The sequence below is a fragment of the Spinacia oleracea genome, chromosome 5, assembly GCF_020520425.1.
Source record: "Spinacia oleracea cultivar Varoflay chromosome 5, BTI_SOV_V1, whole genome shotgun sequence".
NCBI lineage: Eukaryota > Viridiplantae > Streptophyta > Magnoliopsida > Caryophyllales > Amaranthaceae > Spinacia > Spinacia oleracea.
The window spans coordinates 95,577,319-95,649,407 of NC_079491.1; the positions used below are offsets into that span (position 1 = coordinate 95,577,319).

At 37.9% G+C, this 72,089-nt stretch overlaps 2 protein-coding genes and 1 long non-coding RNA gene across 6 annotated transcripts; 1 reads left to right on the forward strand and 2 right to left on the reverse strand.

Annotated features, from left to right (window-relative positions):
* The first annotated feature begins 20,950 nt into the window (after positions 1-20,950).
* On the forward strand, positions 20,951-21,977 carry LOC130461228 (uncharacterized). Its single transcript, XR_008921631.1, has 2 exons — positions 20,951-21,556; positions 21,776-21,977. It is a non-coding gene; the product is annotated as an uncharacterized lncRNA (long non-coding RNA).
* A 2,403-nt stretch (positions 21,978-24,380) lies between these two features.
* Positions 24,381-25,566, reverse strand: LOC110776015 (thioredoxin-like protein CDSP32, chloroplastic). The gene has a single exon (XM_021980599.2). It carries the CDS (start codon positions 25,427-25,429, stop codon positions 24,470-24,472), a length of 960 nt encoding a protein of 319 aa, XP_021836291.1. The 5' UTR covers positions 25,430-25,566; the 3' UTR covers positions 24,381-24,469.
* A 30,613-nt stretch (positions 25,567-56,179) lies between these two features.
* Positions 56,180-60,290, reverse strand: LOC130460716 (vacuolar protein sorting-associated protein 35B-like). 4 transcript variants are annotated; one of them, XR_008920788.1, is made up of 9 exons: positions 60,068-60,290; positions 59,148-59,905; positions 58,119-59,006; positions 57,940-58,036; positions 57,713-57,797; positions 57,458-57,558; positions 57,047-57,160; positions 56,737-56,938; positions 56,180-56,639 (listed from the first exon to the last, which is right to left on the reverse strand). XR_008920788.1 is itself a non-coding variant. In XM_056828191.1 (4 exons), the coding sequence occupies exons 2-4, from the start codon at positions 57,106-57,108 to the stop codon at positions 56,623-56,625; spliced, it is 303 nt and encodes a 100-aa protein (XP_056684169.1). In that variant the 5' UTR covers positions 57,109-57,160; positions 57,458-57,685; the 3' UTR covers positions 56,217-56,622. The 4 variants fall into 4 exon arrangements, 1 of the variants encoding a protein (XP_056684169.1); XR_008920787.1 differs by having other exon boundaries at positions 57,458-57,549; positions 57,713-57,778; positions 60,068-60,289; XR_008920786.1 differs by having other exon boundaries at positions 57,458-57,549; positions 60,068-60,289.
* Between the last annotated feature and the right edge of the window lie 11,799 nt (positions 60,291-72,089).

The following is a 72,089-nucleotide window of genomic DNA, read 5'->3' on the forward strand; positions in this document are numbered from 1 at the left end:
GTTTTGTTTTTTTATATTTCAATTCAATAAAATAAAGGCAACTATTAAAGTCCACATTATTTGCATAAATTAACGATAATTTAAACATGCTTGCGAAGTAAGAAAAATAATCAAGGGTCCACTCTAGGCCCACCAAATGGAGACTCACTCAGTCGGCCGAAGTGACTTAAGACTAAAACAAATAACTCACTCAGTCAGTTGCTGTAACTTATTTGTTTAAGTCCGCAAGCAATGACGAAGATAAAAATGAAATCTCATAAGTCTGTAAGCAATGAAGAAAGCAAAAACAAATACCTTTATTGAATTTAAATAATTTTGCAAACCAAACTATAAAAAAAAAAAACATTAAGTGCAAATATATAATATAAATATATATATAAATAGCCAACATCGGAAATTAAAAGGGCACACACACCCTACAAGCATCCTGAATTATACTACTCTAGTTCTCCGTGGTCAGAAAACAAAGTCTGGTAGAGATCGGCATTCGCAGAAGTTACATCAATTGGCTTCTCCACCGCTCCTACATCAATGTACATGGAAACAATAGGCTCTTTGGTACCTACTTCCATGGTCCCCAAGGCCCCAGTCACCCTAGCAGCTTGAAGACCAATCACCAACTCAATTTCGGGAACAAGAGCAGTAACTGAAACGGGTGCAACCGCGATCGGAGTCTCAACCACCATAGCAACAGAGGCTTGAGTCTTCTTCGCCCACGCATGTTTCTTAGTTTTCTCAGGATGGCGATTTTTTAGCAGAATCTACCACAGCCTTCTTGGGCGCAGTTACAACACGCCCAACAGGCACCCTTCGGGGACTAGATTTGGAACGCTGATGGTCACTTGTACGCTTAAGGTCAGACTGCCTCCTTGGAAGCCTAGAGTCAGCCTCTTGAGGCCTAGAAGTACCAATGTTCTCATACTTGGTCCTGCCCCTTGGGCAAAGTAACTTAGTCGATTCAGCATTACGAGCCTTAGTTCTCTCTGAAGCATCATCAAAACTCATCCAAATCTTGTAACTTTCAGAAAGAGAAATATTCCCGTTTATGGTAACAGTGCAACGGGGTAAGTCATTGTAGTACTTAGCCCACGAAAGGACACGATTTCGTGGGAAGCCCGTTGTATGTGGTGGTGTAGTGTCCGCAAAGGGTATGATCTGCCTCATACCATACTGTCTCATGACTCGATACGGAAAGATATATGTAGGATATGTCAGCCTACCATAGACTACCATAGATCGCAGATTCCACCATGGTATCACCCACTTAATGGAGCAATTTGATAAAAATAATGGTCTCTGAACCACCTACCATAGATTGCATATTCCACCATCGTATCACCCACCTAATGGAGCAAAGGTCGTAGGTGAAATAAGAGGTACACTCGGCCTCATTTTCCCTTGATGCAAGCATTTCCTGTCGCCAAGAGCCTTAGAAAAGTAAACTAGAGGACTCGCTGGAACACCCAATAGTCTCAAATGCTGCATAAGCCATATCTGTAAAAGTACACAGGAATCAAACACATTGTTCGCAAAAATTTGTAAAATTAAATAAAACGAATGTGAAGTTCGAAAAAAGAAAACAACGCGAGACAGGGCGCGGCAATATATTCGCGCACGCGGGCCAAGCGCAAGAAATTATTTGCGCAACTGCAAGCGCGAAAATTCTATCGTGCACAGTCACATAATTGTTAGTTCAGTAATATACGAGATATTCACAACAAATTTACTACGCTCGGCATTAAGCGCAATAAATTTGTCGCGCAAGCAACAACAAAAAAATATATTTTGACGCAAAGAAAAATAAAATCGTATATTGAATGATTGATTACCTGCAATAATAGGGGGCTTCCTCCAAAACCTTCAGATTTGGCATCCTTTTTCAACGCGTCCGCACAAAGTATAGTTTCAGCAACAATCATGGTCATTATGGATTAACGGCTCTCCATTTGACATACAATCCAGATCAGCCTAATGTCTCCTAACATGTTATCATTATTGTGAAACAAATATTAGTTCAACAAACAAAAGCAAAGAGCCCGCACATTAAATTTTTGATTAGTTAGGTTGTTTGTGGAGACACTACAACGTTTAATGAGTTTAGTGAGATTGACATTCTTCTCTCCTAATATGTCATTGATTGCATCATCATCTAGACCTATCAATTTCTCTATTATAGCCCTACTGATGTGGTTAAAAATAATAGCCCACCTGGACCAATTACAGCGCAGCAGGTGGCACCCACCATACATGCTCTTAATTCATAATTTCATATATTCATTCAACATCTTTCACTTCTGTTCTTCTTTAACACTCAATATTACTTCATTATCTAATTTATACTCCCTCCGTCCCAAATTACTCGTTACACTACCTTTGCACAAAGTTGTAGGTGACAAGTGGTTGTTTGGTTATCAGTTGTTATTTTATAGAAAAAGTAGATGTGATAGTAGTTAGTGGCGTATTTTTTTTTTATTCAATGAGAGGGGGTGTGGGGACAAAAAAACATTTAGTGGGAAGAGAGAGACAATAAAATAATTGTGTGGTCATTCCTAATTTAGAATGACCCTGGGACGGAGGGAGTATATTTTTCTCAACTTTCAAATTATACCTATATATAAACCATATGTTCCCACTAAAATTACAAGCTCTTAATAAAACTAACACTTAATTTAAAGAACGGCTAAACAACCACTATATTATATATAGTTCGTTCTCTGACCGGACTCAAAAGCTAGTAAAGTTTAATTAGGTGAAATAAGTTTAGATAAGTCTAGATTAGGTCAATTCAGGGGATTTCAGGTGAAAAAAAAAATACTACTTCCATTTCAATATTATCTTTACACTTTCCATTTTAGCCTGTTTGTTAATAACTTTACATTGTTCTTTATACAATCTTTGGACATGAAAATTTACTATCTTACCCGTCTTACCTACAACATTCCACTTACTTTTTCGTACACCCACCAACCTTTTTATACTCTCAATTTAGTTTTACTATATCCATATTTTATTATATCACCGACCTTTTTGCATACTCTTCTACTTTTGTCTTAATATTTGTGCAAATAGAAACTGTAAATATCATTATCAAACAGAGGCAGTACATTATAAATACTACCCTCATCCCTTTTTGTTCTTTACGTTTGGTATCATGCACCCGATTTAACGACCAACTAATGTGGATTGGGATTCCTTTTAACTTTTTATTTAAACTATACAAATTATGTTTATTTATAAAATTTTCACTTTTATCTAAAATCTAACATTGAAAAAGTGTGAAAGATTTAATGCTCAAATGAAAATATGTGAGAGATTAAATGTCCCAATGAATTTAATTGATTAAAATAATCACTTGACACAATTTTTAACAGAATATTAGGGTTATTTATGTTAATATAATAGAAATATGTCAATCATAAACATTATAATGATACATCCAAATCAGAATACGTAAAAAATAAAAAGAGACAAAGAAGGTACTCCGTACACAGATCTAAAATAGAAATGAGAAATTCCATATTCCTAACAAGTGAAGTATTTCTCTTTCGATTGGAAGACCTTTTTCTATTCTAATTTTTTTATTCTTTCTTAGAATTCCATATCAATTATCCAAATTATAAAAATAAAAATAAAAAAATCTCTTTTTCTATTATTGAAAGTGATAGCAATACCTAAATTTGAAAAAGGCATGCAAGGAAAAGGCCACTAGGTACGGTTAGTTTGTCAAATGTCTCCTAATTTGGATAGGTGTTAAGTCATCAATATATTTAGGAAAAATTGATATTGACAGTTCTAACTATGGCCGTTTAACTTTTAAAGGTCCCAACTTTTGATTATTCTAGAGTGGTCTCAACTTTAAGGTGTGTTTTCCAAGAATGGTCCTTTGGTTTATTAAACTATTAATTAAGTTGATTTAAGCATATCATACTGTTCCATTTACTTCATTTAATTAAAAAATATGATTATTGCACGAGAGATATGAGTGTTAATTAAGTTATTTAGCACTTAATTTTAACTAAGGGACCATTTTTGGAAAACACTCTCTATAGTTGGGACCACCCTGACATAATCAAAAGTTGGGACCTTTTAAAGTAAATCGGCCATAGTTGGGACCGATAATATCAATTTTTCCATATATTTATTAGTCTTATCTATTAGAGTGGAAAGAAAATACACTTACATTGTTGGAAATTCTCATTGGGAAACACAAAGGAAAAAAGGGTGAGTGAAAATTCAAGAGTCCCACATTGGAAAAACTCTTCATATTCCTCTTGTTTATTAATTGGGGAATGAGTGTAACTCTTGTTTAAGAAAGTGTGAGAATGGTATGGGTGGACACATCACACATGCGCGCGCGCGCGCCGGGCCGGGCGCGGGCCGTGGGCCGTGGGCCTTGGGCCTTGGGCCGTGGGCCGTGGGCCGTGGGCCTTGGGCCTTGGGCCTTGGGCCTTGGGCCTTGGGCCTTGGGCCTTGGGCCTTGGGCCTTGGGCCTTGGGCCTTGGGCCTTGGGCCTTGGTACTTGGTACTTGGTACTTGGTACTTGGTACTTGGTACTTGGTACTTGGTACTTGGGAATGCGGTTCGCGGGCGTGGGGTGGGTTTTGTGGGTCAACCCTGTTCTTTTTGGTAACTGGACCGGTTTGCGCAAGTCACTGTTACGGGAATCTGTATTGATTACGTAACCGTTGGATTAAATGCCATTAATTACGTCCGTTACTATGATCAATGTTTTTGACCGTTTTCTGGCTGTTGCAACATTCATTCCCTCAGCCGTTTTTGTCTGTTGCAATGCTTTCCTTCTAATTATTTAAATCAGAGTTTCAGTTCCCTTCACACAGAAAATCATACACACAAAATACGAAAACACATTCTTACTCTCACACAAAATTGCTCTCGGTTTTGGGCATACGTTCTGACTCCATCCGGCTTTGTGAGTGCACACAACGTCGGAGTTGCGCTAATCCTGGAGGGCGACCGCATTCTGTTCTACTGCACCGGGAGGTAGCGCGGAATCGTCTTTTAGGACAGTGGGTGTCCACGACGCAACAATTGTTCTTCGTTCAGTTCATCGAATCAGATAAGTTTGTTCTAATTTTCGCTTTAATCGCAACAATCTAAAAGACGATTATTATGGCTTTGACTTCCAAATTCATGATTCCTGATATGTCTAAGTTAGAACCTCTTGATGGCAAGAATTATAAACGTTGGGCTGTTAGGATGCGATTCTATTTAGAACAAATTGAGATTGCTTATGTGCTTGATGATGTTGTCGAACCTGATGATGAAACTGAATTGCATGCTTTTGAGTTGAAATTTGCTAAAGATGATAGGACATGTAAGGGCATGTTGTTGCATCATATGTCGAATACTTTGCTTGATATCTATATGGGGTTTAATCATGCTAGGGATATTTGGGATGCATTAGAAAAGAAATATGGAACTGATGATGCTGGTACTAAGCGTTATTGTGTCAGTAAGTGGTTAGCTTTTCAAGTCGAAGATGATAAACCAATTATTGATCAGATTCATGCTTATGAAAATATTTGCATTGCTATGGCTGCCGAGGGTTTGAGTATTTGTGATATTACCCTTGCTATAGTTTTAATTGAGAAACTCCCACCCTCTTGGAAAGATTTTCGTAATCAGTTAATGCATAAGAAAAAGGACCTTACCTTAGAGGAGCTTGTAGGTCACCTGAAAATTGAGGAGGAAAATCGTATTAAGGATAAGGGTCAATCTGTGTTTTCCGGGTCTGCTAAGGCTAACCTTGTAGAACCTAAGCCTCATGCATATTCTGAAAAGTTTAAGGGAAAGGGAAGTCCTTTCAAGCCTCAAGGGAAACCAATGAAGTATAAGTTCAAGGGCAAGTGTTTTGAATGTGGGAAAACTGGTCACAAGTCTGTAGATTGCAGATCCAAGAAGAAGTCGGATCAGAACCAAGCCAACCTTGCTGAAGCTAATGAAGTTTCTAATCCTAACCATTTTGTTGCTGTTGTTTCAGAAGCTAACTTGACAGGTAATGTTGCTGAATGGATCGTTGATACTGGAGCAACGAGACATATCTGCACCAACAAAGACATGTTCACTACCTACGAAAAAACTGATGGTGAAAATGTCTTCATGGGTAATTCAGCTTCTGCAACTGTTCAAGGCAAAGGGAAGATCGTTCTCACTCTTACCTCTGGAAAACTTATTACTCTTACCAATGTGTTGCATGTTCCAGAAATGCGTAGGAACCTGATTTCTGGTAGCTTGCTAATTAAGGATGGATTGAAGCTTTCATTTGATTCTGATAGGCTTGTTATTACTCATAATGGGGAGTTTGTGGGAAAGGGTTTCTGTAATGGGGGTTTATTTACTCTTGATGTCAAACTTGAAATTATGAATAAGAATGCTAGTACTTCTTCTGTTTATATTGCTGAGTCTATTGATTTATGGCATGCAAGGTTGGGTCATCTTAACATTGCTTCAATTAAAAGGCTTAAACAACTTAACTTGATTCCCAGTTTTTCTAAAACTGATTTTGCAAAATGTGAAGTATGTGTTGAGGCCAAGTTTGCAAAGAAGCCATTTAAATCAATAGATAGACAAACTAAAGTACTAGAGCTTGTTCATAGTGACTTGGGGGATTTTAAAAATTATGAGAGCAGGGGTGGTAAAAGGTATTATATTACTTTTGTTGATGACTGCTCAAGATTCACCATGGTTTATCTTCTCAGGTCAAAAGATGAGGCTGAGGAAATGTTCCTCAAATACAAGGCCGAAGTGGAGAACCAACTTGATAGGAAGATCAAGAGACTTAGGAGTGATAGGGGTGGTGAATATGACCCTAACACTCTTAAGGCATTTTGTGAGCAGAATGGGATCATTCATGAGACAACGGCTCCCTACACACCCGAGCAGAACGGGATTGCTGAAAGGAAGAACAGAACATTGAAGAACATGATGAATTCTATGCTTATTAGTTCTGGGTTTTCTGATAACATGTGGGGGGAAGCTATATTATCTGCTTGTCATGTTTTAAACAGGGTACCTCACAAGAAGCTAGACAAGACTCCATACGAAATATGGAAGGGTCGTGCACCTAACCTAAGTTATTTGAAAGTGTGGGGGTGTCTAGCAAAGGTGGCTATACCCAGCTTCAAAAGGGACAAGATTGGTCCTAAAACGGTTGATTGTATTTTTATTGGTTATGCTTACCAAAGTGCTGCATATCGTTTTCTTGTTAAAGGTGCTAAAAATTCTTATGCAGGTGGTAACATCATTGAGGCAAGAGATGCCGAGTTTTTTGAAACAGTATTTCCTTTGAAAATATCTTGTATCAATGATGTGCCTTCTTCTAGCACTTCTTCTAGTATGCCTGTTGTTGCTCCTCCCACCTCTGATGTGAATTCTGAATTGGAGCCAAGGAGGAGCAAGAGGGCAAGAAAGGAAACCAGTTATGGTGATGATTTTATTACTGCTTTCTTAACTGAACCTTACTTGATTGATGATGACTTTGTTTATGTCTTTATTTTGGAAGATGATCCTAGGACCTATGAAGAGGCTATGAAATCTGTTGATGCAGTGTTTTGGAAAGAGGCAATAGATAGTGAACTTCAGTCAATCCTAAGTAACAATACTTGGGAGTTGGTTGATCTGCCTAGGGGTTGCAAGCCCATTACTTGTAAATGGATCTTTAGGAAAAAATTGAAATCCACTGGATCCATTGACAAGTATAAGGCTAGAATTGTGGTAAGGGGATTCACCCAAAGGCATGGTATTGATTATTTTGATACTTATTCTCCTGTCACTAAAATTGCTACTATTAGAACTTTGATTGCTCTTGCTTGCATTCATGATCTTGTTGTGCATCAAATGGATGTTAAAACTGCATTTTTAAATGGTGATTTGGATGAGGAAATTTACATGGTTCAACCGGAAGGGTTTGTTGTTCCTGGTCAAGAGAATAAGGTTTGTAAATTAGTCAAGTCCTTGTATGGGCTTAAGCAAGCTCCAAAGCAATGGCATGACAAATTTGACAAGACTATGACAGGTAATGGGTTCCATGTAAATGAAGGTGATTCTTGTGTTTACTCTAAGCATGATTCTGATGGTTGTGTGATTATTTGTCTTTATGTGGATGATATGTTAATTTTTGGGACTAATTTGGATCGAGTAAATGAGACAAAAAGTTTTCTAAGTTCTAAGTTTGAAATGAAAGATATGGGTGAGGCAGATGTGATTTTAGGAGTGAAAATCAAGAGAACTCCAAATGGCATTTGTCTTAGCCAAGCTCACTATGTTGAAAAGTTACTTAAAAAATTTAACTCTTTTGACGTCGATCCAGTTAGGACTCCCTATGATCCAAGCATCCACTTAAGGAAAAATAATGGTGATCCTGTTAGCCAATCTGAATATGCTAAGATTATTGGTAGTGTTATGTTTCTGATGAACTACACTAGACCTGACATTGCTTATTCTGTGAGTAGATTAAGCAGGTATACTCATAACCCAAGTCATGAACATTGGGATGCTTTGAAGAGATTGCTCAGGTACCTTAAGGGTACCATGGATTGGAGTTTGCACTACTCCAAGTTTCCAGGAGTTTTGGAAGGCTATTGTGATGCTAACTGGGTTTCTGGCAATGATGAAATTAACTCTACCAGTGGTTATGTTTTCACCCTAGGGGGTGGAGCTGTGTCTTGGAAATCTTGTAAACAATCTTGTACTGCTATGTCTACTATGGAATCTGAGTTTATTGCTCTTGAATTGGCAGGTCATGAGGCAGAATGGTTGAGAAATGTGCTTGCAGATATTCCGCTGTGGGGGAAGCCAGCTCCTTCAGTTGCACTTCATTGTGATTCGCAAGCGGCTATTGCTGTGGCAAACAACCATGCCTACAATGGGAAGAAAAGGCACATTCGTTTGAGGCACAAGGCCATCAAAGAATTGTTGTCAAGTGGGGTGATATCACTAGACTATGTAAAGTCTGAAATGAACATTGCGGATCCGTTAACGAAAGGCCTATGTAGAAAACTAGTTTTGGAAACATCGGAAGGGATGGGCCTGAAGCCCGTTGAATGAATTGTAAAATAATGAACTCCTACTCACAGAGTTCAAAGGACGACATTATTGTTATAATTCGGAAGCACAAAATTTTATTTTTTGTCCATCCCCTAGATGTTATAATGTGCTTGCTACAATAGGAAAGAGGTTGAGCATACGGCTCTTAATGAACCCATACCATATGTTTGGTGGTGTGAATGTAGCTCACACTTGATGGGATTCACCTACGTAGGTGTGGAAGTGTGGCCGCTTCCTATGAGAATTGCGATGTGGGCTATTCACTAGAGCACCTATGAGCATATCCAGGTCGGACGTATGGCCAGTATAAGGCGTCACTTTATTCGCGGAGTCAGAATGTCATACATATTCAGTTGCGTGCTTTAAGTGACGGGTTTCTATCTCCCTATCAAGTTCAATACGAAAGTCACTTGGTAGGAAAGAGATCATAGCTTAAATGTCACTAAGTGTTAATTCAAGTCGAAAGACATTGACACCTATTCAATTGTTTTGTTTGCCCAAAACCAATATCCTTCTCCTTTCTTTTCTTTCTTTTCCGCATATTCGAACCTGTGGGGGATTGTTGGAAATTCTCATTGGGAAACACAAAGGAAAAAAGGGTGAGTGAAAATTCAAGAGTCCCACATTGGAAAAACTCTTCATATTCCTCTTGTTTATTAATTGGGGAATGAGTGTAACTCTTGTTTAAGAAAGTGTGAGAATGGTATGGGTGGACACATCACACACGTGCGCGCGCGCGCCGGGCCGTGGGCCGTGGGCCGTGGGCCTTGGGCCTTGGGCCTTGGTACTTGGTACTTGGTACTTGGTACTTGGGAATGCGGTTCGCGGGCGTGGGGTGGGTTTTGTGGGTCAACCCTGTTCTTTTTGGTAACTGGACCGGTTTGCGCAAGTCACTGTTACGGGAATCTGTATTGATTACGTAACCGTTGGATTAAATGCCATTAATTACGTCCGTTACTATGATCAATGTTTTTGACCGTTTTCTGGCTGTTGCAACATTCATTCCCTCAGCCGTTTTTGTCTGTTGCAATGCTTTCCTTCTAATTATTTAAATCAGAGTTTCAGTTCCCTTCACACAGAAAATCATACACAGAAAATCATACACACAAAATACGAAAACACATTCTTACTCTCACACAAAATTGCTCTCGGTTTTGGGCATACGTTCTGACTCCATCCGGCTTTGTGAGTGCACACAACGTCGGAGTTGCGCTAATCCTGGAGGGCGACCGCATTCTGTTCTACTGCACCGGGAGGTAGCGCGGAATCGTCTTTTAGGACAGTGGGTGTCCACGACGCAACAATTGTTCTTCGTTCAGTTCATCGAATCAGATAAGTTTGTTCTAATTTTCGCTTTAATCGCAACATACATTACACTTTATTGGTAACTTAATTATCAAGAGATACTGGATCAAATTTCATACGAGTTTATACATGAATCCTAGCTTGTTTTTTAGGTTTGTGATCCTGATTTATAGAGACATCATCTGTTTTTCCATTTGTTCCTTGATACCGAGTATAGAATAGCACTTGTATTATAACCGGTTTTAAATATTCCGGGACGAAAGGAGTAGCTAAGTTGGAATCGCGAATCTATGACAAATCGCACGATAACCGGTTTATATACACTTTTGCTCCATGCACGGTGTATAAATTTCTGGTATGGATAAGGGTCTCTTAGATCTCTCATTAGTGACCCACTTAATAAAGGAGATCGAGGAGGAGTTATCTCTTAAGTCAAATTATGACCATTGGTCACTGGACTCTGAACCTAATTTCTATGATTCTTCCCCCTTATCTGGCATGTGGATCTATGCATTTCCCATTCCTAATTTTGGAATGATACCCCATTCTGCTCCACGTCTGAATGGTCTCATTTTGATACTAACTGTGCATACAATTTCATTTGGAACTCCAAATTTTCTCATCTTATTTCTGATGATGTTGTTCCTAAGTTTTGGTTGATGACACACACATATTGCAAACTTTCTGATTAAAGTTGCTAAATGACTTTGGACAGGTAAATGCCCAAGTTTCTATTAGGATAGGAACTTGAATCAGATGGTGAAGTTCCTGATGTACACTTGGAACAGTCACTGGAGTTCCAGAGCTGGAAGTTGTATCTGTTCCAGTTTGAAGTCATAAGAGGAGCAACACAGTTACATATCAAGAGTTCCGAATACTCACAAGAACTATTACAGACTCATGGCCACGAGTTCCTTTGATAGACACAGAGGAACTCATCACTGTTCCTGAGCTGGAACGTCTGAAGCTTCTGAGTTGCAAGTTCCAGACAAAAGGAAGACATAAAAGTCTAGGTAGTCTACTGTACTTAGAATTTTATGTAAATATTAATTTTGCAAAAGATATATAGGGTACTCAAGGAACTTGTGATTTAATTAGGTCATTTATTTTACTGGAAGAAATTTTTATGAAAACATGTAATTAAATAAAAATAAGTTTTTATTATAAAATAGATTTACGTTTTATGTTATTTTATCAAAACTTATTTTCCTAAAAATTTGCCACAGTTTTTGTAAACAAATAAAATCTGTTGAAGAAAATCTTTTAGGGTTTTGATTGAGTCAAACCACTAACTGCCTTGTTGCTGAAACGTGCGAAGTGGTCTTCCCCTTGTTCCTCAAGTCAAGGGACGTGAAGAACAAAGCACTGGCAGTTGGCAGTTGAGGTTTTGAAGGGAACTAACCCTAGGGATAAATCTATAAAAGGGCAAGTATGTTTTCTGGAAAATTACACAAACATTCTAAGAGTTCTTGCTTTCCTAAAAACGTATTGTCAAAGATTTTCTAAAAAACAGTTTGTGTCCTAGTTAATTCAAAGTTCCTAAGTGCCCTATATCCACACAAAAGCATCATTAATATCTAGAGTTATCCAAACACGAATTGTATTTTGTATTGGTGAGGATAGAGTTATCCTGTTTAGACTTAGAGTTTAAGTCTGAGAGAGAGAAGTAAAAGAGTTGTAATCAAAGTAGATTACTGTGAGGAACACAAGTTTGAGAGGAGCTTGTGTTTGAGAGATTATCGTAATCGAGGTATTACTATAATAAAAGGAATTCTCTTCTTGATTAGTGTCAAGAAGTTTTCACAATTATTGTTATTGTCTTTTCTATTCTCAGTTCCTTAATTGTTTCTAAGTTCCGCAAGAAACTTTACCAAAGTTCCAATTACAATTCACCCCCCCCCCCCTCTTGTGCGTGTTCCTACTGGAATAACCGTTGGTATCAGAGGAAACCCTGTTTGAGTCAAGTTCCTGAAAGTATGAACTCACAAGAGAAACTGGAAGAAGGTTACTCGACACAAAGGCCACCTATGTTCAATGGCAAGTTCTACTCATACTGGAAGAACAGAATGGAGATATTCATCAAAGCTGAAAATTACCAAGTTTGGCGTGTAATTGAAGTTGGAGACTTCGAGGTAACAAAGACCAATGCTGAAAACGAGGTAGTTCCTAAACCAATGTCTGAATTTTCTAAAGAAGACTTTGATAAATATGAGATGAATGCCATGGCTGTCAAAATCTTGCATTGTGGGCTTGGACCTCATGAACACAACAGGGTCATGGGGTGCAAGAACGCAAAACAGATTTGGGAATTACTACAAGTAACCCACGAAGGAACTAATGAAGTTAAGCGTTCCAAAATTGACCTTTTGATGTCTAAATATGAAAGATTTGAAATGCTTCCAAAAGAAACTATTCAAGAAATGTTCACTAGATTTACTAACATAACCAGTGAATTAGTTTCTCTTGGTAGAATCATTCCCACAGATGAACAGGTAAGAAAAATACTAAGAAGCATGCCACAAGATGATCGTTGGAGAACAAAGGTCACTGCATTGTTTGAGACCAAGGACTTTACCAAGTTCAACATTGAACAACTTGCTGGTTCCTTGATGACACACGAATTGCATCTTGGAGCTGCTGTTCCTGAGAGCTCTAGAAATCGAGGACTTGCTCTAAAGGCTGAGGAACTCGACGAATCTGAACCAGATGAAGAAGAGGCTGCCATGCTGGTTAGAAGAATGAGAAAGCTCTACAGGAACTTCAAACCAGGAAACCAGAAAGGAAGGAACTTTGCTAAGAAAATCACTAGTTCCAAAACTGAGCAAGGTTGCTTCAAATGTGGAGAAACTGATCATCAAATTCGTGAATGCCCTCTGTGGGAGAACGACAAAACCAGAGGAAAAGGGAAGGAACAGGTCAAGGATCGCTTTAACAAGTCTACCTTCAACAGGCCAAACTTCAAGAAGGCCATGATAGCTGCATGGGGCGAAGCAACAGACTCAGAAGACGATGAGGAACAACCAAATGAAGAAACTGCAAATCTCTGCCTTATGGCTAGAACAGAAGGAACTGATCAAGTTCCATCAGAAGAAGTAAGTTCCTCCACTCTTCAGTGCCTTTCAAAGTCAAAACTAATTGAACTGTTGCTAGAAACTCTAGATGATTACAAAAAGCTAAGTATGTTAAAAGCACAAAGTGATAGAGCCTTGGAACTCAGTAAAGACCATATAAATTATCTGAACAATATTAGATCTGATGTTCAAGGCAGGTTCTTTGAATTACTAGATAGAAATACCTCTATTAATGAGTCATTCGAGAAAATTAGAAATGAAAACATCCTTCTACAAGTACAACTCAGTCAATATAAGATGTTTAATCTAAGTTTGGATCCTACAAAATCCTTGGAGATCAACATGGGAGTTTTTAACATCGACTTAGAAAATTTTAACAAAGATCTGATCACCACAAAGGAACAGAAAGAGAAACTAGAAAGGGAACTAGCCATGGCCAGGGCACAGAGACAACCACCTAAAGTTCCTCCCAAATGGATTGAGAATGCTCAATCTAAGAGAACAGAAGGATTGGGCTTTAATCATAAAACTAGTCATAAGAAAAAGTATGTGGATCTTCCTAGTGTAAAAGTCTGTTTCTCATGTGGAAGTGGAAGTCATGTAAGTACTGAGTGTTCCAAGATGAAGGAACAGGATCAAAGAAACATAAATTATGTAAAGCAAAAATGGGTCAAGAAGTCAGAAGTTGTAGTTGAAAAGGAACTCGAGGAAACCCGAGTTCCTGTAACTAACCTTTGATCTCTTTACAGATTCTAGTGAAGGGGAACAGCTCGTGGTATCTCGACAGCGGGTGTTCCAAACACATGACAGGAGACAAATCTAAATTCCTCTCACTAGAAGCCTACAATGGAGGAACTGTGACCTTTGGAGACAACTGAAAGGAGAAATTGTTGGAATTGGAAAAGTTGGAAGGTCAAGTTCCTATGCCATTGAAAATGTATTTTTAGTCGAGGGTTTAATGCACAGTCTACTAAGCATTTCTCAATTTTGTGACAAAGGAAACTCTGTAAGTTTTACTTCTGAAAATTGTCAAATCATCAATAATAACACTGGGAAGGTTATTTTGGAAGGAACTCGTAAAGGGAACACATATTCTGTGGATCTCAATACAGTTCCCAGGAACAATTTAACCTGCCTCAGTGCCTTTGAAGAAGATTCCCTACTATGGCACAGGAGGTTTGGACATGCTAGTTTCTCCCTGCTTGACAAACTAAGATCAAAGGAACTGGTTCGAGGACTCCCCTCAATCAAGTTCCTAACTGATAAAGTGTGTGATGCATGTGCAAAAGGCAAACATGTCCCAAGTTCCTTTAAGTCTAAGAAATTGGTAAGTACCACAAAACCATTGGAACTCATCCATATGGACTTATGTGGCCCAATGAGAATTCAAAGCAGAAGTGGGAAAAAATATGTATTAGTTATTGTTGATGATTACTCTCGCTTTACTTGGGTCATTTTTCTAACAAGCAAGGATGAAACGTTTGATGAGTTTGTTGCATTTTCAAAGAAAATTCAGAAAACCACAGGTCATCAACTGATCCATATAAGATCTGATCATGGAACAGAATTTGAAAATTACAAATTCGATGAATACTGCAAGGAACAAGGTATGGATCACAATTTCTCAGCTCCCAGAACTCCACAACAAAATGGAGTTGTTGAGATGAAAAATAGAACCTTAGAGGACATGGCAAGAACCATGTTAATAGCCAGTTCCCTGCCTAGGAACTTCTGGGCTGAAGCAGTCAATACAGCTTGTTATATTATAAATAGAGTTATGATTCGAGCAATCCTAAACAAAACCCCCTATGAGCTACTAAAAGGTATAAAACCCAACATCTCTTACTTTAGAGCCTTTGGTAGCAAATGTTTTGTCCACAACAATGGAAAAAGGAACTTGGGGAAGTTTGATGAAAGAAGTGATGAGGCAGTGTGCCTAGGATATGCCTTAAATAGCAAAGCTTACAGAGTTTACAACAAAAGGTCTATGTGTGTTGAGGAAAGTGTACATATAATATTTGATGAATCTAACAAAACTGATATAGTACAGGAACAAGAACATTTCGAGATTGGTTTATCTCGTGCTGCAGAAAATGATGAGGAGTTCCAACCAAGCAAACACACAGCCAGAGGAACTGCTCAACAAAATCAAGAAGTTCCCGTACTAATGGAACAAGAAGAAATCCAAGAAGATCCAGAAACAACACCAGAACCAGAGGAACCCCACAATGACCAACAGGGAACTCAGGTCATAGAAGGAACTGACGAAAATGCCACAACACCAGTAGCTCACTTTCAACCTAAACCTTGGAAGCATCAAAAGTCTCACCCAATGGAACTCATTATGAGTGACATCAGAAAAGGAACTCAGACAAGGTCACAACTAAGGAACTTTTGTGCATTCCACGCGTTCCTCTCCATATTTGAGCCAAGAAATCACATTGAGGCTTTGGAGGATGCTGACTGGATCATAGCCATGCAAGAAGAATTAAATGAATTCAAAAGAAACAAGGTATGGCACTTGGAACCCAAACCAAAGCACCAGAAGGTGATAGGGCTGAAATGGGTGTTCCGGAACAAGAAAGATGAACATGCAACAATCATAAGAAACAAAGCAAGGTTAGTGGTCAAAGGTTATAACCAACAGGAAGGTATTGACTTTGAAGAAACATTTGCACCTGTTGCTAGATTAGAAGCCATTAGAATCTTAATTGCTTTTGCTGCTTTCATGGGTTTTAAACTTTATCAAATGGATGTTAAATGTGCTTTCTTAAACGGTTTCTTAGAGGAAGATGTTTATGTGGAACAGCCCCCTGGATTTGAAAATCCCGAATTTCCAAATCATATTTACAAATTAGATAAGGCTCTCTATGGACTAAAACAAGCCCCTAGATCTTGGTACGAGAGATTATCAAAGTTCCTCCTTCAAAATGATTTTAAAAGAGGTAGAATAGACAAAACTTTATTCTTAAAATCTAGAGGAACTGACTTGTTAGTAGTTCAAATTTATGTTGATGATATATTATTTGGAGCAACTAATGAGAATTTGTGCAAGGATTTTGGAAACTTGATGAGCAGTGAATTTGAAATGAGCATGATGGGGGAACTCAACTTCTTCCTTGGTTTACAAATCAAGCAAACCGAGGAAGGAATCATGATACACCAACAAAAGTATGTGAAGGAACTTCTAAAGAAATATGAGCTAGAATCAGCCAAAGTAAACCACACTCCCATGGGAACAGCTACCAGATTAGACACTGATCCAAATGGGAAAAGTGTGAATCAGACGAAATACAGAGGTATGATTAGATCACTATTATATTTAACAGCCAGTAGAACTGACATTTCATTTAGTGTAGGACTATGTGCAAGATTTCAATCCAATCCAAAGGAGTCCCATCTAACTGCTGTGAAAAGAATACTAAGATATCTCAAAGGAACTGATGACCTATGCCTATACTATCCAAGAAGTGGATCATTCGAGCTAAAAGGATATGCTGATGCTGATTATGCAGGTGACTTAGTGAATAGAAAAAGCACATCAGGTATGGTACAGTTCCTAGGTCCATGCATGGTTTCTTAGGGTTCCAAGAAACAGAACACTGTTGCTCTATCCACAGCTGAAGCTGAGTATGTAGCTGCTGCAGCTTGTTGCTCACAAATTCTATGGATAAAACAACAGTTAAGAGATTTTGGTATTATCTATGATTGTGTTCCTATCTATTGTGATAACACTAGTGCTATTTGTATTTCAAAAGATCCGGTTCATCATTCCCGGGTCAAACACATCCACATTAGACACCATTTCCTTAAAGATAATGTTGAGAAAGGTTTGATCAAATTAGATTTTTGCCAAACTGATCACCAAATTGCTGATATTTTAACTAAGCCTTTGAATAGGGAGAAACATGAGAAAATGAGAATGGAACTCGGAATGATCAAGCTAAGGTAATTGCTGAATTGAAGTTCCTCTAAGGCAAAAGCAAAAATTATAGTACATATAGACTATTACAAACACAAAATCTTGTGTGCAAACATAGTTGAAGCTTACCATCGTGGCAAATACACTCACACTCCAAATGTGCAAGGTAAGCAGTTCCTTTCAAACTAGTTAATTCAGAGATGCAAAATTAAGCAAGTCAATACCAAGTCAAACACAGTTTTAATTTAATCTATTTCTATATTTTTTTAATTTTTTTTAAAATTCAAAAATCGAATACCCATATTCAAAGAATGTTTGAAACGGTTCCATTGGCAATAAATAGGAGAAACTCTTCACTTTCTACATTCAATCCATGCAACCCCCTTTCTCTCTCTCACACACGCCTTCTCCACTGACACCACCTCTCCTTCCACCTATAAAATCCTTCACCATGGTTCTCACAAGCAACAACACTGATCTCACTTCCCTCAAACGAAAAAGAAATCCATCATCCCCAGTTCCCATGGATACCTCACCCATTCAATCGCCAATTCCTCTTCGATCCCACAATCCAATACTCACAATCACTCAGGGGGAACCAATCGACACTGACATCGAAATGAAATCCCCAATTTCAAACCCTAGATCCTCCACAAGAAAATCCAAAAAACGTCGAGTGGAAGCTTCTGGAGAAAAAATTGAGGAAACAGAGGAGAATACTCAAACTCAGGGGGAAGCAAAAGGGTCCAAGAAACTCACTGTAAAGGAAAACAACCTGGTCGAGGGGTTTGCAATCAACTCAACATGGTGTGAAGCCACGAAATTTAAAGAGTTGATGGAAATCCTTGACCAACAAAAATGGGTAAGTCTGTTGAGTACCTATGCCAAATCACCCTTAATTCCTGAAGCTATGAAAGAATTCTGCAAGAACTTTGCATGTGTTGATAATGTATGTTCAAGTAAAGTGAATGGAACTCGCATCGAATTTGATGCCTCTTATCTGGAACAGCTGTTTGGTACACCCAATAGGGGTTTTGATATGTGGCTCAAAGGTCAAATCACAGTGACCATTGATAATGTAGATGAGAAAGATATAGTTGGTTCCATTGGAGGAGATTCCAAAGTATCCACCTCCACCTCACACAACTGCTTTTCACCACTTCAAAAATTACTGTTTAATATTGTGTGGAGAGGTGTAGTTCCTCGAACTCGGAAAAGGAACATAGGCAGTCTGTTTGATGCATGTCTCATGTATTGTCTTGAAAGGAAAATTCCCATAAACTTTCCTGCAATCATGATCAAACACCTATCCACCTGTATCCCCAAATTCAAAATTCCATACTCCTCCCTTCTCACAGAAATCTTCAAAAGCTTCTCAGTTGACCTTAGCCCATACTTTGTGATTCCCTTAAAATCAACCCAAATCCTTCAACTTGAAATGCTCAATCTGTTAAATCTTAAAGTGGTTCAGGGCAAAGTCATTAGGGCTGGAAAGGAAGAGAAACAAGATGAGGAAGATCAGGAGGGAACTGTAGTTAAAGAAGAAATGGAGGAGGAACTCGAACACTTGGAGGACACTGTGTCTCGAGTTCCAAAAGGGAAACAGAAGAGTGTAGAATCCCAAGGAAAAAGAAAGAGCATGAGGGTGGCAATGAAGGAAAACAAGAAAAGAGGGCCTATTTTTATGGAAATAAATGAAGAAGGGGAAGTCAAGGAGATGCCCATAGAGGAGGATGTTGTTCCACTCAATCAAGAGGAACTGCCTGAAACAGTTGTGCCAAGGACCAGGACACCCAGATCCTCCAAAAAGTCCAAAGCTCGTCGTGTTCCATCTGAACAGGAACATGTTCAAGATCATGGGGGTGCCTGGAACACAAAGGATGATCAGATATTGGAGCTGAAGGCAACAGTTGCTCGTCTGGTGGAACTGCAGGAGGGAACAGATCACAAGATCAGCTCAATGCAGGCTCACATAGGCGCATTGGTTACCAGTGTCAAGACTCTCCAAACCACTCTTCACCACTACTCAGAACAAGCCAATGCAACTCGTGCCACAATTCTCACCAAGATCAATAATCTGGAATCTTTTGAGGAGACTATGATAGAAGAAACTGCTGGTTCTGGTTCCCCATCTCAAGCTTAATCACCCTATCCCATGTTTCAATTATCTTTTGCCATGGAACAATCTTTTTAATTTGCTTTTGGTCTGTATAATTTTCAAACTTGGGTATTTGTTTCATCTTATTTTGACTTGCTTGGTTACATATCTCTGTGTTTTCTAGTTTTGATCATTACTGCTTGCTTTTACTTTATTGTGTGAGTTGGTTTAATACTTTGAGGCTAGCTTAACTTGCCAAACGTTGATCGTGGGCACTGTGTTCGGAATGGCTATATTTCGTGCTATGCTTTTTGCTGATGTCAACAGGGGGAAGTCAAGGTGCAAACTTCCAAGGTACACTCAATCCCAGTTCCTGCATCAATCTCTTGTGTGTACTCTCTCTGTAAGTTTTTTTTCTTTCTCTTTTGTTTTTCAATTTTTGTGTTCTGTTTCACAGTAGTCTGTATAAGTTCCTGTTTGTGCTTACTCTCATTTGTAAAAAGTTTGCAAGTGTTGTCATCACCAAAAAGGGGAAATATTGTTGTTCCTAAGTTTTGGTTGATGACACACACATATTGCAAACTTCCTGATTAAAGTTGCTAAATAACTTTGGACAGGTAAATGCCCAAGTTTCTATTAGGATAGGAACTTGAATCAGATGGTGAAGTTCCTGATGTACACTTGGAACAGTCACTGGAGTTCCAGGGCTGGAAGTTGTATCTGTTCCAGTTTGAAGTCACAAGAGGAGCAACACAGTTACATATCAAGAGTTCCGAATACTCACAAGAACTATTATAGACTCATGGCCACGAGTTCCTTTGATAGACACAGAGGAACTCATCACTGTTCCTGGGCTGGAACGTCTGAAGCTTCTGAGTTGCAAGTTCCAGACAAAAGGAAGACATAAAAGTCTAGGTAGTCTACTGTACTTAGAATTTTATGTAAATATTAATTTTGCAAAAGATATATAGGGTACTCAAGGAACTTGTGATTTAATTAGGTCATTTATTTTACTGGAAGAAATTTTTATGAAAACATGTAATTAAATAAAAATAAGTTTTTATTATAAAATAGATTTACGTTTTATGTTATTTTATCAAAACTTATTTTCCTAAAAATTTGCCACAGTTTTTGTAAACAAATAAAATCTGTTGAAGAAAATCTTTTAGGGTTTTGATTGAGTCAAACCACTAACTGCCTTGTTGCTGAAACGTGCGAAGTGGTCTTCCCCTTGTTCCTCAAGTCAAGGGACGTGAAGAACAAAGCACTGGCAGTTGGCAGTTGAGGTTTTGAAGGGAACTAACCCTAGGGATAAATCTATAAAAGGGCAAGTATGTTTTCTGGAAAATTACACAAACATTCTAAGAGTTCTTGCTTTCCTAAAAACGTATTGTCAAAGATTTTCTAAAAAACAGTTTGTGTCCTAGTTAATTCAAAGTTCCTAAGTGCCCTATATCAACACAAAAGCATCATTAATCACTACAAGAATTCGCGTTTATAACGTCTGTGTTTACCGACTGCTCATAAATTAGTCGGTAAAAAGAGATTTACCGACCGCAAAATAGATAGTCGGTAAAAAATTATTTAGCGACCGCGCAAGCAGTCAGTAAAATATTATTTAGCGACAGCAAACAAATGGTCGAATTTTTTTTATTTTAGCGACCGTCCAAGCAGTCGGTAAACTATTATTTAGCGACCGCAAAACAGATGGTCGGAAAAAAATTATTTAGCGACCGTCCAAACAGTAGGTAAAATATTATTTACGACCGCAAAATAAATAGTCGGTAAAAAATTAAATTCCCGACTGCCCTCACCCACACCCTCACCCAAACCCTAATTAAAGCCCAGTCCCACACCCTCACCCCAAACCCTAATCTAAACTTGAAACCCGCCTCTTTCTCTCACCTCCTCTCTTTCTCTCACGGTTGTTCTCTTTCTCTGCCTCCCCCTCCACCTCCCCCTCTCCCCCACTTTTTTTCTTGTTAAAAATCAACATCAACGCATCAACACAACAACATCAGCGCATCAAGCCTTCAATTTTGGATCGATTATAAGGAATTTGCTCCAGTTTAGATTTCCAGATCTAGTATTATGGTATGTTTTCACTTTTCTACCCATATTCCTTCTTCTTTTCGTTTTTTATGTTCTTAATTTCGTCCTCTCTTCTCCCCTTTTGTGATATATCAATTTTGTTTTTAATAATTAAAATTTTGATGAGTTTATGGTTAATCCGGCTCTTAGCTCCTATTTACGTCTTCTTGTTTGATATTAAAATTCTTACTGATGATTCTGTATCTCTATATGTGGATGTAGGTGAATAACTCGAGAGAACAAAGTAATTGAAGTAAGAAGCTAGGGAGCATGAGCAGCGTCGGAAGTTACAGATTTCCGTCTTTCTGGTCCAGTTTGTTTGAATTAGTAATTTGGTGATTTTTAAATTTTCAGATCTAGTCTCTATTAGAAATTTTGGTATGTAATTATTTGAATTTTTATTTTTGTAGTTGGGTTGGATTTATTTAACTCTTTTTTCTAAATTCATTAAATTTTCTTTTTATATGTATATGTTAATTCATCCCCTTTTTCGTTTTCTGGAAATTGTTCATCATGAGTTAGACATTTTGGTGCAAATAAAGGAAATCGACATTGAAGCCGGATAATGAAATTATTTTCATATTCTTTGAGGAAATCGAACTATTAACTGGGTATTCTCAGTTGATGGATTTGATTTTTTTTAATTTTTTAATAAAAATACCGACCGTTTAGTGGTCGCTAATTACTGATTTACCGACTGCTAAGACGGTCGGCAATTTACCGACTGTTTTGTACAGTCGGTAAATTACTGACCGACTTAGCAGTCGTTAAAATACTGACTGCTAGGCAGTCGTAAATTTATCGACTGCTAGGCAGTCGTTAATTTACCGACTGTCTTAAACAGTCGCTAAACTTATTTAGCGACTGCTTTCCAGTCGATAATTACCCAAATACCGACCATAAAGACACTGTCCACCCTTATCGACTAATAACGGTCGCTAAATTTTTTAGCGACTGTTTTAAGGACTTTGCCGACTATTTTAAGCGGTCGGAAAAGATGCGTTTTCTTGTAGTGAATATCTAGAGTTATCCAAACACGAATTGTATTTTGTATTGGTGAGGATAGAGTTATCCTGTTTAGAGTTAGAGTTTAAGTCTGAGAGAGAGAAGTAAAAGAGTTGTAATCAGAGTAGATTACTGTGAGGAACACAAGTTTGAGAGGAACTTGTGTTTGAGAGATTATCGTAATCGAGGTATTACTATAATAAAAGGAATTCTCTTCTTGATTAGTGTCAAGAAGTTTTCTCAATTATTGTTATTGTCTTTTCTATTCTCAGTTCCTTAATTGTTTCTAAGTTCCGCAAGAAACTTTACCAAAGTTCCAATTACAATTCACCCCCCCTCTTGTGCGTGTTCCTACTGGAATAACAGATGATAAGTGGATTCATCTTCCTCTAGCTTATTTTGTGGCATAGGCCGCCCACCTCCTTCACTTTTAACTATTGGGTTCATCATTCCAAACACTTGCTTTTCCTTTTGTTATAATCAACAACAGACGTTAGTCATATGTTTTTGTTGTGTCCTAGACTCCCTGAATTCTGGAATAAGATGCACTTCATACACGAAATTGACTTTATAAATTATGATTTTGATAAATGATTTTTGAAAAACATGAATTGGTTGTGCTGATATTGATCTTGTCACTACTCTTCCCCATAATAGTATAATACCATGTTCTGTTTTTGTCTCTGGAGATTTTAGCTAAGAAAGTTTTGTGCCTCCTCTCTACCCTCCACCCTTGGCATTAAAACCTATGCATATTCACCCTACGGTTTGTGCTAACCACATAATCAAGGTCGTGGGTGCAAACTAACCACCCAAAAAAAAAACTAAAAAAAATTATGTACTTCGCAATGTCATAGACTCATATTTGAGATCTAGACACCGGGTATAACTTAGAAATCGTCTCTTAGGAGATACTAAAAAATCACCCCCCCACATAAGACACCAGGCATAACTATAAACCTAAGAGACCAGTGATTTGAAACAGCCGAGCTCTTACTGTTTTGAGTAATGGATCAGCTGCCAAATTCAATTCAAATCAAAAGTTATTTAAATACGCGGTCTCTTAAATTGAGTTATTCATTTCACCCACGCAATATGAAACCCTTAGAGAATAATTGTAATAATTTTATAGGTATACGAATATTTATTACTTTTGGGACGATACATTTTTTTTTTGTATATCTTGTGTGTTGCGGAGAATGTGGACAATTGTGACACAACACCCTAAAAATCCTGGATATGTCACTGCCGACAATCCGAAACAGACAAAAAAAAATTATGCCTCTGCCACTGTTGGGTATATGCCATGTAGCACCTAGCTTATTGCCATTTGCAGGGATGAAGATCACAAGTTCATAGTTGGGATTGCTGGCTCCTTCACCACTGTAATTCCTATTGCTGCAGAAGCTCAAGCCCTTCTGTTGGTCAGCTCCTAGGCAGTGGACAAGCAATGGCTTGATGTTGCCATTATTTCAGATTACAAAGTTGATGTGGATAACATTATTGTGGGTGTGCAATATGCTACGACTTGAGTTAATGATACCTTAGAATCCAATGATAGACTTAATTTTTGGGGCAATGTTGGTGCCATGAATGGTTGTGTTTATTTGCCACGTGAAGTGAGAGGTCATATGCTTGGTACAAACAACTCAAACAATGTACATTTTGATGGATCTTTAACGTAAATGGCAAGCTAGCTAAGTCTTTCATATCCAAAAAAAAAAAACTATGTTACGTAATGGTTATTACTAAACATTTGTATTAATTAGTAAAATGATACGAAGTTTGATATATCATAGGGCTTATCATGGGCCGGTTAAAATGATAGAAAAATAGATTTCATAATCACACGAGTTTCAATTCAGTGACTGATGTTTAATAATGTTTGTTCACAATGTAAGTGATAGTAACTTAGTAAGTAACCCTTACACCTTGATACCTTAGAATCTCACCAATAAGCTCACCTTTACCAGATCCAACATACCTACCACAAATGTTACCATCCCTAATAAACACAAAAGTAGGAACCTCAACAACTTCCATAACCCTCAAAAACTCCATACAACTCTCATTTTCATCTCCATTCATCCTAGCAAATACAACAGTTTCCATCTGCTTAGACAACTTAATAACAGTTGGATATACCTTAACACAAGGTCCACAATGCTTAAGCCCAACATCAAGAACAATCAGTTTCCCATCACCACGGTGTTCGTTAATTAAGCTCTCCACATCTTCCCTAGAATGAAGTTGTACAACAGCTGAATGACTATCCCCGTAATAAAGCACATCCCCAACAAGCTGATCTGGTCCTATAGCTTCTTCCTCGTGAATCTTGTTCATAGACTTATAGAATGTAAAGTGTGGAACTTGTTCTATGTTTTCTCTCTTGCAAAGTGCCTTTGTTGCCTCTGATTCGTCTCCTAACACTAGGAGGAACTCCACGTCGTTACAAGTACGGCTTAGCTCTACCATGAAGGGGTATATCTGAATGCTTTGATCGCTATCACTCGTAGCAAACTCAACCACCACTAGTTTGTCCTTAGCGGCTTTAAGAGCTTTATCGAACTCTTCTATGTTGTGGACTCGTTGGACTCTTTGATGCTTTTTGTTCACTGTTGTTTCGTTCGAGGTCTCGTTCGGGGAGGCGCCTGTGCTAGCCTTTATTGCCGAAAAGTCTAGTTTTCTTAGTGATTTGTTCTTGAGTGATGATGTGTGTAGTTTGGGGAGACTTCTTGAGAAAGAAGAGAAGGGTGAAAAGTGGGAAAGAGTAAGGTTGTTAGGAATAAGGGATGTTGTTTTTGGTGGTTTAGACAACAATGATGCTTGCAATGAAGAAGAAGAAGAAGAAGAAGAAGAAGATGTTGCCATTTTTTTGAGGAACAAGAGATTATTAGAGAAAGAGAGAAGAGATGTTGATCAAGGTTAGTTGGATTTGGTTAGATATGATGTTGTGGTGTGGGGGAGGTTTTTTGATAGGATGATTGCATTTTAAGGGTCAAGACTAGAGATATATGAATTGTGAATGACCACTCATTTTGAGTTGTGGATGAGATTATTAGACAAAGGAGAATAATTAATATACTTTTCCTTTATGCTTTTTGTTTGGATAGGGGATGCTAGCTATTTGTGTTTCATTCATTTTGTTTTGGGTTGGGCTCAATTCTTTCTATTTTACCACAATCCCTATATGGACCTAATTTGAGATACGAAAGCCTCGTTATGTTCTAACTTATCCCCTTTTTGTTTTTGGTATGGGATAACTTATCTTAACTTATTTCTTACTCCCTCCGTCCCTTAATACTCAAATCGGTGCGGAGTTTAAGACATTTGAATTGACTCATTAATTTAATGGGTGTTAGTTGATAGTTGGGTATTTTTTTAATATAATTAGTGGAAAATGTGTAAGAGGTGGGGAGTGGTGAGTGGGGGTGTGAATTTTTAAATGATTTTTTGTAGGGAATAGGGGTGTAGGTGGAGTTAGTAAGTAAGTGTGAGAAATAATATAATATTGGTGTAAATTTTCATTTATAGAAGAGGTGCAAGTATTAAGGGACGGCCCGAAAAAGAAAACATTGCAAGTATTAAGGGACAGAGGGAGTATAAAATAACTTATCCCTTTTTTTACGGGCAAAAAAATAAATTAGTTCTGCTATAACCTATAAGTTTTGATTCACTCGCTTTGAGTTCTATTGTAATGAAAATAAGTTCAGTGGATCGTCAATTCATATTGGCCAAGCATGGAACATAATTTTTTGTATATTTTTTTTTGGTGTGAATGAGTCACAAGGGCATATAAATTATAAATGGGGGTTGGGAGATTCAAAACTGAGACCTATTGTACACAGGCCTTCAATTTTAACCACTAGACAAAGATATCATTAGTTTTTTTGTAATAGTTTTGTTTATACAAGGTACTCCATAGTCTGTATTATTTAACAAAAGAAAAATACATTAAGGTATTAGTTTACAAACTCGAGCAGAAACAATTACTTTTGATAAATTTGCCAAATTCTAATCACTTTTTAGAAATTCATTTATGCGTAGATCTTAATGAGACCGTCATACACATAAAACTCTTGGTGTTATCATTGGAGAATATAACTAAACAATGACAAAGTGTAACTATTTGATTAAAAAAAAGTATAACTATTTGATTGATTATAATTTCAGAACATAATAATTTGATAATAATGTATAACTGTTTAATTAAAATTATAACTATTTGATAAGAATTTTATTTTATATCTAAGACACAATCATATACTTCCTCCGTTCCGAAAATATCGCACCATTTATTTTTTACACTATTACACTACGACTTTGGCCATTTTTTGTGATCCGTACGTAAGAAAATTTTAGTCATGCGATGTCATGTTAGATTCGTATCGATATATATTTTCTAAATATTAATTTTTTTATAATTTTTACTTGCACACGATTTGATATTTTAAGAGTCAAAATAATGATTAAAGGAGTAAAAGTCAACCATGGTGCAATATTTCTGGAACAGAGGAATATAATTTTTTGTATTCTTTTTTCATTTTTTTTTACATAAGCTTAATTTGCATAAACTAAAGAGATTACAAACTAAAAGTACGAACTAAACCTAAACTAGGGCCTTGAAATACCCTTACATAGCTTACAAACCAAACGAAATAAAAACCATTAAAACTTGAAGAGGTAACATTCCCTACTTCTGCCGGATCGTGATTGTTGTGATAACCTCACTTGCAACACCTTTGCAGTGTAAGCATGCCAAAACATGGACCACTTGTGCAGTTATGCTTCCTGATGCTTTTCTCCTGATGCTTCATATATAATTTTTTTTATTCTTTTTTCATTCGCCAATAAGGGAGAAATGTCAATTTATTTTTTCATGAAGCTCAATAAATTTAGATTGTTCTTAAAAAGAATCGAAATCAAGGGTTGGTGTTATGGTTTACGTGTATATTGGTGCTTCCATAAGTCCAAAATATCTTAGTCAATTTTTGAAATTGTGTTCATCTAGTAATTGGGCTTAATCCAGGGACAATCGGGCTGGATTTAAGACATGTGTCCCAAACTATTCGTTTGGAAAAGTCTAATTGAAGACCGTTTTTTCAGCCACTCTTCTCGTGCACGTCTCTTCCATAGTGAATATTTTCATATTTTCCTTTTTTTTCTTTAACGCAAATACGAAAATTATACAGGGGTAGGGTTTGGGAGGAAGTTTCTGTTATTTTAGCTGATTATCCAAAAATAGTTTTGGTTGGGGATTTTAATCAGGTTGAATTTCTAGATGACAAAATAGGAGGGTCTACTCATATTCCTCATCGTAATCAGTTTATGCAATGGCGTCTTGATCACGAATTACAGTCTATTCTTTTTTCTGGACCGGCTTTTACATGGACGAATGGTCATCATGATAATTCTGTTACTTTTGAACGATTGGATAAAGCTTATGCTTCGTCGTCATGGTTGCTTGATTTCCCGGATGCGGGTGTTACCCATCAACCAATTCTGTTTTCTGATCATGCTGCTATTATTTTGCGTTATGAGCTTTCTTCTGGTTCCGTGACCCGCCCGTATAGAATTGAGAATTGGTGTTTGCAAGCAAAGGAAGTAGTGGCTCATATTATCTTAATCTGGCAGCAGCATTGCTTAGGTTCTCTTATGTTTTGGTTGAGTTCAAAATTTTCTGCCCTGCGTCGGTTTCTTTTGTCCTGGTGTGTTTCTCACCGTCGGGCTTGGGGTATAAATTGGAGGGAATTAACAACGGCAGTTTGTGCGCCTGCCTACTCTGTCACGCCCGGTATTTCGGCCTCTTTATTTATATCCTCCAGAGATGAGCATGTTTCCCGTGCGCAGGCCACGTATATGTACTGGAAGCAACGTTTGAAGGTCCAATGGGATGTTATGGGAGACTCCCCCTCCAAGCTTTTTGTCTTGTCTATTCAGGCTCGCAAGCGCCGCAACCGGATTTCTGGTCTCTTTAATGATTCAGATCAGTGGGTTGATTCCCCTTCAGCCCTTCATTCTTTAATTTTGGGTTACTACTCAGATTTGTACCAGGCTCATGGCCCTGCATCTCCGTCTCTGGATTTCGATTGGGATCAGCTTCAGTTACCCCACCTCTTGCCAGATCAGATTCAAAGACTGTTGTGCCCGTTCACTGCAGATGATATTAGGAGAGCCATGTTCAGTATTGCTAATGACAAATCCCGGTCCGGACGGCTTTTCTGCGGCATTTTTTAAAATCCACTGGGATATAGTAGGTCCTCATGTCATTTCGGCGATTCTGTATTTCTTTGCTCATGGTTATATGCTAAAGGACTGGAATCGGACGTTTTTGGTCTTGTTGCCAAAGGTCGACCACCCTGAGAAAATCTCTCAGTTCCGGCCATTAGGTCTCTGTAATGTGATCTACAAATGTATAGCTAAGTATCTGATTCTCCGCCTTCAAGGAGTCATGTCTTCTCTTATATCTGAGACACAGAATGCGTTCGTGCCAGGTAGGCTTATGTCTGATGATTGTTTGTTGGCTCATGAATCGATCACTTTTGTCAACAACTGCCGGAATAGGAAGAAGTGTTATGCTGCGATTAAGTTGGACATGAATAAAGCTTATGACAGAGTCCGTTGGGAGTTCCTGTTTAAATCTCTTGCTTGTTTTGGATTTCCTCCTTACTGGATTCATATTATTCGTCAGTGTGTGTCCACAGTTTCTTACCAGGTTCTTGTAAATGGGGAACCTACCACTTCTTTTCAACCGTGTTGTGGCCTGCGTCAAGGAGATCCTCTCTCTTCGTATCTGTTTGTCCTATGTATGGAAGTATTTTCTGCTTCCTTGCGTTTTGCAGAGCGCCAACAGTTGCTCCATGGGATTTATGTCTGCAGGAATGCCCTCCAATTTCCCATCTGTTCTTCGCTGATGACTCCTTGTTATTTCTGGAGGTTTCTCCTACTACTTGTCAACAGGTGTCCCTGGTTTTGGATCAGTTCAGTAAGCTTTCGGGGCAGCTGGTTAATTATCAGAAATCTTTTGTTAAGTTTAGCTCTAATACACCTGATGATTATTGGGATTTTCTTTCCTCTTCTCTAAGATTAGGCCATCGGCCTCATCTAGGGAAATATTTGGGTGTTCAGGTGGATTTAGGAAGGTCGAAAACCTCATCTTTTAATCAGTTGGTTGACAAGATTGCCCGTCGTATTTCTAACTTTTCCTCGCTCAAGCTCTCTGCAGCGGCTAAGCTGGTGTTGATCAATTCTGTGTTGGTGGCCTCTATCTCCCATGTTCTGTCTGTTTTTAAGATTCCTCAATCTATTTGTGACCGGATTGATCAGTTATGTTTGCGTTTCTGGTGGCGGTCTTCGCCTTCGTCGTCGGGCATGGCTTTGCGTCCTGCCTCTCTGTTGCATCTGCCGAAGGGTATGAGAGGTCTGGGTATTCGAAACATGTCTTGTTTCAACCAAGCCCTTCTTGCCTGGCAAGGTTGGCGTCTTATTCATTATCCGCAATTGCTGTTAGCTCGTATATACAAGGCCAAGTACCCTGGGTTGTTCGTTCCGGGCTCTTCGCCTCCAACAAGGCCATCGTGGGGGTGTAGGGGGATCATGGTTGGTAACCAAGTTCTTTCCCAGGGTATATCTTGGAAAATAGGTTCGGGATCTCGGGTCCGGATTACTCTGGATTCTTGGGTTCCGAATGTCCAGGTTTCGTTTAAAGATTATGTGCATGTATCGGAATATCCGACTCATGTTTCCTCTTTAATCAATCCGCGGTCATACGCGTGGGATGTTTCTGTGATTCGTCGGTTTTTTGACAATTCTACAGCCAATGCCATTCTGGCTCTGGAACGACCCTCAGTTCCTATGGATGATTTTGTATATTGAAAATTCACTCCTGCTGGTTTGTTCTCAGTTAAATCGGCATACGTTGCTCTTGTGGACAAAGGGTTATATTCAGCTTCGCATTTGCCTTCCATCCCGATCAGCTGGTGGAAGTGGTTCTGGGGTCTTCATATCCTCCCTAAATTTAAAATCTTTGTTTGGAAGTTGCTGCACAATGCTTTGCCAGTTGCCGCCCTTCTTCAGGCACGGGGTTTGCCTCTAGATCCGCAATGTTGTTTCTGCCACTCTGTTCCGGAATCAGTTGAGCACTTATTTTGTTATTGTCCTCTTGTTCGTGCTTGGTGGCTTGCTTCTCTCGGGGGTACCCTGGTTCCGTGTCCCCCTCCTGGCATGTTTTCCTCTTGGTGTGTTGATATGATTTCTAGATTTTCTTCTGCTAGCACGCCTCATCTGTTGTTGGGTTCTTTTTTGGTGCCCTTTGGTCCTGTTGGGTTGTCATGAATGACATTCGTTTTCGTGGTTCTTCTTTTTCGGAGGCAGCCTTGTCTGTAGTGTTTGATTCTTCGTCGGTTCGTCTTAAGGATGTGGTGGGGTTTGGGTCGTCTCCTGGGGTTCCCGGGTCGGGTACTAGGTCGCAGGATCCTCCTCCGCTTCTTTTCTCTGGTGGGTTGCAGGGTCTGCCACCCCCTCAGTATTCTGTCCGTCTTATATTTGATGGTTCTTGGATTCCAGGCTCTAACCAAGCTGGTGTAGGCTGGACTTTCACAAACTCTACCTCCTTTGATTCGCTTGGGGGAAGTGCTCGGGCTTGTATTGTTGACTCGCCTCTCCATGCGGAGCTCAAAGCCTGTGTTCTTGGGCTTCGTGCCGTTGTGAAGCGAGGGTTTTCTTCTCTCCTACTTTTCACAGACTCAACCACGTTGATTCGGCTGTTGCAACGTTTGTTACTCCCTCCTGTGTTGGTTTCCTGGTCTCTTGCTGAGGTTCGACGTCTTTTGGATTCGCTTCAGTCGTTCTCCATCTGTAAGGTGCCTAGATCGATGGTTAGTGACGCCCATGATCTTGCCGGGCGGGCTCGTCGCCGTCAGATTATCTCGCTTTCATTTTAATTTTTGTCCTTGTTATTCTTAGTCCTTCTTGTCAAAAAAAATTAAAAAATTATACTTTATCCGTTATTTTTACTCGCAACGTTTGTCACTTTCACGCATGTCAATGTACAACTTGATCATTAATATTTTTAATTCTCTTTCAGCAAAAATTATAAAAAGTTAATATTTTGAAAATACATATTAAGACGAATCTAACAAGATCCCACATGACTATGTTTTAATTTACGTATAAATCACCAAAAATAGTCAAAGTATAATATATGAATAGTGTAGAAATCACAAACGTTGCAAGTATTTAGAATCGGAGGAAGTATTACACTTTAAACAAGGCCTTTACAAAATGGGTTGTAATGTCGAAAACTTGTTGCCCATCTAATTACTACTATACTCACCAATACTTGAATGCCAAGGAATGTAAAAAAATAATGATCTGATTTTACCAACTCTTCTGTCTTTTCTACTTTCTTTTTGTTTTGCCATCTTGTTGCTGAGCAGTCTTTTTCTTGCCTCTTTATTTGTTATTCCTAGGTGAGTTGTTTGGCTGATGTGTTTAGGGTTGGTAAGCTTATAGTGGGCTAAGCCTCACTATATAAGTCAGAGTATAAGTTGTATTTTCTCAGATTGATGAAATGAAAAGAACCAGTAGCAACATTCTCCATTTTCTAGTATTTCTCATGAAAGTTATCAATGCATAAGTTGTCTTCATGGTATCAGAGCGAGGTTTGAGAAATCCCAGAGGAAATAGAGGCTACTGGTTTCATAATTCCCATCTCAAACAAAGTCAAACACATATCTTCATTCCCTCTTCTTACAAAATCTTATTTCTTATCTTAAAGCTTCAATCTTTAGCATCAACATTCTTTCTTCTATCATTGTGTCATTCCAAATCAGTCAACAGTGATGTGTCAGATGGATTTTAGCAATCCAATATACCTTCATCTATTAGAAATTCCAACTCCATTAATGCTGGAAAGCTCATTGGTCAACTGAATTATAGAGCATGGAAAAGGACTGTACGTGGAGATAGTTATTTCCTCTAAAAGGAAGTTGGGATTCATTACTGGAACCATAAAAAGGGACACAAGAGATACAGTCAAGGGAGAAATCAGGGATACGTGCAATGATATGGTAATATCCTGGATCTTTGCTTCTATTTCTGAAAATATAAAGAAATTCATCATATTTTTTACGGCTGCCAGAGATATGTGGGTAAACTAAAAATAAGTAAACCATACGGAATTTCAAAATATATGTATTAAATATTAATATTTTTTTCAAAATATTTGGGAAGAGTTTTGCATTGAATTGTACGATTAAATATTTCTCAAATAAAGTTTAACTCCGCATTAAATAATTATGGATTTTTTTTTTTTTTGGCGATTCAACATGACAACATGAGACTATCAATACTCTGAATCAATTACTATAAATAAAAATAAATAAAAATAAAAATCATATCCGTTATGGTACTATACAACTGGCCGGCTTTAACATCTAACTTGCTAATATACAAAAAATAAATAATTGACCCTTTTGACTCTTCAATATGCATATTTAATTTTGATCTTACTTAACTTACCTAATTTTATGACAATATGTATTTTAATTTTCGTGAAGGAAATAATTCCCTTGGTCCAAGTATGCATATAATGTTAAGTCTAATAAATGCGGTTCAGTGTTAATTAACAAGTTAATAAATTCAGTGAGATCAAGTGAGCTGAATGCCTAGCTAGAGGCCGCTTCAATTCAAGTGGAATTAATGATATTAATCCACAGCTTACTCTTGACTGAACTCGTAGGGTCACACAAATAGTACGTAAACGGATCAAGTATTTAATGGCATTAAATACTCCATCTATGGATATTCGGAATCGACGGATCTTGGTTTCAGTGGGAGCTGAGATCGTCAAAGGCAAGCAAGTGAATACTCCGGAAACGATGATATTGCCGGAAACGGAAATATGGATCGTATCGGAAGTATAAATATTATCCAAGTCGTAGATGTTGCCGGAAACGGAAACATGGTACGTATCGGAAAATATTATTGGAAATGGAAATATTGCCGGAAACGGAAATATTGTCAGAATCGGAAATATTATCGAAATCGGAAAATAATTCCGGAAACGGAAATATTAAATATTTGTTCGAAACGGAAATTAATTCCGGAATCGGAAATATTAAATATTGTTCGTATCGGAAATGAATTCCGGAATCGAGAACTTAATCTGAAGCGTATCGTACGAATTAGCATCGGACGAGGCCTGCCAGACGAAGGCCCAGCACGAAGCCGGGCCATCACCCAGCAAGCCAAGCGCCCAACACAACGCAGCCAAGGCCACGCCAGGCCCAGAGAAAGCCCGGCCCAGCAAAGGCCAAGGCGCGCGCGCGCGGGCTGACGCTCGTGGGCTGCGAGCAGCGCCTGCTCGTGTGGGCCGCAAGGCCTGCGCGGGCTGTGCGGTACGCTCGTGGTCGTGCAACGTTTGTGTTCAATACGAATCCTAAAGGTGATGGAATTCGTTCATTGATTAAATCCTAATCCTAATAAAGATAGAATTAGTTTAAAAGAGTTTTAATGAAATTCTAATTAAACTAATTAGTATCCTCATAGGATTATAAATCCTTTCCATAAACTCTACAAATAGGTGCCTAGGGTCACATATTTACATCGAGGATTGAAGTATTCAAAGGTAAGATTTTGGAACAAAATCAGCCAAACACTTGTAGCCTATTAGCCGAAAATTCTTAGAACCTTAAGGGCGATTCTAGTTGGTCAAGCTTAAGGTGGATCCGGACGTGCTGTGGACTATCTACGGAGGGACGACACTTGGAGTCCTAAAGACTTGTTCTTGTTCGGTTCGAGCGCAGCTAGGGAGGGCACGCTACAAAGTGTATGCATCTGAATTATGCTAAATGATTATGTGTAAATAATATGTTTCCTGGCATTAAGGTTTTCCGCATGATTTATGTTTTGTCATATGTATCATAACCTAACAGTGGTATCACGAGCCTCTTATTATTTTCATAATATAAATTGCATGAACATGGTTAAATTTTACAAATTTTCAAGGAATTAAAGGGGTGATTAGTTTTCGTAATTAATTGCAAATTGCGTTTATTTAATTATATGTACGCAGTTTTTCGGCAGAATATTCGTTACTCAACCAAATCGAGTGATTTTTGTGTCAATTTCCCATGTAAAAGGCATTCTAAAATTTTGAATAAATAGTATTTTTCGGCCGAACCCAGAATTCCCAAATTCGAAGCCTAACTATGACTTTTCGGAGGTTTAAGTTTTTCGAACGCAAAAGTTTGTAAATTTAAGATGTTAAATTGAATATTTGCGATTCTTGTTGATAAATCTTGAGTTTTTGATTGACCTACAGTATATGTTTAACAATTATGAATGCCTAGACTTGTTAATTATACAACCTAATTTGTAATTATGATTAATTTGTTGAAATTCAAATAATTTAGAATTGATTTGTTTTTCATAATTAATTAATAATTTAATTAGGTATCCATGATTAAAATCCACCATAAAAATTGTTCACTTATGTTAAATTTTAAATTTTTATGACCTAGATTTGAATCCATGTTAATCGGATATTAATTAAGTAATAAATTTTCGATTTTTCACCCTAAAATTATGAAATTACTACGATTTATTAATTTGTCGTTAATTTTAAATTAAAAATTTTAAATTATTATGAAAACGCTCATAAATGTTGCACGCACAAAGCAAAGGAAGCTACGTGTTACCCTTAAGGGGTGTTGTATAGTGCGGGCACGCGACGACGAGCAAGGTAGCTCGTCGCCCGTGCGGTACAAATGCAGCGAGCAGCATAGCATGGCGCGCGCGCGAAGCAAAGGTGCTGGCCGTGTGTGCTATGCGATGGGCGTGAGCGAGGGGGAGGGAAAGCGAGCAGTCGCGTGTGGGCAGCAAGCGAGCTGCGCCACAGCGCGCACTGCCTCGCGCCAGCACGCGTAGGCTCGCGCCAGCGAGCGCTGGCTCGCGCAGCAAGCGCTGGCTCGCGTGCAGCGAGCGATGCCTCGCGAGGGAAAGTAGCAGCAGACGCGACACAGCACGAGGCTGCGCGCAGCGTGGCCTGCGATGTTTGCGTGTGCGTGTGGCCTGTGGCTGCGTGTTGCGTGGAGCTATGTGTGCCTTGTGCAGCGACCAGTCGTGCACACGATGGGACTTGGGCGCAAGCTCAAGTGCTCGTCGTGTTACGATTGAATCGTTTTGAATTTTAATTTGAGATTTTCAGTTCGGAAATAATTTTAATTAATTTTAAAATTAATAATTTAAATTATTTTCTCGGATTTTAATTTTGAATATTATAATTATTATAAATTTTTATTTATACTAATTATTTTACTAAAATTAAACCTTGAATTAATTTAAATTAATTTAATTCAACTGAAAAATAAATTAAATAAATGGATTCAATTATAATTTTATATGAGCTTTAAATTTTAATTAAAATTGTATGTTTCCGGTTAGACTAGAAATACATTTTTATGTTTAAAATTAGTAAAGCATATAAAGTTATTGGTTTAAGTGGGAGCAATTTTAGTCATAAACTCTTGATTAGGTCTACAAATCCTTTAAGGTTAAACAACTTGATTAGAATTAATAAGGACTGAATAATTGGTAGATTATTGGTGCCCTTGATTAATTGCTGCAAATATTTATGTGATGCATAACGTGTTTTACTAACCAGCTATGTGGGCCATTCATGATAATGAATGGGTGAGTGGTATATATTGTATATGTAATGTTTTGCAGGTTATGAAGTGACTAGTATGGCCCAAATAGGATAGAAAATATGGTCTGCGTACCATTAATTTGAATGTAATTGGTCTAATGCACCAAATTTGTTTTTTCAATTCTAATATGGTCTGCGTACCATCAAATAGTTGTAATCAGTTTAATTATAGCTGATCCTATTTGAAGAAAATGGCGCCTCCCACGGTGAAATTCAAAGACGAAGTTTCCAACCATTTTCAAGACGGACTTTGAAGTTGAAGCTTCAAGATGAAGTCGGGCCATACTAGATCACATTTATCTTATGCATGCTTTAAGTTATTTATTGTTTTTAAATATGTCTTAAATATGCATGAGATTGAAGCTTGATTATGTTGCATGATTAAGGATTTTAGTTCACTTAAAATCTAACCAACATAGTAAGAGCCTTAAGTTCCAAACTTAAAAATTGAGTTAAAAGGTGTCATGCCAAAATAACACTTACTTGGATAACCTTTACATCAATCTAGTAATAGATTACGCTCAGCGAGGTGTTACTTATTGATCCTAAAGGGGTAAGGTACACAAATAATTGTGAGTACATGTTAGTTTTGGTGAAACTCAACAATATAAGTAAGGAGTCCTTTTATGTCGTGGCAAAATCGATAGGTTTACCTAATAAGTTCTTAGACGTACGTATCAACCAAGAGTAGTTTCTAGACTATTAGCAAAAGCCTTTTGCTTACCTAAAAGATTTTAGAATTGAGTCTAAATACATATTGTGCTTAATTCTTAAATGGATTTTAGGATCTTGGAATCATTTTAGTCACACCTGCCGGAACACATAACTTGAATAAAATGCTTAATGAACATTAAATTATGCATGTATGCTAGAATTTAAGTTTATTAAGAGAAACTGTGGATGATTATTTATTTGTTTATTCTTTTTCTATTGTGGTTTAACTATGGAAAACAACAATCAAAACATCATCATGGGTTCTGAGCTTATGGTCAAGCTGAACCTAACAAATTTTCTTGAATGGGAAGCTAAGCTAGTTGAAATAGTCAGACTCAATGGACTTGAGTATGTACTGTTACATCCCATGCCAAGCTACTATGCCAGAGACATGACCCCTGAAAGATTTGCCGCCTGGGATGCGGATCTCAAAAAGGTTATGAGTCTCATGCTGAACAATATCCCTGGTGAATGGGCTAGAAGGTTTGTAGCTTACGAACCTTTTACGCTCATCAAGAATCTAAGGGATATCTATCGTGAAAGCACGGAGGACAGGGACCTGAACGTCCATGAGTTGATTGAATCAATGTCTGGTCTAAAGGTTAGTTCTCTTAACAGGTGTTATAGGATGGAGGTCCAAGAAACACATGTTCAATTCCTTCGCACTAAACAGAGGGTAGGCGTCCCACTGAGGTTCTATGTGGAGCTTATGCTTTCATATTTTGATCGCCTAAGTCTGCTAGGAACACCAATAAGCGAAAGGATGGCAGTCTCTATCTTGCTCAATTCACTGCACAACGGGTTTGGTCGCTTCAAGCAACTATACCTAAGTGAACCAAGAGAAGAAACAGTTGCAGAGTTTGTTCACCTTGTCAGGAAGGCTGAGATAGTACTCGACTGTGAAGCCAAAGATTTACTCAAGGCTAAAGGGAGACCCTTCAAGAAAAGTGGAAAGTCCAAGGGCAATGCTAAATCAAAGCAGGACAAGTCCACATCAATCTGTCTTTATTGTGATGGAATAGGCCATTACAAAAGAGAATGTCCAAAGCTAAAGGAAGATCAGAAGAAAAGAACAGTCGTTCCATCTTCAGGTATTTTCGTTATAGACTGTATACTTGCTAATTCAACTTCTTGGGTATTAGATACAGGTTGTGGCTCACACTTATGTTCCAATCCACAGGGACTAAGAAGAAGTAGAAGGTTAAGTAAGGGTGACGTCGACCTACGAGTGGGAAATGGAGCACGGATTGCTGCATTAGCTGTAGGAACTTATTATTTGTCGTTGCCCTCTGGGCTAGTTTTGGAACTGGAAGAGTGTTTCCATGTTCCAAGTCTTACTAAAAACATCATTTCTGTTTCTTGCATAGATGCTAAGGGATTTTCCTTTTTAATAAAAGACAATAGTTGTTCGTTTTATTTTAAAGAGATGTTTTATGGATCTGCTAGATTAGTCAATGGACTTTATTTATTAGATCACGACAAACAAGTTTATAACGTAAATACCAAAAAGGACAAAAAGGATGACAGATCTCACCTATCTGTGGCATTGTCGATTAGGCCATATTAACTTGAAACGCATGGAAAGACTTCAAAAGGAAGGAGTTCTAGAACCATTTAACTTAGAGGATTATGGTAAGTGCGAATCATGTTTACTTGGCAAAATGACAAAGCAACCTTTCTCTAAAGTTGGAGAAAGAGCAACTGAACTATTGGGTTTAATCCATACAGATGTATGTGGACCAATGAGTACAAATGCTAGAGGTGGTTTCAGCTACTTTATCACTTTCACTGATGACTTCAGTAGATATGGTTATGTCTACCTAATGAAGCATAAGTCTGAATCCTTTGACAAATTCAAGGAATTTCAGAGTGAAGTAGAGAATCAATTAGGCAAGAAGATTAAGGCATTGCGGTTTGATAGAGGCGGTGAATATCTGAGCTATGAATTTGATGACCATCTGAAAGAATGTGGAATTCTATCAGAATTGACTCCTCTTGAAACACCGCAATGGAATGGTGTGTCGGAACGGAGGAACAGAACCTTGCTGGACATGGTTAGATCAATGATGGGCCAGGCCGAACTTCCAATAGAATTTTGGGGACATGCACTAAATACAGCTGCACTCACTATAAATAGAGCTCCGTCTAAAGCTGTTGAAAAGACTCCATATGAGTTATGGTTTGGAAAGCCTCCAAATGTGTCTTTTCTTAAGATTTGGGGATATGAAGTATACGTCAAACGATTAATTTCAGACAAACTTCATCCAAAATCTGGCTAATGTATCCTTGTGGGCTATCCAAAGGAAACAAAAGGGGTATTACTTCTACAATACATCTGAGAACAAGGTGTTTGTTGCTCGAGATGGTATCTTTTTGGAAAAGAATCACATTTCCAAAATGACAAGTGGGAGAAAAGTAGACCTCAAAGAAATTCGAGTCGAACAACAAACTCTAGAGAATGCTCAAGATGACATTCAGGATGAAACTCAGAGATCTTTAGAAGTATCTGGTGAGAATCAGGACAATCTAGAGATGTAACCCCGCGTAGATCGCAGAGATATAGATCTCAACCGGAAAGGTACTTAGGTATTTTGACGAACGAGAGCTATGACGTTCTATTACTTGAAAGTGATGAACCTGCGACTTACAAACAAGCTATGACGAGCCCTAGCTCCAAGCAATGGCATGAAGCCATGCAATCTGAATTAGACTCCATGTCTGAAAACCAAGTACGGGATTTGGTCGATTTGCCAAATGGCTACCAAGCAATAGGAAGCAAATGGGTTTTCAAACTGAAAAAGGACAAGGATGGGAAACTTGAAGTTTTCAAAGCTAGATTGGTTGCAAAAGGTTACAGGCAAGTCCACGGTGTGGATTACGATGAAACCTTTTCACCAGTCGCAATGCTAAAGTCTATTCGGATAATGTTAGCAATCGCTGCAAATTACGATTACGAAATATGGCAGATGGATGTCAAAACCTCTTTCTTAAACGGTGTTTTAACAGGAACTGTGTTTATGACACAGCCTGAGGGTTTTGAGGATCCAAAGAATGATAAAAAGTTATGCAAGCTAAAGAAATCAATCTATGGATTGAAGCAGGCATCCAGGAGCTGGAATATACGTTTTGATGAAGCAGTCAGTGACTTTGGTTTCATCAAGAACGCAGACGAACCTTGTGTATACAAGAAAGTCAGTGGGAGAAAAATTGCTTTTCTAGTATTATATGTCGACGACATATTACTTATCGGAAATGACATTCCTATGTTGAACTCTGTCAAGATTTGGCTTGGGAAATGTTTTTCGATGAAGGATCTAGGAGAAGCACAGTACATACTGGGCATCAAGATTTACAGATATAGATATAAAAAGATGATTGGACTTAGTCAAAGCACTTATATCAATAAGGTGCTTGAAAGGTTCAAAATGGCAGACTCCAAGCGAGGCTACCTACCCATGTCTCATGGAATGACTCTAAGCAAGACTCAGTGCCCAAAAACACTTGATGAGCGTAGACGAATGAGTGGGATTCCATATGCATCATTGATTGGTTCAATAATGTATGTTATGATATGTACACGCCCGGATGTTGCGTACGCACTCAGTGCTACGAGCAGATACCAGTCAGACCCAGGAGAGGCACATTGGACTGCTGCCAAGAATATTCCGAAGTACCAGAAAAGGCACAAAGATGACTTCCTGGTCTATGGTGGAGATGATGAATTAATTGTTAAAGGCTATACGGACGCAAGTTTCCAAACCGACAAAGATGATTTCAGATGTAACACCCCAAATTTCTCTCTTTTTAAAACCAACATTTATTTGAACAAAACCAACATGGAGAGAAACTTAGGAGTATTACTGTCACGTGATTACGTTAAAGGCTAATTAACTCAACTAATGCAGCGGAATAACTCAAATACTTTTCTTTATTGAATAATAAAAATCGAAATGATAATAGTGTATATTCGATAAACCCTTAAAATTAAAATACTAAAATCTGAACTCATTAATGAAACCAACTTAGAAAAGTAAATCCTAACTAGTGAACTCTCCATTAATCCCGTATGCAAGCATGTCACATCATCACATCAAGTTCCTGAAAACTGCTCACCAAAAGGTGAACAGGGCCAAGCCAAAACAAATAGAAAATACGGGTTAGCAAAAGCTAAGTACGAATATATGCAAAACATGTAAAACATTTATATATAGTTGGACATACTTTCATAGACCATTTAATTCAAACTTGCTTAATTGAAATCATAGAATATTCATTTTCCAAAATTAGAAACTTTCCATAAATAGTAACTTTCCATAAATAGTAACTTTTCAAAAGTATAAACATTTCCAAGATTTAAGATTCCAAAAGTAGAAACTTTCCATAAATAGATTCCAATGAGAATATGGAAATCTGAACACCTCTTCTTATCTCCCCTTCCTTCCTAAATGTGCACACCCCCAATCTAGTATTCCATCACAAATCTATGCATTGGGGTACTAACCAAATAATAGTCAACAAGTGACCCTCGACTTACACAACAAGTGATGCGTATGAACTTTAATGTTCCATGAGATCATTCCATTTTGAGACTTTACAAAAGTATAATAATGTCGTGAAAGACTTTCCAATTCCATTCCACATGATAACCAATAACCTCCTTTTGTTTAATCAAATATAATTTTTTTTTGATTAAACACATGTGTAAATAAATGATTAATTATTAAATCATTAAAATTCATCAATAATTTCGAAGTGCCCTTTTATTGAATCATTAAAACTTGAAAATCATTATATTAATATATAAATTCTAAATCCATAAATCATTTGTCCATAAATTCAAGAATAAAATCAAAATCATAAGTTCACAATTCAATTGAAAATCGATTAATCAATTAGAATACAACAATTCAAACCATACATAGATTTAACACATAGTTATCAAGCCACATAAACGTACCTTGATTAAATAACACCTCACACAAAGATTAGTTTGATCCTGCTACGGATCACTCACGAGTTCCTAACAATTAAATAAATAAAACCCTAATTAATTCATGATTAAACAATTAAATTAATAAAAATAAATCTAATGGACTTAAATTTAATTCATGAGTTATGAATGCATAATAACAATATTATAAATCAAAATTTCGAACCCATGGTTTAAAAATACACTTTTAAAAATTACGGCATTAATTTAGAAGAGTTTAAATAGTAAAAACTGACCGTAAAAGAGAAGGCTTTGAAAACAATTGGGGTGTGGAAGTCACGACACCAAGAGGTAGACGTCGGCGGCAAGGAGTGCACGACGGGGGTGTCGTGGTGGTTGTATAAGGGTTTTAGGTAAGAAGGTTTAGAGCCAAAGAGGGAGAAGAAGTTTAAGAGCGGGCTTGGGAAAACTCTCAACTTTTGGTGTGAGGAATTATGAATGAAATAGGGGGTATTTATAGGTGTAGGATTAGGGTTAGGGTTATAATGGAACCCTAAGGGGTATGGCCGTGGTTGGTGTTCAAGTTGTGATAGGATTCTGAATCTAGTCATCATTTTGGTGGTATTCGATTTAGAGTAAAATCGTTTAAACTAGAAATACAAAAGATAAAATCACGAAATTTTAAACAGAGGCTTGAATAATTAATTAAGATTTATCCTGAAATTTTCAGAATTTATCTCAAAGAATTCGGATTTTTAGGGAATTTTGAATTGGTAAAACTCTTTAAATCCAATTTTAAATAGAATTATCTTATTTTTCCAAAACAAATTCCGAAATATATTCTCATAAGTATCATATAATATAAAACTGATTTTATAAAACACTAAACGTAATTTTCGGATTTATAAAATAATTTTAAATTGATTAAAACTCTTTTTCTCCAAAATTGATTCCTAATAGAATTAGGAATTAATAAAATATGAAAAATATAATTTAATTCAGTTTTGAAAATGATGTTCACATTTGAATATTTTCCCTCCAAAATATTTGAATATTTTTCCCTCCAAAATAATTTAATATCAAATATATATTAAAAAAATGCATAAAATGATTAATAAAATGCCTAAAAATATGGGGTATTACATCAGATCACAGTTTGGGTTTGTCTTCTGCCTCAACGGAGGTGCAGTAAGCTGGAAAAGTGCTAAACAAAGCACCATTGCGGATTCTACAACTGAAGCGGAGTACATTGCTGCACATGAAGCAGCAAAGGAAGCTATATGGCTAAGGAAGTTCATAGGTGAACTTGGTGTAGTCCCCTCCATTAAAGGACCAATAGCCCTGTATTGTGATAATAACAGAGCTATTGCACAGGCAAAGGAGCCTAGACACCACCAAAGAGTCAAGCAGGTACTTCGTAGATTTCACCTTCTACGAGAGTTCTTTGAAAGAAAAGAAGTCGAGATAAGCAAGATTGGAATTAATGACAACATCTCAGATCCATTAACTAAACCTCTGCCGCAGGCGAAGCACAACTCACACACTGCAGCTGTGGGAATCAAGCATATTGGAGAATGGCTTTGATGTCCTTGTTTAATGTTTTAAAGTTTTAGAGTTTAATAGTTTGTAAAACATTATTGGTTAATCATTCACAATAAATGAATAGAATTCATTTTCCATTTAATTTGTGGTTTATTAAATGATGAGTCCCTTCAGATTTGACAAAATATTCAAGATAGACTGTCAGGACCAGTCATGTGACTAAGAAATGTCTATCAAGTGAACTTGAATGTAACACCCTAATAATTCCTTGATTTTATAAAACCATTTTCCAACTTAAAATAAAGGAATTACTAAAGTATTACCGCCACCGTGATAACGGTTAAGGCTAGTACCAGAATTACGCAGCGGAATTAAATGTCAACTAACTTTAAAAACATAATAAATGTAATATTGAGGCCTCCTACAATTTGGAACCATAATGGCCCAAAATCCCAAACATAAATAGTTCAAACATTTCAAACATAATTAAAGTATAATTAGATAGTTCAAAATACGAAAACATGCAACTCTCTCGATCATCCCAAGCCACATGATTTCCGATCTACCAACCTGCTATTTTATTCTACTCCCCATCAATGCAAGTGCAAATGATAGATCATCATAGGGTCATTAAGTCAAAGGCCATGACCAAAACACACAAAGCACGTAGTCAGCAAAACCTGAGTACTTACAAGCATAGAGTAAATGAAACTAAAACATGCATCACTCACTAAGTACTAATCGACATGCAAAAGCCATATAATAATAAACCATCACTCGTGAATACAAGACTCGACTCTTGGCTCGACTCTTGACTCACAATTTAATTAGAATAAGCTTCGAACGGGCCAAAAGAAAGTTCCATAAAGGAAAGGTGATGGGAGCCAACCATACACCAAAGAATAAATAATAAAATCGGGCCATACCGACGGAATTCCTGCGCATAATATAAATGAAACAACGTCTTGTATCATTAGTAGGAGTACGAGCTTTCCGGGAAGACTCCCCCCATTGTTCATACTCAAGGTATATACATTCCAAGAGTTTTGAAGCTTGTTCCGGTTGCACTTTACGTTTATTAATATTTTATTAAAGGCGAACTCAAGACTCACCAACATGCACACATACAAATAATAAACAACAACCAAAACAATCTTATTTTAAATGCTTTAGGACTTGTGATCAACAAGGCAAGACACTTGTGAAATTATTACCATGTTCCTCCTCACCAAAGTGAGACTCCACATCATGCACATTAACATGAGGGTTGTGCCCTTGCACGACAAATCCTAATTCATTTCATACATAATATTCCCAACTGAACCCTACATGTGCGGTGGCTTACGTGAGCTAACCCTTCACATGTGGTAAAATAAATAGTACAACGAGGTACGAATAAATGGCTCAAAGTATGCTAGACATCCCGTACAATAGCATACAAATAAATAATCCATCCCTTTCATGTGAAATAAACCATACATGCATAAATATTGAACAACATGATTGACAATGAAATCTATACTCATAATTTTTTCAACATGATTGTTCAACAATTAATTCAATAAATCCAACATCACAAATCACATGCTCTTTCACCAAAATAACATGATTCCACATAATGTAATTCACATCATCTACAATCATGTAATGTCATTGACAAAAAGGTGTGGTCGCCCTAGACTTATACGTACCTGGAATACCTAAGCGTAGGGGCCACTTTGCAATAACGAGCACTCAACTAGAAATCACCTCATATCATCAAAGTAATGAAACTTAAATTATTTCCATATTCATTAAATTTCCAGCAACTTTATAAAATTTAAAACCTCCTTTAAACTTTAGAATTCAATCGTTTTTCAATAATGCAATCGTCTCAATTTGCAAAATCAATCCCTAGTACAAAAACATATTTTTTCCGCTTTTAAAATCAATAAAAATCAACACTTTAAACCTTTATTCAAATCTGAAAATATAATTGATTATCATAATTAAAATCATCACCTAATTATGCTAATCAATTGACTCATTAGGTCTAGGTTAAAACCCTAACTTGAAAATCCCAATAAAACTAGTTTATTATCATAAAAATTAATGCTTTATTTAATAAACAAATCTGAAAATTCCTCTTTTAATAATTAAAACAAACCTAATGAATCACAACACACAAATCCTCAAACCACGGTATTCATAACCGGTTCCCAAAATTTTAATTACTCAAAACAATATTAATATAATAATTTAAAATACGGAATTTAAATAGAATAGGTAAGGAAGAAGAGAATTATACCAATCCAACCTATAGCACGGAACAACCACGAATTAATGTGATTGGGGGAAAAAGAAATTGAAAACGAACATGAACAACACACACACACGTCAGTGTGTGTGCGCGCAGCAAAGGGCGACGAGCAGCAACAGGCGCGAGCGAGAGGGGGGGCACGCGCGCTGGGCGCGAAGGAGAGAGCGAGAGTGTGGGTGCAGCGCTGTGCACGAGGGCACGAGCGAGAGGGACGCGTGCGCTGGGGCGCGAAAGAGCAGAGAGGGACGCGCGCGCTGGGGCGCCAGGGAGCAGGGCAGGGCAGCACGCTAGGCGCGCGAGAGGGACGAGGGAGCAGGGGCTCTGTGCGCTGGGGCCTGAGGCCGAGTAGCAGCGACCCAATAGCAGGAGGGCACGAGCACGAGCCAAGCAAAGAGGAGAGGAAAGAGGAGGGTTGGGCAAGCAAAGCAAAAATAGGGTTTATGAATTTTAGGGGCTCGTTTAATGATGGGGGAGTCCTATTTATAGGCTTCCTAATCCCTTGATGGGCTAGGCTTAGGATATTTGAGTTGGGCTTAGGAATTAAATGAATTGGGCTAGCTTAGGATTTAAATTAAACTCTTTGGATTGGGCTCGATTAATACAACGAATTGGACTGTTTATTTAAAACCCGAAGCTTTAAAAATCATTTGCAACTCATTTAATTTCCCGACTCAAGAATTAAAGTCGTTTCGTAATTAATTAAAATAATAAATATTCTAATTAATTAAAATACATTAAATAAAATGCATTTAAATATTATTTAAATGTTAATAAATCGTAAAATGCTTTATAAATATAATAAAGTATACTTATAAATATTATAAAAATACGAGGTATTACATTGAATGTCAAAAGTTGAAAATGGTCCCTGGTCGGAGTTTTCTATAAAGATGGACGCATAGAAAACATTAGACGACTAGAATGCAAGATGACTAGTAGTTCTGTTTCTTGAACTATGTGGACATGGCAATGTCGTAATCATTTGCATAGATACTTACTTTGGGAAGACTAGTATCGGAAAGACCTATGAAACTTTACTGTAAGAGATGAAAATCTGTCATAAGTAAATTTCATTAAAATTATTAGACACTAAATCCTCAATACCTGAGTGGTTTGAGATTACTTGTTTGAGAACTGGTTACTTTGACGTTGACCAACCGTCGCACCGTAAAAGTAGGCTATAAAGGCAACGCTCAGGTAATCACCTATCAAACGAAGTCTAATCTCAAGATCGCAAGATTGGGATTGTCCTCCCATAAATCGGGATGAGATGCTTAAAAGTTGTACAAGGCCACTCGGAGAGCTAGAAACTGTAAAATGCATGGCCGTGCTCGGATGAATCATAGGCTATGATTATCTGTTTATTTGATCAGTTGAACTCTGAAACCGAGAAACACCTCTGGACATAATAAGGATGACAACTCTTACCTTATGTTCAAGAGCAAGCATCGAGCGACAAAGGAATTAGGAAATGCACACTTGTCACTAAGGACAAGTGGGAGACTGAAGGAAATAATTCCCTTGGTCCAAGTATGCATATAATATTAAGTCTAATAAATGCGGTTCAGTATTAATTAACAAGTTAATAATTCAGTGAGATCAAGTGAGCTGAATGCCTAGCTAGAGGCCGCTTCAGTTCAAGTGGAATTAATAATATTAATCCACAGATTACTCTTGACTGAACCCGTAGGGTCACACAATAGTACGTAAACGGATCAAGTATTTAATGGCATTAAATACTCCATCTATGGATATTTGGAATTGACGGATCTCGGTTTCAGTGGGAGCTAAGATCGTCAAAGGCAAGCAAATGAATACTCCGGAAACGATGATATTGCCGGAAATGGAAATATGGATCGTATCGGAAAATATTATTGGAAATGGAAATATTGCCGGAATCGGAAATATTGCCGGAAACGGAAATATTGTCAGAATCGGAAATATTATCGAAATCGGAAAATAATTCCGGAAACGGAAATCTTAAATATTTTTTCGAAACGGAAATTAATTCCGGAATCGGAAATATTAAATATTGTTCGTATCGGAAATGAATTCCGGAATCGAGAATTTAATCGGAAGCGTATCGTACGAATTAGCATCGGACGAGGCCTGCCAGACGAAGGCCCAGCACGATGCAGGGCCATCGCCCAGCAAGCCAAGCGCCCAACACAACGCAGCCAAGGCTACGCCAGGCCCAGGGAAAGCCCAGCCCAGCAAAGGCCAAGGCGCGCGCGCGCGGGCTGACGCTCGTGGGCTGCGAGCAGCGCCTGCTCGTGTGGGCCGCAAGGCCTGCGCGGGCTGTGCGGTACGCTCGTGGTCGTGCAACGTTTGTGTTCAATACGAATCCTAAAGGTGATGGAATTCGTTCATTGATTAAATCCTAATCCTAATAAAGATAGAATTAGTTTAAAAGAGTTTTAATGAAATTCTAATTAAACTAATTAGTATCCTCATAGGATTATAAATCCTTTCCATAAACTCTATAAATAGGTGCCTAGGGTCACATATTTACATCGAGGATTGAAGTATTCAAAGGTAAGATTTTGGAACAAAATCAGCCAAACACTTGTAGCCTATTAGCCGAAAATTCTTAGAACCTTAAGGGCGATTCTAGTTGGTCAAGCTTAAGGCGGATCCGGACGTGCTGTGGACTATCTACGGAGGGACGACACTTGGAGTCCTAAAGACTTGTTCTTGTTCGGTTCGGGCGCAGCTAGGGAGGGCACGCTACAAAGTGTATGCATCTGAATTATGCTAAATGATTATGTGTAAATAATATGTTTCCTGGCATTAAGGTTTTCCGCATGATTTATGTTTTGTCATATGTATCATACCCTAACATTTCGGACAATGATCCGTAACCCTCAGGGTCACCAACCCTCTGAGGTGGAAAAGTGACTTGGCTTTTTTGTTTTTATTTTTGTTTGCTGATGTGTATAGTAGGATGTTGGTTTAATTTATTTTTGGGAAGACTTTTCAATGGCTACCATAAAATGGTAGCCACCATAATAAAATGAATCTCAACCTTTCATCTTTGTTGACTCTTCAAAACCGTTGATTATATTGACTTTTTATTAATAATAAATATTTTTTAAAACAAAAAATTAGGATTCCTCCCCCCATTATCTTAACACGGTCACTCTTATTTTAGTTTTCTGTATTTTCTTATTCTTGGAGATCCTTCCTGATAATCGCCTACTCTCTCTACTCATCCTTCACATATCTTTCTTCTCTTGGAATTGGCTTTAGAATCTTTATAAAAGATGTATACGATGTATTATTTTGATCGATTAATCAGTACCCAATTGATAACCGTTTTAAATTTTATTTTGCTAAACGTTTAATTCCAATATGTAAGTTCTTCCTTGTTAATAAAATGATACAGATTTAGTAATGTACAAAGAGTAATAAAAATCATACCCACTGTTGTGGGATCTTTTACGGTGCTGACGTGGCACGCGCTCCTCGGATGTATCAAGTATGACCTGGCACGAACTTCTGGCAACCTGCCAAACAAGAATATTCCCGTAGGAATATTCCCTCCGATGTTTAAGTAAGTATAAGCTAGAGAGATAAGTAATTTGTAGGGAGAAGGCAGAGCAAAGGTAAGTTTGTTGTTGGTGGGCAAGAATTGAATGCCCTTTTACCTAGGGATCTGCACTATTTATAGTGCTAGGGTTTCTCGGGAACTGGTCCTGCATGATTGAGTGTTTACGCAAGATTGGGACACGTGTCCTGCATTAGTTCTAAAGGCTTGTTTAGGACCAATGTGGGCCTCTTAATCGCTTGGGCCTGGGCCCTGTGAAGTTTGAGAAATGCTTGTAGGCAAGCTTTTGGGCTCTTTCTTCTGGGCTTTGATAGTGCAATCAGGTGGCATTCTTTTAGGCCACATCATTTGCCCCTCAAGGAGGATGCCCCTTGTCACTGTGGGGTAGGATGCTTGATCGGAAGGAGCGCCACGTGTGAGGGCTTTTAAGAGCTTAGATTTTCCTTTAAAAGCTTCAATTCCTCTTTCATTTTTATTTTGTTACTTCAGAGCGATTTCATCTTTAGAGAGAGAAATTAAATTTTGTCCTGCCAAAGATCTGATGGTGCTTGCGCTTGAGTGTTCTTGGATTTGTTGTCCAGTGTTCTTGAGAGTTTAGAGGATTTGCCAAGACTTCTCATCAGTGTGATCATTTTCTGGTAAGTTTTCTATCAACACCTTGTTGTTTGTATGCTTGTGGGACCTCTCTTGTTTATTGTTTATAGTATTCTGTGGAGGCGTCTTGGGGGTTATGACACCTATCCCTTTCATTCTTTTGCTAAAGTTAGACGTCCTGTCCCTTATGCAGGACGGCATGGCTCGAATTAGACAGACAGCTAACGTGCGTGCATGGGCTGCACCGCGAGAGGGGGACGATAGGGTTCCTTTTTCGAACCCGTCCCAAGGAAGTAGGAGTGGAGCCCGTTCCTCCCATAATACAGGAGACGGGGCCATTAGAACGGCACATTCTCCTAGGAGAAGAAAGAATGTGGCTTCCCGTCCCCCCGTTCCACGCGAGGATTTTGAAGATGACTCCTCTAGCTCCTCAGACGAGGAGTTTGCAAAAAAATCTTCCTCCTATGGTCCGGGGGAAGGAGGACGTCAATCTGTTTCCGTCGGATATCTTTCCCAACATGAAATGGTTGCGGTACCTGAGGGAGCAGGGACGTGACTTTGAGCGTTTTCTGCTCTTGCCCCCAGGTTTTAGTCTTAGGAGCCCTCGACCTCATGACTCCGTGGACCAACTCTCCCAAGGAGAGGTAGCCGTTTATACTGCTGCCTTTAGGTTGGGCCTTAGATTTCCATTGCACCCCTTTGTGATGGACGTTTTAGAGGGGTATGACATTGGCCTTGCTCAATTAACGCCCAACTCATGGGCAAATGTTTTTGGTTTTATCGCCAAGTGTGCTTTGAGCGGCGTCACCCCTTCCTTTCCTGCTTTCCTTCGTCTCGTAGTTATTGCCCCTTCTTCTCGTTCTCCCCAGGAATGGTTCACCCTCTACATCCGTCGGGGATATAAGACGGTGGTGGGTAAGACCTCTAGTTGGGTTTGGTGGAGGAAGAAGTGGTCTGTTGTCCGAATGGAAGACCTCTCTCTTTCCAGACGTCTTTCTCGGTGGAACCGTCGGCCCCGCTATTTGTCTAGAGCTGACGCCTACCCTCGCCTCTCGTCCAGAGAGTGGGGACTAGTGAAGCCCTTGTTCCAGGCTGAGATGTATCGGCTGTCGTCAAAAAGCCATGCCTGGGTGCCTAATGCTTGGCTTCCCCATGTCGGCCAGTTCATCAATATAGTCTTTCTTTCGGCCGTTGGTCTTTGTTCCTATTTGAGTAGAGGTAGTTCCCCAGTAGATTTTCAAACATTTTTCTTCCATCTTTTTTTGTTTTTACTAACCCTTGGCTTTGTAGGTTCTGCCATGGATCGCTTATCTCCCGAAGACAAGGGTGTAGTGGAAGTACCCGCTTGGCTGTCCGAGGTATATACCGAGGACATTCTCAAGGCCGTGGAGGCCAAGAAGAAGGACTCCTCCAAGAAGTCCAGTGAGGGTGCCTCTGGCGACGTCGCCAGGGTAATATATATATATATATATATATATATATATATATATATATATATATATATATATATATATATATATATATATATATATATATATATATATATATATATATATATATTTTGGTCATGATTTGGTCGCTGATTTCCTTTATCTTTAGGAACCCACCTTGCCGGCTACGAAGAAGCGTCCGGCATCTTCGACGGAGGCTCCTAAGCCAAAACGACCCTTCTTTAAGAAGATGGGTCCGGCAGACGCTGTCACCAAGCCGTCGGTACCCAAACCGTCCGCTCCCCTGGCTGAGGGGGAGGTTCCTCCTATCCAGACGCCCATTCTTCCTCCTAAGCAAAAGGAGGTTCCTTCCCAGGTGGACACCGAAATGGATGGTACTGTAGGAGCAGCTGCTGACGAAGTAGCAGTCGATCAGACTGCGGCGGCTGACGCCACCACCTTTTGCTCAGGATTGACTTGGGATTCTATGGGTCCAATCAGTCTCTCGTCCTTGATGTGAGATACTTACCCCTGGATTTCTGTGGTTATGATTATATGTGTACGCTATTTTTAATTCTATATTGTCTTTGGCAGCCTTTCATTCGCTGTGCCGAGAGTAGGAACTACCGCTTTGATATGCACAATGAGATGCTCAAGCACAAGGACCAGATCGAGAATCATGAGCAATATGCTGAGAAGACAGCCAGGTTGATCAACTTGGACGCGGATAAGAAGATCGCTCTGAAGACGGAAGAGCTGAAGAAGGCCGAGGAGGACGCTGAGAAATATGAAGAGAAGCTGCTGGAACATGAGGGGAGGCTTGCCGTGCTGAGAAAGGAGTACTCTTCCGTCTTAGAACGGGTGACTGATTTCTCTTCCAAGGTGAACGTTCTGGAAGGTCAGCTCAAGGCCATGCAGGGGAAGCTCGAGGCCGTGCGCAAGGAGGCTGCAAGCCCTTTTAAGTTGGGCAAGGAGTGCATCTTAGAGAGTACCCAAAAGGCGTGGGATCAGTCTATGGACGGGAAGGATTTTTCCTGGTTCAAACGCCGTATCTCCCACCAGATAGCTGTTTCGACGGCTAGGCGCTTAGGCTTAGATCCTCCCGAGTTCGTTAGTGACGGGGAAGAAGACATAGAAGAAGACGAGGTGAACTCTCCTGAAGGCCAAGACGTCCAGGACGGGAGTTCTATTGCCCCTCATCCTTGAGAAGTTTTTCTTGCAGTTGGTTTAGATGACGCCGTGGGCGTTTGTAATAACTTTGGTGCCTTCTGGCATTTATTTGATTTGGTTTGTTTGCGCTTTGGGCGCTATGTATAAACAGTTTATGCCGTTGTGCACTGTATTTTAATTCTATCAGTTCGTTACTGATTTCTTAGGAATTTTTCTTTGGGTCCAATTGTTGGACAGAAACCTCAGTGTTTTAGGTGATCAGCCTAATTTGAGGCGCTAATCTAGGCCACTTCTCAGGCCGTCAAACGATTAGTCTTTTTAGACGCCATCCAAGGAGGAGGTCTTATGTTTGAATGTTTTGCGAGCCTAATTTGAGGCGCTAATCTAGGCCACTTCTCAGGCCGTCAAACGATTAGCCTTTTTAGACGTCATCCAAGGAGGAGGTCTTAGGTCTAATTTTTTTGCTCTTGTTTGAGTCTTTCCTTTTTTGGGCGCTTTTCAAAGAAAAGGCGTCATGCTGGATGTCTAAACCCTTTGTGTTTATTAGCACGGGGTACATCCAAACCCCTCGTGTTTATTAGCATTGGGTATTGTTTATTTAGCGGATAGGGACGCCACTTTAGGAATTGTTTTCTGGTGAGTTTCTTTTGACTGAGACTTGTATTCGTCAGATAAGTGTTAATTTACTAAATTGCTTGCTACATTAACCGCGTCTTAGGCGGGTATTTACAGGCCGTTTTGTGGGCTCTGAGTACAATAGCTAGGCCGTTTTGTAGGCTCTGAGTACAATGGTTACCCTAATGATGTTCTACACTTAGCCACTTTCTTCAATTTTGACCTCTTCTATTTGGACGGGTCCAATTTCTTTGGTGGCCTGGGGTTCATCTTCATGCTTTCGTTTTCCTCTGACTTTAGCAGAATCTTGCTTCCATGCTGACGGGTTGAGGGTCGTTAGGTAACAATCCCTAGCCTGTTGTTGATCTCCATGTATGGTGCCTATAACTCCATCATCGCACACGAACTTCAGAAGCATCAGATGGGTGACGACTACAGCCTTGATCTTGTTTAAGGTGGGTCGTCCCAAGATGACATTGTATGCAGTCAGGTCTTTGACAATTAAGAAGTCCACCTCCATTTTTCGCCCATTCTTCCTATCTCCAATTCGAACTGGCAGAGTGATGACGCCAACAGGATGAATGATACTCCCTCCAAAACAAATGATGGGATAGTGAATTCTTTCGATGGTTTTGGGATCGTGTGCTAGGCGATTGAGGCATTCTAGACTCATTATGTCGGACGAGCTTCCCGTGTCTATTAGTATGCGTTTAACTCTCATGTTAGCTATCCTGAATTCAACCACAAGGGGATCATCGTGCGGCGTGGCTATCCGTCCGCCGTCTGACTCACATATTTCAATCTTTGGGAATGGATCCATGGGCGCTTTGGCTGACAGCAGCACTTGTCCTAAGCGGCGAGCATAATCCTTCTGTCCTCTCATGGTAGGTCCTCTAGCGGCCGGTCCTCCAGATATGACGGCTACAAATCCTCCGTCGCTGTGTTGTCCCTTAGTCGGCGAGGCAGGGGACTTGGTCCTTTTGTATTGGTTTTTTCCAAAGCCATGAGCATTCTTCTGTAAGTAGTTCTTGAGATGTCCTTTGGAGGCTAGACCATCTAAAGCCCTCTTCAAGCTTCTACAATTCTTGGTTTCATGTCCTATATCTTCATGGAACTGGCAATATAATTTGGGATCTCGAGTCTCAGCAGGAGACTTCATGGGGAAGGGTCGATCAAGGTCGTACCTTGCCCCACGTCTTTTAGTATGGTGAGAAGGTCTGTGTTGTACTCAAAATATTCCCGTTCTTGCGGTCGTTCTCTCTTGTGCCCAGGAAAGTTGGTATCGTGCTCTTTTGAGAGAGCCCATGTGCCATTTACCCGTGGAGGTTTTCGGTCCACCTTATCCTTCTTCCCGGAGGAGTCTGTTGTTTCTCCAATCCTCCCTTCCTTTGACGCGCTGCATATTTCTGTTGCATGGATAAATACTTCAGCCTCGTCTAGGACCTCTGCCATAGTCCTTACACTCTTCTTAACTAGGTCAAACTTGAAGGAGCCCTTCTTCAATCCTCTGATAAAATTATCAAAAGAGACACCATCGGGCAAGTCTGGGATCTGTCCCGCCTCCAGATTGAAACGCTTCACGTAGCTTCTTAGGGACTCGTCCTTCCCTTGTTGGATCCGTCCTAAATGCATGCTAGTTTTCCTTTCTTCCTTGTGTGCCATGAACCTTGTAGAGAACAAAGTCTGTAATTCGCTAAAAGAGGCAATTGATCCTGGGGGCAGCCGTTCAAACCATTTAGACGCTACTCCCTTGAGCGTGGTTGGGAAGTACTTGCACCAAGTGGCTTCATTGGTTCCCTGAACGTACATGTGGTGGCGGTATGCGACAAGATGCATGTCGGGATCGGTGGTCCCGTCATAAGCTTCAATGGTAGGGGTTTTTACTTCGGGTTCCTTCGGGGCGTTCATGATCTCGTCAGAAAAAGGGGTACTCATGTGCCTTAACGTCAGGTTGTTGAGTCCTTACTGAATATGATAAGTTGGTTCACGGCGGTTTGATAGCAGGCGGGGGCGCATGCTTACCCTATGGGGAGTCATCTGGGTCGATCCACGTGTAGTGGGATAAAATGGCGGGTCTTCCATCACAGGGGTGGACCCGGTGTCTGATAGTTCAGATTCAGCCTCATAGTGTTCTTGACGCTTTGAAGCTGGTCGCAAGATGGCTGGGGGACTTCCCCTAGATGATGGTCGTATGACCGGGTCCCTTCGAGGTAAGAAGGTGGGTGGGTCACGGCCATCTTCCGAGTGCTCAGGCACAGGGCTAACTCCCCTGCTTGCTTGTGGACGAGAACCTTCTCCAGCTCTCCAGACGTTGGACCTGAGCGGCATTCTGCTTATCCGATTGACGCCTAGACTGAGGGGCCTCTGCGGAGCCGTCCTCTCAGCGCAGTAGATCAGCATGTTTTTCCGAATTTCATCTTGCAGTGTAGTGCTCATCTGTTGCCGAAAGGTCTGATTCATTTGCTGTTGGAATCCTGTTAAAATCTCGCGTAGGGAGCCCACCGATACTGGCAAATCTAGATTCTCATCCAACACGACGTCTCGGACGCTAGGGCTTAGATGGCCGCCTGGCGGAGACGCCTCGGTTATTCACTAGTGGAAAAAGGGTCATTTGCATCGCACTTTTAAGCACATTTGCGTCGCACATCGTGCGTGGCAAAAGCTCTCGACGCAAATGACTAAAAGTCATTTGCGTCGCACATTTGTGCGACGCAAATGAACCTTATTTGCGTCGCACATTTAGCAAATGTGCGTTGCAAATGACTTTTCAGCACCATGCCTGAAAAGTCATTTGCAACGCACATTAGCTAAATGTGCGACGCAAATGACTTTTCAGCACCATGCCTAAAAAGTCATTTGCAACGCACATTAGCTAAATGTGCGACGCAAATGACTTTTAGGCGAAAAAAAAAAAGTCATTTGCCACGCACATTAGCTAAATGTGCGTTGCAAATGACTTTTTTTTTTTAAAAAAAATTCGTTTTTTAATATTTTAGTTACAACCCAATAAAAGGCAAATTCACCATAGATCACCCAACATGTTGATAACCTAACTACACTTTTAACATAAAAGTTTAAGTGAACCATAAACGAATGAGGCCCAAGATATCATTCAAGCAGATGAAAAAAACTCCATTGTCAGACCAAAATCAAACAAATTACAATATGAAATAAAAATAAAAATTTGAACCGAGAAAAAAAAAGCCGAGAAATTAAAATTGAAGCACACTAAATTATGAATTTACAGCGTTCGTGCGACACTAAGACAAACATGGAGGACTTCTCCTGGACGCTTCAAAATTTCAATTACCAAATCAATTTGAGAGTTGAGATCATGCTTGGATAAGCAACTTCCCATGACACACGTAGCACGCAGCGTCAGCGTCAGCGTATTCAAAGACAAATGAGGGAACCATTCAAGAGTCCCAAGAGCAAGATCAAAGGCGACAATTCTCACAAGTTTAGCGGATTGAAGAGCAATTGTTACCGAGTTTGTTTCCCTTTCTCAAGTTTTAACTTTTCAGTTCTCCTACAATAAAAATTTAGAAATTCATTAATTATCTGAACAGCTTGTTTTCAGTCTCAAGAAATGATTCAAACCTACCCAGATCAACAAAAAAACTAACATTAGGTTCATATTTCTCACTAACTGCGCCACCTTTTTGTTTCTGGAATTGGATGTACCGCAATGTGCTTGCAAAGAAAGCTTCAGCAGCAGAATCTGTTGCCGCATTATCACTTTGCATCTCTGTAGTAATTAATTCCATTAGATCCTGGATTGTATTGACGGTGATTTGGTTGTTTCCCTTCTCAAAAAAATAGAGATACCTAAATATGATGGCAAACTCCAAACTTAAATATGCTGTGAATTATCATGGAAATTCAAACATCCAACACGGTCAGAAAACAAACTTTTCTAGCAAGTAGAGAGCTTACTTATTGATGATTTCAATGAACAGCATAACTAAACCACCACTACCCCGAGTAGCATTAGCCATCTGTTGAGCGGCATTTGCGATTTTTAGAGCCCGCTTTAAGCAAAGTAGAACCCTGCATAAAGGAAAACCAATTAAATACACGATAAGGAATTCCAAACCTACCCAGATCAACAAAAAACTAACAACTTAAAAAAAAATCAAAATCCTCAATTAAAAAGTTCAAAATACTCGAATTGACAAACTAACCAACACGATCAAACCCTATATTTATAATAAAACAACTTCAATCCTGCTGTGAGAAACCGGTTACAGTAATTGGCTAAGCTGAAACTGTCATTCGACAGACCGATAGTAATGCGTTGAATAGAAAAAACATTTCCTTATTTTACTAATTGAATAGAGGCCTCACCTTGGGAGAAAACCAATGGCACTGACCCTCACTCAGTGGAGTATCCGAACTACTATAACTGCAGTTGAAGAATACACATTGGTTGTATCCTCCTACATTCACTAAATCATATTAGAACAACACAACAAGCATCAAACTGATGTTTAAATTTGTGTGAGCACAATGTAAGCAACAAAAATATCAAAACAACTAAAAATATGAAAGAAAATAGTTTAACTTCCAAAGAACTATTGATTTTAAAAATTGAATACTCACCAAGACCAGGACTATCTCTGAGCTCATACTTGATATGAGGCTGCCTCCCAACAAACCCATCACCCTCTACAACATCAGGCACCATCTGAAATCAAAATCCTCAATCAAAAGTTCAAACAATTGCTAAAAATGTTCGAATTTACAAACTAACTAACACAATTCATCAAAACAATATAAAAAGTAAAAATTAATTGAAGTTGGATTCATGGTAAAGAGGGGGGAAATACCTAAGAAATAAGGTAATCAATGACGGCGGCGACGTTAACCGAAGATCCAGCTCCAACGGTTTGGCGTTTCACCCAACCTTAAAAACCTAGAAATAGGCTGATAAACAAGAACCCTTGAAATCTTCTATACACCGTAGGCTGATAAACAAGAACCCTAATTAACATAAATTGCACTGTACCTAAATCGCCGACGAACTAATTCGCAGAATTGGATCGGAGACTCGCTAGCAATCGAGCTGCACTGCTTTGAAATGTCTCCTTCTTCGCGGCGGAATCTAGGATTTTTCTCTTCGAGCCGTGTTTTCGCAAATCTTGATTTTTCCGGGTAAATTAAAGGCAAAATACGTATAGTGGTTAGAGGAGATTTCAAATGAATGAAAGATTGAGAGGTATTGACATCTCATGAATGGAGTTCTGGAAAGAAGAAGAGAGAGAAAAAGAGGGTATTGACATCTCCTGAATGGAGTTCTGGAAAGAAGAAAAAGAGAGAAAAAGAGGGTATTGACATCTCCTTCCGAATTTTTTTTACCTCCTCTGCGTCGCAGAATTACTAATCTGCGACGCAGGTGACTTAAAGAGTCATTTGCGTCGCAGATTAGTAATTCTGCGACGCAAAGGAGGTAATATTTTGCGTCGCATTATTACTAATCTGCGACGCAAATGACTCTGAGAACATTTTAGAGTCATTTGCGTCGCAGATTAATAATTCTGCGACGCAAATGACTAATTTTAAAGCTTAGAACTGTCAATTGCGTCACATGTTTAAATGTGCGAGGCAAATGTGGTGATGCAAATGATTGTTTTTCCACTAGTGATTGGTTCTTCTTCTACCACCACCTCAGCTTGCATTCGTCCTGGTGTGTTCCCTGCATTTGCAATTCGATTGGTCTCTTCAATGTGCCGTCTCTCTTCTTCTTCACCAGCATGCTCTCTGTCAGAGTGTAGTTCGGCCATGACACTGTACCTCCCCACAGACGGCGCCAAATGTTGTGGGATCTTTTACGGTGCTGACGTGGCACGCGCTCCTCAGAGGTATCAAGTATGACCTGGCACGAACTTCTGGCAACCTGCAAAACAAGAATATTCCCGTAGGAATATTCCCTCCGATGCTTAAGTAAGTATAAGCTAGAGAGATAAGTAATTTGTAGAGAGAAGGCAGAGCAAAGGTAAGTTTGTTGTTGGTGGAAAAGAATTGAATGCCCTTTTACCTAGGGATCTGCACTATTTATAGTGCTAGGGTTTCTCGGGAACTGGTCCTGCATGATTGAGTGTTTACGCAAGATTGGGACACGTGTCCTGCATTGGTTCTGGAGGCTTGTTTAGGACCAATGTGGGCCTCTTAATCGCTTGGGCCCGGGCCCTGTGAAGTTTGAGAAATGCCCGTAGGCAAGCTTTTGGGCTCTTTCTTCTGGGCTTTGATAGTGCAGTCAGGTGGCATTCTTTTAGTCCACATCACCCACATTCTTTGTTAATAAGAAAAGAAATGATGGAATTAATTGAGTTTCTCAACAAAACCGTTACTTCTTAGCGATAGATTGAATTGAAGTTTTAGAAATTTTATCAAACCCCCCCGATAATGAAGATCAACAAGAACATCAATTTTGAATTGAAGTTTCAAAAATTTTGTTCATTTTATTTTGTCATATAGAGAAACTGCTTCCCCGGAACGTGGATGATTGTAGTAGGAAAGTGGGGTATTTTTTAATACTTTTATTTTTATTGAAAAAACTAATTTTAATTAAAAAATAAAAACAAAAAAGTCAGCATAATCAACGGTTCCGATGAGACAACAAAAAAAAAGGTTGAGATTCATTTTATTATGGTGGCTACTACGGAGTATTTTATTGTAGCTATTGCAAAATCTTCCTTATTTTTTTCATTAATGTTAGCACCTTAACAAATTCGTATTGTTAGCATTACAATTAACAAAACTCTGTCGTTTATTCTCCTCTACAATCAATTGCATCTGCAAGTCCACAATCACCACAAAAACCAATTACATATATATTCACGAAAAATAGAGTGATGGTTATTGAAATTCTTCACTGTCACCACCAAATGCGAGCAGGATTACATAAACAATAAGAAGTAAATGAGTATATATATAAAGGGAACAGCAAAAATCAACCTGACTACTGGTCTTGGACATGGTGAGATAACGATAGAAGGAGCCATAGTTAAAGACTTGCAGAGTTGCAGTTGATGGGGTTGTAAAGTGCCCCTTTTAGTGGGATAGTTTCAAGCAAGAAGAAGAAGGAGAGGGAAATCGGACCTGGGAAGACACACGGACGATGCGGCATTTATTGTTGTGCACTAAAAATAGTTACTCTTTGTTTTTCTAACCACCTCTAATTTAATTTAAGTTTCCCGAAATAAAAAAAAATCGGTCAAATTTCATTAGAAAATGTTTGTCAACAACTCAATAGAAAAACAAAGATGCGGATTCGAGATTTCTAGAAAATATATATATTAAACTACGAACTTGTTACACCCGATTAAATAAGATTATTATTATAATAAATAGAATTAAGTTTGTGGATGCACGGATCAATAAAGTAAAATAACAGAGAAAATGCATGATTTGTTACTTTTTTATGGGTTAAAAGTATTAACGACATTACGACATAATTTCGTCGTAGTATATTTCACATAAATGCCTGGATTTGAGCCCGACCTAAATATCCGGCCTTCGTAAATGAGATTGTTTGTTTTTTTTCCTGTAATAGTAGCTGCATTACATTATATAGAGCATGGTAGTTGACTCCTATTAAAATTTATCTCTTTGGCTCTTAGTATCTTTTATTAAGAATTTATTTATCTATTTGGATCCTAACAAAATTTATCTCTTATTATCTTTTACCAGTAGTTGACTCCTAAAAAATTCATCTCTTATTATCTTTTATCGAGTCTTTATTTAATTATCTATTTTTATTTTAACAAAATCTGGAATAAAAAATTAGTTATATGTATGATGACGTGGAAATCCTACGTGGCGCTCAAGAATGCTCTCCAAGAAAACTCTCCTTTATATATATATATATATATATATATATATATATATATATATATATATATATATATATATATGATTATTATTATTATTATTATTATTATTATTTATTAATATTACAAAAATTTAAATCATTTATACACAGTTGGATGGGAGCCTAGTAACTAATTGAGCCCGACACCCTTATTTAAGGCAAAGGACAACCACTGAAAAAGAAAAGATTGAATGTTAGCACACCCTTGTTTTTGTTGTTGTTGTTGTTGATGATGATCATAATTGACCTGTCTAAATCATGTCCAACTCAAAACTGATATGTCTGGTATGTTTAGATCATGTCCAGATTAAAACCGACATGTTCGATCATGTCTTGATAATGTCCAGATCAAAACCGATATGTCCGATCATGTCCAAATCAAAACTAATATGTCCAGACCATGTCCAAATCAAAACCAATATGTCAAGATCATGTCCAAATCAAAATCGATATGTCTAGTTCAAAACAGATTTTTCCATATCATGTCTAGATCATGTCTAGATCAGAACCAATATGTCTAGATGATAACCGACTGTTAAGATCATGTATAAATCAGAACCAAATTGTTAAGATCATGTTCATATGAGAAATGATATGTCTAAACCATAGCAGATTTGTCTAGATCATGTCTATAACAAGACATATCTCTCCACATCATATCCATATCATAACGGATATATCTAGATAACGTCCATAGAACATATATATTTGATCATGTCTAAATCATAACGTATATATCCATATTATGTCTAGATCATCTCTAAATGAACCGATTTGTCCAAGTCAGAACCAATACATCCAAATTAGAACCGATTTGTATAGATCATATCAAGATTAGAACGGTTCTACCCAAATCTTATACATACCAAAACTGATTTGTCGAGATTAACACATGTCTGTCTAGATCAACACCAATATGTCCAGATCATATCTCGACCAGAACTGATGTCCAGATCATAACTGAGTTGTCCATGTCATAACCAATATGCACATATCATAACCGATCAATCTAGATCATGTACATCAACATTAGAACTAATATGTCCAAATCGGAATTGATATGTCCAAATTAGAGCCAATTTTTCCAGACCATAACCGATCTACCAAGATCAGAATTTATATGTCCAGATTTGAACATATTTAAATCATATTCGGGCATATCATAAATAATACGTCTAGATAAAAACCAATTTTTTCATATCACATTCGATCTCTCCAAATCATGTTGAGATCAGAACCGATATGCTCCGATGATGTCCTGATCGGAGTATTAATACAATATTTAATGATAATATTAATATTAATATTAATACCATTTTTCATGTTTATAATTTTAAAACTAATACCATACTTCATGTTAATATAAATATTGATACAATAATTCATTTTAATACAATAGGTAAAATTTTCAACTTTTTTCATTTTGTTCATTAAAATTAATATTAGTACGGAGTATAATATTTCATGTTAATAAGTTTCATTTTTAAGTGTACTTATTTATAATAAAAAATATTTGGATGATAAACTAATAGGTCTATCAAATATAAGTAGTGGTAAAATTATGAGAAAGTCAAATCAATAATGTAATTTACAATAAAAATATTATAAATTTGAAAGAAATTTATTTTACGAGTAATATTATTTAAGAGACGTTTTTATTTAAATCCTAATTATTAAAAACAAGATCAGACCATATCAGATACGAATCTTATTACTTATTTCAGATCTTATCAGATCAAATAAGTCTAGATCAAATTATATCAGAAAAAATAAATTCAGATCAGATCAGATAATTATGACAATTGTAGTTCTATATGCACGTGATGCACGCTTAAATAAAGCTGATAAATATTAATATCGCAAAAGTATTCATGTGAAGTATTACTAAAGAAAAAGTTGACATTTTCAGCGAATATCTATACATACTCCACCACCCCCTTCGTTCTTGAATGTTAGTCATCTTGCCATATTGAGTTGTTGTTCTTTTACTCTATTTTGAAATCTTTTCCTATTTGTCCAACATTTATCCGCATTATACCCTTATATCACATTTATAATTCCGATATCGTCGCTAGTACATAACCAAATGGCCAGTTTGTCATCCAAGTAAACCCCTTAATTTTTTCTCTTTTCTACCCATATAAGTTAAATTCCTTTTAGATTCACCATTTTGTTTCTTTACGGTGGCTTAGCTTATATTCTAAGAGGAACTACTCTATGAAAACTAAGGAAGTAACAAGCTAAACTTCATTCGTAGTCTGCTAAGAAATGGGCCGGAGATTCACATTGTTTACAAAGACCGGGAATCGAATGTAGTTGCGGATTCCATGGCCAAGCAGGGGTTACATAAAAGCGATAAATTTGTGGCATGGCTGTAGAGTAATATAGCGGATACGCCTTTATTTTCTTGCTCTATTAGTATAAGCCAATTCTGGCATGTATTAATCCCACATTAATGAATTACATGCAACCAATTACCAAAATAAAAGTAACAATATAAACAAAAATGTGAGCAATACCACACAAAAAAAAAAAAATGAATACAGAGTAATTATTTACAATGGTGAGAGGGTGGATAGTGCGGATTACGGAGTATGGAGTAACAATGACTAAGTATTGAAATTTGTAACTTTTTCATTGATTAGAACAAAGCATTAATACTCTCTTAGAAATAAAACTAAAATTAAAACCATATCATCATCTACTAAATAAAACATTTATGGAAGAATGTCATATCATATGCCATGTCGTTGACACCTCACATGGTTAATAACCCTCAGGGTCAATGAAACATTTTCCTTAATTTTCATCTTACTTAACTTACCTAATTTTATGATGTTGATGAGTGAGAAGAGGAAAATTAATGATTTTTGAAACTAGATATGTGTTGTAAATTGAAGAAAACAATTATTTTTCCAAAGTTTTAAGTTTCTTTCAACAATGCCATGTCATCTACCACATATTTTCAGCCATGCCACATTAATTGCCACATTACGTGGGTAAATGACCCAATGGGTCAATTAAGTTTTCTCCTTTGTGAAAATGGTTTTCCCATATTGGTAGAAATGAAAAGTGTAGGTTTTAAGCCAATATTTAATGAAAAGTGTAGGTTTTAAGCCAATATTTAATGAAAAGTGTTTTCTGAAGGGGAAAAAAGGATGTTTTCCTTGTTTAAAAATGGGCAGTGTTGTTTATAATTTGAAGTACTTCCCTTAGTGGTTTGGGCCGAATCGTGTTCTTGACACGTGCGAGGTGTGAGGGGCCTCCTTTTTGGGTCAAGTGTCATAACTGACGGTCCAATCATTACGAGACCGTTCAGTTACACTCTTAATTGCCTTTGTAACTGCCGCATGATTTTCGGAATAAATCAGGTTTTTTGGGTCAAGTGTCATGACTGACGGTGCAATCATTATGAGACCGTTCAGTTACACTCAGCCTTTGTAACTGCCGCATGATTTCCGGAATAAATCAGGTTTGGGGCTCATTTGAAACATAGAGAAAAAAATATTCTTGCCCTTTCTTACTTTTATGTTTTTCTAAAACTATTGTTCTAAGCATATTATGAGTTCCTAGTTCGTCTTATTTGAGTGCACATTAAGACGGATTGTTGTGTAAAATCTTGTGGGACAAAGCCTATTCCGATTGCATCATAGTCGGGGCGATTCTAAGACAGTGTTGTCTCACACGTCGCAATTTTTCATACTCACATCAAATATTCAACCCGCATTTCCTTAACCATTTCTTCGAATTTTGCAGTATTACTTTCTACAAGGGCCTATTCCGTGTTTGGGCTCTAATTTTGTTTCTAGATTTAGGCCATTTAAGTTTTAGTCGGGCTTTAAAGATAACTTTATGAACTTGATAAGACGGCAAGCGCATTAGTAAGGGAAGTGATAAATCCAAGAAAATTTTCACTTCTTCCAAGGAAATCCACATTTTTGTAAAGGTGATTTCCTTGGAAGAAGTGAAATTCTTCCTTGGATTTATCATTTCCCCATTAGTAATGGTGCTAAACTGCTAACTCTTAATTGTCCATTCTTAATTTCTTTATAATTCACCTCTTAGGTTGATGTTTCATATACTTAGTTCGTTCCGAAAATATTACACCATTTGTTTTTTATACTATTCACACTACGATTTTGGCAATTTTTTTTGATTCGTATGTAAGAAAATTTTAGTCATGTGAAGTCATATTAAATCCGTATCAATATATATTTTCTAAAGATTAATTTTTTATAATATTTATTTGCACACGATTTGAGATATTAAGAGTCAAAATAATGATTAAAAGAGTAAAAGTCAACCATGATACAATATTTCCGGAATAAAAGAAATACTTTTTTTCGATTTTTGTGACAAAATAAGCAAAAAGCAACCAAAACATCACACAACCTCCACATCACTATTTCTTATTTCTATAAACTACCTCTAAATAAGAGGGGTCTAAAAGATACTTTTACTAAAAACTACTCCCCTCATACTTTTTTATCAACTCATAATCAAAACTATTTTACTAAAAAATTGAGTATAAAATATACAAAGGTAAATAAAGTGGAGTAGTTCTTAAATTTTCTCTCCACTTAGGAGGGGTAAGAGTTAAACACTATTGATGCTTTTGTTACTAACTAAACATATTCATCATACTTTATTTTGGAAGAAATTGACTCTAATCTTACATTGGGCGGTTCATCATCACATAGTCTCACCTTGAGCGGTTCGATGAAATTAAGGTTACCTTTGAGTTTACTGTTCTATTCACATGATTATCATATCATTTTTAAAAAAATACATACATAATCGGGTGAAATAATGGCAGGTAAAGAAGATGAAGGGTAAAGAGCACAACTAAGAGTTAAGCTAAATTTTAGGGTCTAACGTTTTGAGTTTTTCACCGTTTGGGACCTATATCTTTATTTTTCATCGTTTAGGATCTACTATTTATTTTCCGGCCAAAACTAACCATAGCAAATAAAAGGTTAGTCCCTTGGTTTAAAAGTTGAGTCCCTTGGGTTAAATTCCACGTGACGCCATTGTATTTGCTTGTGCATTTCATGATGTTTGCCCAACAGTCGATGAGAAGAAGTGAGATTGGCGGCAATGATCTGTGCTTGATTGAGCTTTGAGATAAATACTCGTTCTTGCCCAACGTTAGAGATATGTGTTCCATTCAACCATTTAAATATGACAACGTTTACTTATTAACAAGATAATTTTTCAGAATTTTTATTAGGCAAATTTGCCAAAAAGGACCTTTTATAACACAAATTTTGCGAGAAAGGACCTTATATAATTTTTTTTGTGAAAACACACCTTAAAGTAATTATTTTTGCGAGAAAGGACCTAAGGAAATTTTCCGGCATTGACTGAGCTTTTCTGGCCATTGACTTGCACGTGAGCAGCACGCGTGGCTTACGTTGGCTAAAGACATTGATTTTCCCGAGTCTTGACTTTTCAAATTTGATTTTATTTCGACTTTTTTTTCAACTTTAGGTTTTAAATCTTAGAATTTTGGAGGAAAATTGGGTGTAATTAGCAAAATAAAGCCACACGTGCTTCTCACGTGCAAGTCAATGGCCGGAAAAGCTCAGTCAATGCCGAAAATTTACTTTTGGTTGTCTTTCGCAAAAAAAAAGTACATTAAGGTGTGATTTCACCAAAAAAAAATTATATAAGGTCCTTTCTCGCAAAAAAATTTACATTAAGGTGTGATTTCACAAAAAAAATTATATAAGGTCCTTTCTCGCAAAATTTGGGTTATAAAAGGTCCTTTTTAACAAATTTGCCTTTTTATTATACAAAATTATTAGGACTTAGGAAATAAATTCTGACACAAACAAAACTCCAGTCACTAAGGATTAAACAAATTGGCATACCATCAAGCTTTCTACACCAATTGGAGTATTGGACAAACAACTACGAGTACCTCTTTTGAAGAAGTGTCCTTTGGGTTTTGTTTAGACTATTGACAACCAAAAGTTTGAAGAAAAAAAATTGGACCAAATTCTCGCAAATAAAGCTCAAAATTGAGTTATTTGTACCTAAATTCTTACAGGTTGCTCATGAATCAAACAATTTGTTGATTGAATTCTTCTATCTTCCCCGGTTTCCTCTGTTTTCTCATCCATGAAGGAATTATGTCCTTAGACATTTCCGACAATTACTAAATATAAATAGGAATTAATTATGAAGATAATAAATTAATTATTTTAGTAATCATATTTGCTTGCTAGATAATAAATGTGATTAGTAGGACAATATTGACTGCACCTACAACTAAAATATATTAATCCTATAAGGTCACACATATAAGCACTAATTGGAATGGGCCCAAAAGGTCCTATGGCAACCGGCCTGCTAAGAGAAATAAGGTTGGGCTTTGTGTTAACTTAAAAGCCCTAAACATTATAATAGTTATAATGTCAGGGATTCAGTAACTACGTTGATTGAATATCTGACACAAAAGAAAAACACAAAACCCTAACTCTCATTCTCTAAACGCCGTACATCCCAAACAAAGCAAGAGACAGATTGTGATCGTTCTCTTCCGTACTAGCATACGTGGGATTCAATTCGTGCTTGTGGACTGAGTAGAGGAGCAACAAGTGGGGCTCTAAGATCTTCGAAGCTTGCATACGAACGGGAGAACACGCTTCAAAGGTGATTATTCTTTCGACTTAATCTGATCTGTACTATTGTTATGCATGAGATCCTGTGATAGATGTTAGGAAATTGTTTCCTGAAATTCCGCTTTATGCATCTATATGTTCCTACAGTGGTATCAGTTTTAGCCTCTTGCATAATATTTTATGATCATGATTGTATGCAACATTATTATTTTGATTCAATTAAGGGAAGATTTATTTATGGCTTGAATTTGCTAAATTAATATATGATATTAATTGATTCAAAATCGTGATTTATTTAATTTATGTTTAAAATAAATTTATAAAATTCCGAAATTTTTATCTTAGGGCCGAAATTAACAGTTAATTTCACACAAAAATTTTCGGATTTTTTAAAATTAATTTCGTTAGATTTTAAATTATTTGTTGGTTAATAAGATTAATCATGGAAATAATTTGTTAACAAATTAAAGATTTGATTGTAATTTGTTAAATAAATCTAATGATCATCACCTATTTATTATACAATAACCGAAATTTTTTGAAATTTTTTTAACTATTTTTCGGAATTTTTGTATATTAATTATTGAAGTTAGTTAATTTTTATGTTTAATTCGATTAATCATAAAATTTAAGGATAACAATTAAAATTATTGATTTTATTTGTTAAGAAAATTCAATAGATCGACCTGGTAATTTAATTCGAATTTTTTGGATTATAAATGTTATTTTTCTGAATTATTTGAATAAAATGAGATAATAATGCCCTAAAATCTTGAATTCTTGTTAGATTTAATTTGAATAAAGATTCTAATTGAAATCTAACTTTTAACAAACCTAAAATTCATTTTTAATTTTGTTAATTTATTCATATTTTCTGCCATAATTTTCGGATTATCTCACATAATTAATTTTGTAAATCTTTAACAAAAGTTGAATAAAGATTAATTTAATTTAGGTAATTGTTACCAAAATTTAAATAAAATTGCCCACCATGGCTGGGTGGCATCACCTGCGACGGTGGAGTCACGGTGGAGGGAGACTTAGGGCTGTAGGCGAACCAAGTCGCGGTGGATCATCGGCGGCATAGCAGCGGCGAACCGCGCACGTTTGACGTGCGTTGCTCGCGTTGCTTGAGTTGCTGTCGGTCTGGACGCGCTGGTGGTTCTTGCTGCAGGCGTGGTCTGGTTAATGGCATCGACCGGCGTGGTCTGGTTAATGGCGTCGACCGGAGAGGTGACGGTTTCTCGACCGCAGATGCTAGCCGACGGCCCTGGTGGTGCTGGTTGGCGAGTGCGTCATGGTTAAGGGGTTTTGGGGCAGCATGCGATTTCTGATGCAGTTACTTAATAAAAAAAAAATAAAAAAAAAAGGAAATAAGAAGGGGGAATTTTAACAATCCGTTTAAGTGGTGGTTAAGTAAATTGTCAATCATTTTAGCTTTTTCATTAAAAGGAAAGTCTAATTTTCCTAAACAAGATTCGAAGTTGTTAGTATGGAAAAGGTCGAAATTATTTTGATTTAGTTTTCTAAATTTAAAATATTGTTATTTTGAGTAACTTGAAAATATTTTTTTTTTGGAAAATTATATTTTCTATGTTGAGCATAAATCAATAAATTTCCTTTTAATGCAAATTAAAGATTAATGAGATTATTCTAGCTATATTTAAATAAGTAATTGAACTAAAATAATAAAGTTTCCTAAGTAATATTGAACTTAAATTGTTTAAGTTTTTATAATTATTTTGGAAATGTTATTTGCTTATTAACAGTTAATAAGTAAATAATTTGTGTTTAATATAGTTTGATATTATATGCGTGTATGGAATATATATGATATTTTGTTACAGGCAAGTGACTAGTATGGCCCAAAATAGGATAGAAAATACGATCTGCGTATCGTTTTGTATTCTTGTAAATTTTGAAATACGATCTGCGCATCGTTCTGTATTATTGTAATTTAATTTAAAAGTTTAAATTAGATTATAAAGTTCGTATTATGAGCTCGATGAAGTAAGAAGGTTCAATCAGAAATTCAAGGATGGAGATCCAAGAAAGATGAACAGGAACCCAAGAAGATTTGAGCTTATTTTTTAGGGGCCATACTAGGATCACATTATATTTTTATGTATTTTATATTGCCTTAAAATGCTTATTGAGTTTATATATGTGGTTATTTAAAGCAATGTGTTCACTTTTAATTAACCAACATAGTAAACTTAGGTCCCAAATAATATTGAGTTTAAGTGCTTTTCCATTCAACACCTATAAAGTCTTAGATCATGAGTAATAGGTTCTGCCAAAGCAGTGTTAGGTTATGATACATATGACAATTCATAAATCATGCGGAAAAACCATAAAGCCAGGAAAGCATATTATTTACACATAATCATTTAGCAAGTTTAGATGCATACACTTTGTTGCGTGCCCTCCCTAGCTGCGCCCGAACCGAACAAGAACAAGTCTTTAGGACTCCAAGTGTCGTCCCTCCGTAGATAGTCCACAGCACGTCCGGATCCGCCTTAAGCTTGACCAACTAGAATCGCCCTTAAGGTACTTAGAATTTTCGGCTATTGTAGGCAATTAAATGACTGAATTTTTGCTCTCAAAAATCACTTTGAATACTTGAAATCTCTGTTCAAAATAATGACCCTAGGCCTTTATTTATAGAGGTATGGAAAGGGAATCGTTATCCTATTAGGATACGAATTAATTAAACTAGAATCCTAATAGAATTCTTATTTAATTAATTCATCCTTTTAGATTTAGGAATTTAATCATTAGTCGAAACCTGATAGCTTTAGGATTCGTATAGCACACCAACACACACGCACGCACAGCAGCCCACGAGGGGCGCCATGCGCGCGCGCGCAGCCCGCGAGCTCGCAGCCCATTGCTGCGAGGCCCACACGCTGCCGCAGCGTTGGCGCGCGCTGGGCCTGCCTTGCGATGGGCCTGGCGCAGCCTTGGCTGGTGCGTTGTGGCGCGCTGGCTTGCTGGGCGATGGCCCGGCTTCGTGCTGGGCCTTCGTCTGGCAGGCCTCGTCCGATGCTAATTCGTACGATACGCTTCCGATTAATTTCCCTATTCCGGAATTCATTTCCGATACGAACAATATTTAATATTTCCGATTCCGAAATTAATTTCCGTTTCGAACAAATATTTAATATTTCCGTTTCCGAAATTATTTTCCGATTCCGGCAATATTTCCGATTCTGACAATATTTCCGTTTCCGGCAATATTTCCGATTCCGGCAATATTTCCATTTCCGATAATATTTTCCGATACGTACCATGTTTCCGTTTCCGGCAACATCTACGATTTGGATAATATTTATATTTCCGATACGATCCATATTTCCGTTTCCGGCAATATCATCGTTTCCGGAGCATTCATTTCTTGCCTGTGACGATCTCAGCTCCCACTGAAACCAAGATCCGTCGATTCCGAATATCCATAGATGGAGTATTTAATGCCATTAAATACTTGATCCGTTTACGTACTATTTGTGTGACCCTACGGGTTCAGTCAAGAGTAAGTTGTGGATTAATATCATTAATTCCACTTGAACTGAAGCGGCCTCTAGCTAGGCATTCAGCTCACTTGATCTCACTGAATTATTAACTTGTTAATTAATACTGAACCGCACTTATTAGACTTAACATAGAATGCATACTTGGATCAAGGGCATTATTTCCTTCAGTCTCCCACTTGTCCTTAGGGACAAGTGTGCATTTCCTAATTCCTTTGTCGCTCGATGCTTGCTCTTGAACATAAGGTAAGAGTTGTCATCCTTATTATGTCCAGAGGTGTTCCTCGGTTTCAGAGTTCAACTGATCAAATAGACAGATAATCATAGCCTATGATTCATCCGAGCACGGCCATGCATTTCACAGTTTCTAGCTCTCCGAGTGGCCTTGTACAACTTTTAAGCATCTCATCCCGATTTATGGGAGGACAATCCCAATCTTGCGATCTTGAGATTAGACTTCGTTTGATAGGTGATTACCTGAGCGTTGCCTTTATAGCCTCCTTTTACGGTGCGATGGTTGGTCAACGTCAAAGTAACCAGTTCTCAAACAAGTAATCTCAAATCACTCAGGTATTGAGGATTTAGTGTCTAATAATTTTAATGAAATTTACTTATGACAGATTTTCATCTCTTACAGTAAAGTTTCATAGGTCTTGTCCGATACTAGTCTTCCCAAAGTAAGTATCTATGCAAATGATTATGACATTGCCATGTCCACATAGTTCAAGAAACAGAACTACTAGTCATCTTGCATTCTAGTCGTCTAACGTTTTCTATGCGTCCAATTTTAAAGAAAACTCCGACTAGGGACCATTTTCAACCTTTGACATTCAAGTTCAATTGATAGACATTTCTTAGTCACAGGACTGGTCCTGACAGTCTATCTTGAATATATCGTCAAATTGAAGGGACTCATCATTTAATACTAAACCAAGATTAAATGGAATATG

Coding starts and splice junctions, on each gene's coding strand:
- LOC110776015 (XM_021980599.2), bottom strand. CDS start 25,429: ATGGCAACATCTTCTTCTTCTTCTTCTTCTTCTTCTTCATTGCAAGCA.
- LOC130460716 (XM_056828191.1), bottom strand. CDS start 57,108: ATGGCTAATGCTACTCGGGGTAGTGGTGGTTTAGTTATGCTGTTCATT. Junction 56,939..57,046: donor TTCATTGAAATCATCAATAA/GTAAGCTCTCTA, acceptor CATCATATTTAG/GTATCTCTATTTTTTTGAGA.